Here is a 72,089-nt window from a genome sequence, read left to right as displayed (position 1 = left end):
GTTTGTCCTCACATTGGCAAGGTTTCCTTTACCAAGCACCATTAACCTAGGTCCTTTGATCTTTCTGTTCCTGGAAACAAACCTTTGATCCTTTATGAAAAACTGAAATGATTTTATAAATCTCTACTAATTATTTTAATCTTCCCTCCTTGAGGGAGAAAACCCTATAATTTTTCAAGAAGTCAAGGAGATGTGATGTATCCAAAAGAGGTGATATTTATTTGCAATTCTGTACAATTAAACCACTCACATGCTGAGACATTTTCATTGACTGCATGTCATGATGCATTGGACATTCCTACAAATGAGAAAAAACTTCCATTACTATTGGCTGTCAGAGCCAATTAAGGATTTTGGACCAGAATTGTCTTCGGCAGAATGATTGAGCATTGGGAAATCCTGTTTTTTTATGTAATAGACATTATCTAATGCAAGGCCTTTGCTCTTCTTACAATGGTTCTAACACGTTTTCATATCACCGAATAAAGATAGTTCTAGCAAGAGTTGCAAAGGTCTCCATAGTGCAGCTATCCACACTGGATCACAAACAAAATTAGTCAATCAAGCACATAGAGAACAATTTGTGCTGCTGTGTCTGTGAGGCATGTAGAGGCGCTTAGCCAATAGAACTGAATTATTGTATTGCATCTGGCTCGGGTATGAGCAGACCCAAGCTTGCGCTTTATGTTACCATGTTGACGTACAGCAAGAGTTTAAAGAATCTGACCCACATATGCTTTGTACAAAAAGAATCAATAGTAGATAAAGGTCTTTAACCTGCTGTCTGACTCATTCCTCTTTTCTCTTATCATCCTGTGCAGAATGGATGGAACATTCATCAAAGCTGAATTGTTTGACACAGAGTGACCTCATGACAGATATTGCGAACACAGTTTGAGCTGCTCCCTAGCTGTTCATTATCAATTAGCACTTGCGCTAAAAACACGTGATAGCGTAGTGCAAGGGCAGCACGCTAGCGTGGCGGTTAGTGTAACGCTTTACAGTGCCAATGATCGGGGTCAATTCCCGCCGCTGTCTTTTAGGAGTTCATACGTTCTCCCCATGGCCGCGTGGATATCCTCCGGGTGCCCCAGTTTCCTCTTGCATTCCAAAGATGTACGGGTTAGTGAGTTGCAGGCATACTATGTTGGCAGTGGAAGCATGGCGACACTTGTAAGATGCCCCCAGCACATCCTCAGTCTATGTTGGTTGTTGACACAAGCATCATACCTCACTGCATGTTTCAATGTTTCAATAGATGTGACAAATAAGCAAATCATTAGTCTTTCATCTTTTTAATCAAGGTGAATCTGCTTCCATTTATTTTGATAATAAGAGGGTAAAACTCGATTCTTCTAGATTTCATTGCAAGAACCATGGATCATCAATACAATGTCTCAAGGGACTCCTATGCAGACTGCTGGATAAATCATAATAATACACACTTGCATTCAAATGTTTTAATGTTTGTCCAAACTTTAATTTAATGGAGTCAATAACCTATCTGTTTTAAAACTATTAACAATCCTACTTTAATAGCAGTCAGTGGGATTTATTGCAAAAGTATGAATATGCCCTTGACTGCTTTTGTTAATGCGTAGGTAATGTAACAGAATCAAATCTCTGCAAATGTCTGTTTACATACAGAGTCAGTCTTTGTTCTCCAATTTCCTGTCTTTGTAATTATTGACTGCATTTCATTTTCTTGAATGGCAATGTTATTTACTCAGTAGCATGACAAATTGATTTTATATTCAACTTCCAGTACTAAAATTTGCTTGGCACATTCTTAATCAGTTGATGGACGCTGAACCAAGGAAAGAGCTCTTCTGAGGGATGTCCAAAAGCTAGGTCAAGTAGGTGAGATTTGAGGACATAAGGTGAGTATATAGGAGGGAATTTCTGATAGATGCCTACAGTCATAGAACCATAGAATAGAATTTTGTATTAACCCCATTTCCCTACACTTGTTCCATATGCTTTCACATTCATGTGCTGGCTATTTTTAATAAAACATGGAAACATACACTGAAATGCATCGTTTGCATCAAATCAAATCAGTGAGCATTGTGTTGGGCAGCACACAAGTGTTGCTGTGCTGCCAGTGCCATCATAGTATGCCCACAACTTACTAACCCTAACCATACCTCTTTGGAATGTGGGAGGAAACTGAAGCATGCAGATAAAACCCATGCAGTCACAGGGAGAATGTACAGACAGTGGTGGGATTCGAATCCTCATCTTACAGCCGGTGCTGTAAACCAATATACTAATCACTACTTAAATGCTGTCGTCAACCCAGCTCCAACCTCTGGGAATGTATTCCAGATATTTACCTAATTCTAGGTGAAGTAGGTGTTCATCATGTCCCTTCTTAATATTTCCCCACTCTCCTAAATCTTAGTCCTCTAGATTTATCCCAGTGGATAAGCTCCTACAACCTATTCAATGCTCCTAAAGGCATGTGTCTTAAACAGCCTCTGACAACCAAGTCCAGCTCCTGGCTTTCACATATGGCTTAGCTACTAAGCCCAACGCACCATTTCTAATGATAGGAGAAGGGGCAAAGGTGGGTTACTGGAGCATTAAAACCAGTGGCTTCAGGCAGATGGAGCTTGCCAGCCGTGGTTGGCAACTCATCTAGGAGAAGGAAAACTCTCATCTCAAACCTTCCCTGCTTGTGGCTATACTCACTCATTGGGAAGGCCTCACGAGTTAACCTCGAGGAAAAATCCAGAGTTGGAGTCCTTAAAGTAGTCCTACATTGAGTTCAACACTGACTGGACACTCCTGTGACACCAGAATGTCCAGAAAAGAATTAAAAATCTCAGCCAGAGCCTGGTAATCTCTCACCTTATCTTTTGCAGCAGCCAAAAATAAATTTCATCTAATACAGGGGACTTGTAACTGTGATCAAAGTCACTGTGGAGACACTCAAGGTGGTGATATAGAAGCCTTTATTCATCACAGCAAGCAGGCATTCTTCTGGAAACTCTCTTAGTAGAGGTTCACAAATCAAAAAGTGCATTACAGTTTTATTCTCTTAAGATCAAAGGTAACAGTAGGTGATTCAATACAATTTCAATAGTTACAATGACATTGTTTACTTCAATACTTTGGGTTGACAGTGCTTCCTTTGAGTTACATATCAACAGTGGGAGACACCTCTGAATGTTCAAACACCACTGCTGTGAAAAACTAATTAAAACAGATATTCTGAAAACTTCTGAAGATGGAGAGCCAGACACCCAACTTTTGCTGAGTGATAGTATCGGTCTCGTTTACAAGCTTCCTTGAACTTGCTTACATTGATGAAAATTACTTAATCCCACAGTGACGTATTTTGATACAAGCCAAGTAACACAAACCATAGTCTTAATGTTTAATTGATGCATATACAAGCATCTCATGGTCGCCATTTTGCAAACCATATCTCTTAGTCTGTGGGCCAGCCTGTGTTCCACTGGGATTGTTTATTTGTAGATGTGTGCTTTTAACTTCAATTTACTGCTTGCAATTTGCAATTTACATCAAGAACTGAAGAATGGTTCTTGCTTGAATTAATATTTGTTATAGTCACATAACTCCAGAATACTCCTATAGGACGTATCTGCCTATAAACCACCCAAGGCATTAATTGCCTCTTCTTTGTTTTTAGAGACCTGGATTAGAGAGGATTTTGCAAAGTCAGGAGGTAAAGTTGCCATTCTCAAATGTGTTGTGGGGAGTTACAAAATGGGTTGCTGTCACTCCTCATTTAAATAAAACACTGGCACACAGTCGAGAGAAATTATTATTAGGCATGAGGCTGAACCAGTTATTTAAAGTGGATGAGCTGAAACAAATCTGAAAGCCTACATTACCAAGGAGTTGAACAGTGGTCAAAGATTAGATGAACAGAGTGGGTAAGAGGAAGCTTTACAGCTCCACGGCAGCGTAGCAGTTAGCACAATGCTTTACAGTACAGATGACCCGGGTTCAATTCCTATCACTGCCTGTAAGGAGTTTGTGCTGTCTCCCGGTGACTGTGTAGCTTTCCTCCAATGTTCCAGTTTCCTCCCAAAGACCTACCAGTTTGTAGGTTAGTTGGTCATTGTAAATTGTCCAATAATAAGGCTAGGATTAAATCGATGGCTTGCTGGGTGGCATGGCTCAAAGGCCGGAGGGGCCTATTCCCTGTTGTATCTCAGTTGATCAATCAGTAAATAAATAAAATGTAAAAGCCATTTGAACAAGTACATGGGTAGGAAAGGTATAGCGGGATATGGGCCAAATAGGACAAGTGGAACAATTTAGTCAGCATGGAATAGATGGGCTAAAGGACCAGCTTCCATGCTTTAATATTCTATGACTCTACAGAAAAAAGACATTAATAAGGAGATTGGGGCCATGTGACAATGCAAACCTATGAATGAGCAGTTTAAATTTCCTTGGATATCTAGAATAGCCTAAGGTCATTGTTGAGTAATTAGGTGGAGAATTAGAGCTGGGTATTGTCAGCTCACTTATGGAAGGTATTTGAATGTCTGCAGATGATATTACCATAGGGCAGTATACAGGATGAGAAGGCCAAGAAATAGATCCCTGCTAAAAGTCAGTGTAAAATGTGTTGGGATGAAAAGGGATAATTGGTTAAACCAAATGAATGTGTTTCCACCTAACTTGACAATAGAAAGGCGGTACCAGATGTAAATTGTCTGGTTAGCCAAACAGGAGGAAGGGCAAACACATCTTACCTTTGATGCATGGAGAGATTCCAGAAGAGATCTAAGGTACCTGGCAGCAGAAGTGAGAGAAGGTGATCAATTCAGGAACATAAGGGAGGAAAGGCAGATGGGATGCAATCATGAAAGAAAGGAGGCCAAGCATTTTGGGTAAATTTATGAAAAAGTACTTAGAGTAGTTAATTTAGAGTGCAAGAAGACAGGAGCAGAGATAATGAATGGGTGATTAAGATGCCACAAAAGCAGGGGGTTAGCATGACGCTATTACAGCTCGGAGTGCTGGAGTTCAGAGTTCAGTTCCGGCAACCTCTGTAAGCAAGTTTGTACATTCCTTCCCATATGTGTGTGGGTTTCCTCTGGGTGCTCCTGTTTCCTCCCACACTCCAAAGACATACAGGTTAGTAGGTTAATTGGTCACAGTAACTTGTCTTATGATTAGGCTGGGGTTAAATTGGAAGGTTGCTGGGTGGTGTGGTTTGAAGGGATGGGAAAGCCTATTCTGCATTGTTTCTCTAAATCAGGGGTTCCTCACCTGGAATCCACAGAGTCTTTGCTTAATGGTATTGGTCCATGGAATAAAGAAAGATTGGTAACCCCTGCTCTAAATAAAAATTAAATAAATCTCAGTCTGAGTGATAAAGTAGTTTTGAGTTATATGCACCTACAACATGAGTGTGGAGTGGGTAAGGTGAAGCACAAGTCTCAGCTTCATAAAACTTGGAAATACTCTATCTTGTGGCTTTGCTTTATAAAAGAGGTAAATTATATTAGTTACATTAACCAGAAAATAGCAAATGCTGCAGTCTTTGAGAAATGATAGCCTAAGCTTGATTTCATCTGATAATATTATAATTTGGCCGTTCTGCCAATCTTCTAACATAATAGTCACCTGGTCTAAAATGAACAGGTTAGAATGTGCAAAAATAACTCATAAAATAATTTAGCCTGAATAAGCACATTAGCTGGAATGACCACCAAAGAAATTGATACCCTTAAAATAGTAAGATGACTAAACTAAATTGTAAGAAGCAAGATGCTGAGATCTATCATAAAAAAACTTCTAACCACCCTGAAGTTACACTAAACATGATTCAGATATATAATTCAGCAATGTAGACGTAATTAGGCAAAGGCATATGATAGTTTTTTTGCTGCAATATAGTTAGAAAAGTGTTTCATTTCCACGACTTGACTGGAAAATAGTTCCTGCATCATAGCGTTGACCCCTGGTTAAATGTGGATCAAACACAAGCCTGAATTTCAGTGGGTGAAATTGCCTGATTTAGCAGTTGGTATTCACCAGCAACTTACCCACACCCAATGCAAGATGATCTAAATATAATTCTGATTATGCCGAGGTTGCCTTGAGCTGCCAAGTGTAGAGCAGGGTGGCCAATGACACTTTGCTCTTATTTTATTATGCAGAAAGCAGTATTAGGACCTTCAAGGATAAAACTTACAAGAGACAAAATTCAAAGCTTTTTATTCTGCAGTGGAGCTGGTCTAGGCAGTGCCATCTTGAGATGCAATATAGAAAAATAAACAACATCACTACTCTGCAGTTCCCTTAATCATCATTGCCAAAATCATTGAAGTTTGAAACAAAAACAGAAAATGTTGGAAAAAATGTTGAATGGTGGAGCAGACTTTGTGAGCCAAATGGCCTGCTTCTGCTCCTATATCTAATGGTCTACTTCGCAGATTAAACAGCCTCTGGTGGCGCAATGACATCAGCGCCGGACTCCGGAATGAAGGTTCCTGGGTTCGACTCCAGTCGGGGCCACTCCCGAGTACACTTTCCATCCGTGCCAGGTTGAGTGTCGATATACAACTCGATCCCGTAAAGTAAAACAGGGAACAATACTGCAAAATGTCTGTGTGAGGAGTGGCGTGCCACACAGTCTCTCTCTCGCTCCGCGCCTTGTAAAGGCATGAAAAAGACATCGTCCCGCCAACATCGCAAACACACGCACGCGCAGACGCACACCGCACAGACGTACATGCATGCACACAGACGCCAAAAAAAAAAGCCTCTGTGGAGAAAGAAATAAAGCTAACATTACATGTCTGTAGCCCTTTAACAGAATGTTCTAATGAGATTCTCCATCCTAAAACGTTAACTCTTTCATTTACTAAAGGTACTCCCTGACTTGCTGAGTGTTTCCAGCACTTTTCAAATCAACATCAGGTATACTCTCACTGACAAACAAGGGAAAATCTGCAGATGCTGGAAATCCAGGCAACACACACAAAATGCTGGAGGAACTCAGGAGGCCAGGCAGCATCTATAGAAAAGAGTGCAGTCGACGATTTGGGCTGAGACCCTTCATCAGGACTGGAAAAAAAAGATGACGGTCTTTTATTTTTCCGGTCCTGATGAAGGGACTCAGCCTGAAACCATTTGCCATTGTTTGGTCCATATCCCTCTAAACCTTTCCAATTCTGGTACCTGTCTAAATGTCTTTTAAATATTGTTATTGTACCTGCCTCATCCATTTCCCCTGACAAATTGTTCCGTATACACACCACCCTGATTATTACACAGACTCAGATGCCGGAGGGCCTGTTTCTGTGCTATAGTGCTCTATGACCCTATAAAACAGTTAACAGTGGTGAAAATGAATGGAGCCGCAGGAGAGGTAATTACTGGCCTATGCTGTAAGCCAGTGCAGATTCATTATCAACCTCAGTTCCAAGCAAGCAGTGAAGATAACATGAACCACAATGAGTTGTATTGGTTTCATCCTTCTCAAACCAATTTTTCTTCAGTGATTTAAAAATAGTGACATAATGCTCGTTCAGATGGATAAAATGCATGTCTGTGATTCTTCTTGTTATCTGCTTTTGATTGTTCATCAACAAAGCAATCACTGGTGCAACTTAATTTGCAAAATGCAGTCAGAACATGAACCGTTGATGGGATTGAGATAGGATTAAATAAGCACTTTGACACTGAGTTATTTTTGTAATAGGTTTAAACTGTTTCAGATTCTGTTACTGCAGCCAATATCAGCAGCTGATTCCATAACAAGTACGTGTGCTTTTTTTCCCCATTTACTATTCCAAGTACAGCTGTTAGTACTCTCCCTTCCCAGTTCAGATTGTTATGTGTCCGACCCAGTTTATTGTAAATCGAAGCTGGTGCTCAATGGAAGAGAGGTCTCCCAATATCCTACTCAATATCCATATCTCAAATAACATTTAATCCAGATTATTTTATTGTGCTGTACAGAATTTGAGTGCAAAGTTACCTATCTTACAACAGTGATTACACCTTAAAGGTACCCGAATGGCTACGACGCATTTTAGGACACCTCAACGGCAGGAAATCAAAGTTTCCAAGAATCCTATGCTTGGTGGTTGGTACTAAAGGTGTAATACAGTTGCACCATTGGGATATATGCCACCCTAAAGATTCACCCAGTGGAGGTCAATGACGTTTTGTAGATTGTGCTGACATCACAGAACTACCAACCACAATGAGGTTTCCGTCAAGTTTCTTTTTGCTCTAGATTTATCACTAATGTTTCTATATAAAACTTTGTTTACAACAATTTAAGGTCTTCATTTATATAACAGACAAAGAAATATCTGATTAGGCCACATTTGTAGTATTATGTGCAGTTCTGATAATCTTTGATGACTCTATTTTCCAAATATTTTTCTTTAGCTACCTAAAGATTTCTGATGACCTGACTTCCACAATTCTCTGTGGCAGAGAATTCTAGAGATGCATGACCCAGTGCTTATTTTTTTTCATATCCCTTTGTTAGTCATCCTAAAAAAAGAGCTTTGGTCTCTTGGCTGGGATGCCTCATTGTATACTGTTTCCTTGGTTACTTTTCATCCTGTGCACATACTTGAACCAGACAAATCATCTTTACTCACTAAGTTCTAAAATATTTGGCATCCTTGCATTTGAGGGAATAGTTGCATTAGTCAGTTGTCCCTTCCATGAGATGCCAAGGATGTTTTGCAGATATCAGAAGTGGAAAATATTGAGATTTTTCCCCTTAAGTCTTTATGCAGCCCATACCTTATTGCCATAAGGTTACATGTGATTAATTCAGCCCTTTCAAATTAGCTTCTTTATCCTAAAGGTAAGCTTGCATTTTTCTCCGTATCTGTTTTATTAGTTGGTAATAGTTTTTGCTTGTTTTTTTTCCAATATGGTATTCAATCTTTTATTGAGATAAATGTTTATTCTAATGCATCCAACGCTGCAAAATTGTCTGTTTCCAGTGGAGAGAAGCCTTGTCTTTGATGGACAAAATACCTTGCATTGTATCGAAGATTTCTTGTTACTAACAGTGAGGGGAGATATATTATGTGCATGGGAAGATTGATCAAAGAGCAGTAATATTATGCTTTTCTCTAGATATACAATAGTGTTGGCATAAAAGAGCTCTCCGATCAGAGCTTTCCAGATTGACAACAGAGAAAGGAAAATTCAGAGTGACTTGGCTGGATGCTTTTTTTCAAGTAGCCATTAACATGATGGACAGTACCACATGCAAGCCAGTCTCTTAAGCTGCAGGTCCATTAATGTCTCAGTTTCAGAGCAGACTGTTGTCATACAAAGCTGTCTCATTACCCCAACGCTCAATCTAAATCCCACTCTTCACAACGTTGTTTCTTAGCTTCCCATTGGACTACAGGTCAAACAGGAAACTGTTCAACCTGTATCACCTTCACCCCACAACAATAATCACCACAGCTTCGGTCTTTGACCGTAGTGCACAGTTCACACATGTGGGTGGGCGCATTTTGTGAATGGTGGCGCAAGTTAAATAGCTAATGGGGGAGAAGACTCCAAGAACCTCCGTGTCCTCAGTGATAGCAGAGACCAGCAAAGGAGAATGGTTAAAGCATCTGCGCCCGTGTTCAGCCAGAAGTGGCAAATAGATGAAACACCTTGGATTTAGTTTGGAACCACCACCCCCCCACCTTCACAGAAGCCAGTCTCCAACCATTCATGTGATAACAAGAGTTGGCTGGAAATTGAATACAGCAAAGGCTTTGGAAATACACGGAATCCCAGCTGTAATTGTCTCTTTTCCCCAGAAACATCTGAGCCTGTATCCAAGTTCTTTCAGTGGAGTTGCAACAATGGCATCTACCCCATAGTTTGGAAAGTTGCCTAGGTATGTCCTGCTCATAAAACACAGGACAAATCCAACCTGGAGATTATGCCCAGTCATTCTACTCTCAATCATCAGCACAGTGATGGAAGCTTTCATCAACAGGGCTATGAAATGGCTTATGTTTAGCCTGTTGACATGCCTAGAACTTAGTTCCAGATCTCTTCACAGCTTTGATCCAAATGTTCCATGATGATGATGCAAATGTGACTGTCATTGACATCAAAGTAGCATTTGACTGAGTGTGGCCTCACAGAGCCCTGATAAAACTCACTGAATAGGAATCAAAGAGAAAACATTCAAATGATTGAAATCGTACCTTGCACAGGGAAGCTGATTTTGGTTGCTGGAGATCAACTGTCTACTTTTCACTGCAAATGAATACTTTTTCAATGTAAAAAGTATTGGAAGCAGTTTAGAGGTGTACCAGAATTAGAGGGTTGTCTTTTAAGGAAAGGTTAAAAAGTTAAACAGCCTGGGTTAAATCCAGTGGAGTTCAGAAGATTGAGAGAGTGCATGATTGAAACTGAAAAATATCTCAGGGGTCTTGACAAGATGGAAATGAAGAAAATATTTGCATTTGTGTGAGACTCTCAAACTGAAAGACAATATTTAAAATAAATGGTCTTCTAATTAAGGCAAATATGATAAGTCCTCAGGCAGTGCCTGTAGGCCTCCCTTCACAGGCCAAGGCATTGAGTATAAGAGGTGGCACTCAGAATAGATTAGGCAACCATCCATCAAGTGGGAAAGGGGGGGCTGTGACTGGAGCAAGGGCAGTCATCAGCTTGAGCTGGGAAACATGAAACACTGGTTCCATCTTCACTGATGATGGTGGATGCAATCTTTACAAGACCTTGTTGATAGTCTTCTAGCTTGGGGCCAATTTGCGGCTCTCAGCTTTCAAGGGAAGATACCAAGATGCCAGCCAGACATTTTCCCTGGGTTTGAGCAGCCTCACCTCTCAGGAGAGCTGATCAGCCTGCCAGGCATGTTGTTTCTGAACGTGCAGCAGAGAAGCCCTGGCCCATCTTCAGGTGTATTTATAGCATTGGAACAACTGTTCAGCAGCAGGAATTCCCATGTCAATCTCCTGATCAGGGAGGAGTGGTTGCTGTAGTCCCTTCTAGCATTCAAAGGGGGACATGCCAGTGGAGGATGAAAGAAGGTTATTGCGGGTAATCTCTGCTCAAACAAATTGGGAGCTCTAGGATTTGGGCCGGGAAGAGAAAAGGCAGTGCAGGGTTGTCACTAGCTCCTGAATCATTCTCTCAATCTGTCCATTAGATTTGGGATGGAAACCGGATGAAAGACTGGCAATGGCTCCCAAAAGAGAACAGAAGGCCTTCCAAAAACAAGAGGTGAACTATGGTCCTCGATCAGACACTATGTGCTGAGGGAAGCTGTGTGGCCTGAACTCATACTGAAACATGAGGGTAGTAGTCTCACAAGCCGATGGGAGCTTAGGGAGGGCAATGAAGTGGACATCCTTGGAGAATCAATTTATTTCTACCAGAATGGTAGTGCTTCTATCAGATGGGGGTAAACCCATGATGAAATTCACCAAGGGGGGACCAGGGGCAGTGAATCTCAGAAAGTGGACATAGCAAACCGGCAGGCTGCTGCGTAACATCTTGTACTGGGTACAAGTAGGGTTGATCGATACAAAATCATGGACATCCTGGGACCTAGATGGTCACCAAAATAATTAGATTAGATTAGATTATGAGGACACGCAGTCCTCTTTTATTGTCATTTAGTAATGCATGCATTAAGAAATGATATAATATTCCTCCGGTGTGATATCACAGAAACACAGGACAGACCAAGACTGAAAAACTGACAGAAACCACATAATTATAACATATAGTTACAACAGTGCAAGCAATACCATAACTTGATGACGAACAGGCCATGGGCACGGTAAAAGAAGTTCGAAGTCTCTCAAAAGTCCCACATCTCACACAGACGGGAGAAGGAAGAAAACTCTCCCTGCCATGCTCGACCACAGTCCGACTCTGAGTCGTCCGAAAACTTCGAGACTCTGACCCAATATCATAGCTATACTCAGCTAGAGTCAAACAACAGGAAAGAAGGGCACAGGGGTACAGCTGGCTATCTGCAGAGGAGTGCAGTTAGAGTTCAGTTCCAATGCCAACACCTGATGCATCCAACTCGACAATGAATGGTCAGGATGGGTTTGGGCATTGCAGCACCAGGGCAGAGGTGAACCATTGCTGTAGTTTCAAGAACACTTGGTCTGCTTCGCTTGTCCTATGGAATCCTCCGGACGTCTTCTTGGAGAGTGCATTTATGGGGGCTGCAATAGAGCTAATGTTTCTGATGAAACAGTGATAAACATTTGCCATGAAGCACCACTCCTCTCCGACTTAGATAGCTTGGCCACTCATTGACTACAGGGGTCCATTTGAACACTGGAAAGGGTGAATAAATAGCCCAACAATGACACCTGCCTCTTTATGGAACTTACACATCTCTGGCTTACCAAAAAGGTTATTCTTAAGGAACTATGTGAGAGCTCTTCAGACATGCTAGACGTGTTCCTGGTGAGAGTGGGAATAGATCAGAATGTTGTCCAAATACATGAAAACAAATTGATTCAACATGTCCCTGGGCACATAATTGAGCAGGGCTTGAAAAACAGTGGGAATGTTGGCCAGAAGAAAGAATATCACGAGGTACTCATGGTGGCCAGTGGAGGTGTTGAATACTGTCTTCTATTCATCCCCTTCTCAGATATGAACAAGGTTATAAGCTTTGTGCAGAACTATTTTGAAAAATATGATTGCTACTGGAGATGTTCAAATCAGAGAAGCAAGGGTAGCCATTCTTCATTGTGATGTTGTTTAGGGGCTGATAATCAATGCAGGAATAGTGTTTGGCATCCTTCTTGCTCACAGCAAAGAAGCACACCCCTTCTGGTGAGCTTGACGGATGGGTAAACCACAAGACCAATGCCTGATGTACTCTTTCATGGCCACCATGAGATGAGAGAGGGAAAAGAACCAGCCCCGGGGAGAACTAATACTGGGTAAGAGGTCCATCGTGCTGTCAAGTGGCCAGTGTGGAGGCCTTTCTCTTGCTGATGACCTCAAGAAGGTCAGCATATTCAACTGAAGTGCCAGACAGGCCAACACTAGCAGTTGATGCAGTAGAAGATTCACAAAGAGGTGCTTGAGCTGAACTCAGTCAAGTAGACAGTCATGCCAGTCCACACTCTTGGAGTGCACTTAGTAACTGATCAATCCTTGGTTTGTGTTGGCATAACCAGGGAAGGCCAAGAACCAGTGGTAGTTCAGGTGAATCTACGAGACAGAAGGAGAACTGTTCCCTATGGTTGCCTCTAGCACAAGTTGGAGGGGTTCTGTGGAAAGGTGGATTTTGCCAGTGCCCAGAAACTGACCATGTAGAGCCTTGGTTCATCTAAGAAAAGATGTGATAGCATTGGAGAGGGTTCAGAGGAGGTTCATCAGGATGATTCCAAGAATGAGAAGGTTATCATATGAGAAACATTTGATAACCCTAGGTCTGTACTCGCTGGAATTCAGAAGGATGAGGGGTGATCTCATTGAAGCCTTTTGAATGTTGGAAGGCCTAGACAGAATAGATGTGGAAAGGATGTTTCCCATGGTGGAGGAGTCTAGGACAAGACAGCCTCAGGATCAAGGGGCACCCATTTAAAACAGAGATGCAGAGAAATTTCTTCAGCCCGAGGGTGGAGAATTTGTGGAATTTATTACCACAGGCAGTTGTGAAGGCCAAGTCATTGTGTGTATTTATGGCAGAGCTTGATAGGTTCTTGATTGGACACGACATCAAAGAGTAGGGGGAGAAGGACTGGGAGTGGGGCTGAGGAGGGGAAAAAAAGATCAGCCATGACTGAATGGCGGAGCAGACTCGACGGACCAAATGGCCTAGTTTCTGCTCTTATGTCTTATGGTGTTAGGGGATGAATACCACTGTAACGAAAACCAGTTTCCCCCGGATCAATAAAGTATGACTATGACTATGACAATGACTGAACAGCATCAATCTAAATGGTAGTCCTCTTTCCCAGAAATAGGACACCAGTAAGCAGGGAGCATTGACATTGCTCTGCTTTTGGTCATGTCCTGTCTAGACTGAAATGAGAGGAAGGGAGTTAAATACCACCACAATGAAACATTAAATGGCTAGAACATGAATGTTCACGGTTGTGATTGCTGAACCCATTGGCAGCCCACCTGCAAAGGCACGCAAACCCCACAGCAGCATCCGTGGCCGTGACATTTATTCTCACTGGAGCATAGGAGACTGTGGGGTGATCTTATTAAACTTTCAGAATTATGAGAGCTAATACAAGTGTTAGAGTTTTTTTTCAGAGTAGTGGACTGCTTCAAATTATCCACCATTGTCTCTGTACCAAAAAAGACCAAGGTAACATGCCTGTATGACTGTGTCCTGTCACACTCACTTCAATAATGAGCAAATGCTTTGAGAGGCTGGTCAAGGACTACATCTGCAGCATGCTGCCACCCACACTGGACCTCTTACAATTCACCTACCGACACAACTGATCGACAGATGACGCAATAGCCACTGCTCTACATACCATCCTTACACATCTAGAGAAGAAGGATGCTTCTGTGAAAATGCTGTTCTTGGACTAATTCAGTTCAGTTCTAGTTCTAATTCTAGTTCAGTATTCAACACCATAGTTCCATCCAGGCTTGACAAGAAGCTCAGAGACCTCGGCCTCGACTTGCCTTGTGCAGCTGGATCCTGGACTTCCTGTCAGATCGCCAGCAGTTGTAAGAGTGGGCTCCCTCACCTCCAATCCTCTGACTCTCAATACAGGAGCCCCTCAAGGTTGCGTACTGAGTCCCCTCCTTTACTCCCTGTATACCCATGACTGTGTTGCCACCCACAGCTCCAATCTGCTAATTAAATTTGCCAACAACACTACATTGATTGGCCTTATCTCAAACAATAACGAGGTGGCCTACAGAGAAGAAGTCATCTCTGGGACACAGTGATGTCAAGAAAACAACCTCTCCTTCAATATCGCAAAAACAAAGGAGCTGGTTGTGGATTACAGGAGGAATGGAGATGGGCTAACCCCTATTGACACCAATGGATCTTGGATTGAGAGAGTAAACACCTTCAAGTTCCTTGGCATCCACATCACCGAGGACCTCACATGGTCTGTACACACCAGGCACAACAGCACCTCTTTCACATCGAGGAAGTTTGGTATGGGCCCCCAATTCCTAAGAACGTTCTACAGAGGCACAATTGAGAGCATCCTGACTGGCTGCATCACTGCCTGGTATAGGAACTGTACCTCACTTAATCGCAGGACCCTACAGAGAGTGGTGCAGACAGCCCAGCGCATCTGTAGTTGTGAACTTCCCATGATTCAGGACATTTATAAGGACAGGTGTGTAAAGAGGGCACGTAGAATCATTGGGGGCCCAAGTCATCCCAACCACAATCTATTCCAGCTGCTACCATCCAGAAAGCGGTACCGCAGCATAAAAGCCGGGACCAACAGACTCCGGGACAGCTTCTTCCACCAGGCCATCAGACTGATGAACTCACCCTGATTTGAGTGTATTCTATATTACATTGACTGTTCTATTTATTATAAATTGCTATGATTACATACGGCACATTTAGATGGAGACATAACATAAAGATTTGTACTCCTCTCTGTATGTGAAGAATGTAAGAAATAAAGTCAATTCAATTCATTTCAATTCTAGAACCAGAGGGCACAGACTTGAAGCTTAGAGGACATCTAAGGGGTACATGTTTTCACATATGGATGGTGAATATCTGGAACAAGCTGTCAGAGGTGGTGAAGGGGGAATATACAATTACAGATGTTTGGATAGGAACTTGGATGGGAAAAGCATAAACACATGCAGACCTGTGCTGGAGCATGAGATGGCACAGTTAACATGAGCAAGGTGGGCTCTCAGGACCCATTTCTGCACTGTAATTCTATGATTTTATGACATAAATGGGTAAACTCACACACGGTTAGGAAAGTGACAACTAATGGAATGCTGTCTCTAGGTGCAAGGCTAGCTCTGGAATGCTGCCTTTCAGTAAAACAATGGATGTTTTCTGGTCCCAGAACTTCCCTATATATGATGCTTTATCCTAGGTCATGAATAAAGTCTTCTAAGACTGAATTCTGTATGGGGGGATCTAAGGATGACTCATCTCTGATTGGAGATGGACGTGAATGCTGTCACTTTGTCTTTGGCATTCATATAGCGGGCTACACCATCACTGATAATGGAGTCTTTCATAAAGCCTCATCCCATTATCTTTTTAGTTGTTACCTCCACCTTTCCTGTGTCAGCACTGCAACGATGGCATGGATTTCCTGCAACCTCTCTGCTGACTTTGAGGATAATATACAGCCATTAACAAGCGTGCTTGACAGATCTGGACAGAAAAGTTGGCACAAGCTACAGCCAATATGAAAGCATAACCCTGCTGATCATTCTGTCATGGGTCACTGATTTCTTATGATGCATAGTGTCCTCTTGCTATGATTTGAATGCTTCTCCAGTACTATCGAGCATTAATATCAGTGAAGCTCCCAAATATGGTAGCAAAGTATCCGCGGTGCTTCCTGACATCAGCTCCACGAGGAAGAGGAGCCTCTTCCTGTGCAGCATCTGTCAGGGAGAAAGTTCTAGCCCTCTCTTCAGATGAAACCTTCCAAGAGCAGGTAGGAGGGCAAGAAATCCCTCTTGGGCCTGTCCCAGCTGGATCCCCTTGGTGAGAGGGAAGAAGGCCAAAAGTCATAGGATTCTTTTCCGAGGACTCCCATAGAGGCTCATGAAAGACAAAGTTCCAGCTGGGAAATAAATCTGAGTCCAAGAAAAGAAACGCTTACCCACCAACTTCAGTGCTCGTTTATAATCAGCTCTCATCTCCAACTGCCTCCTGTCTGAAGGTCAGTCCCAGCAACCCTGAGCTGAATGTCTCCCATAGCTGCTGAAGTGTCACACTCACAACTCACACAGGATCCTGGCCTGCTTCCACGTAACAAGATCATATAACTCCCAATTGTGGGCAGGAGAATTTTCAGCGTGCACCCCGTGGCCAATCACCAAGTTAAGTGTGGCATGAAATGGGCAGAAATCAGCCAGAACAGATTTCCACTTAATTTTGTGCTCCGTTGCACCCCACCTGTGCTCAAGCACCCAGAGTGGCAGTTAAAAACAGCCTGACTGATCCCATATCTTAAATAATGCATAGTTGCAACAGTGCGGTAGAAGCTTCCTTCACTGGAAGTATTTCACATACCAAACAAAATAATTACAAGTCAATGCAATGGTTACCCAGAACAGGTTAAAAGAATAAATCTGCACAAGTGCGGCCTCAGGGGAAGTTGGATGCCGAGTTGCTCGGTCAGCAGAGGCTGAGAGAAGGTAGCAGCTGCAGCACTTTGGTACCTGGCCATGGAAATGTCAGCTGATCCATTGGAGCCTGAGGCACAGCTTGCAATGTCAAAGCACGCTACCAACGTGCTTCACCTCTCAGAAACCTCATTAAATAAAATCAAAAGTGATTATAGGCTGAGGAGAATGCTGACTTCGAAAGCAAGGAGCTATCTCTAGAGCAGCGGCTGTGGTCCCAAATCTGACATGCGGCAGCCTGTACTAATTTCATTCTGCATCTTCTCCCTCTGCTTCCTGCTGCTGGAATCATACGATAGCTTTGAAGCTACCCTAATGGTGCTGAGCTGGGGGCTGGCAGGGGGTGGAGCTGGAAAAGCCAATGGCATCCCTGTGTGCTTTTACACAGGCATTTTCAGTGCTGACGGGTAGCAGGGTGACCTTGGCTCTCTCCGGTGATGAGGTCAGTGAACTGATGTCACCATCTGTCCGCTGGGAGTAAACTTTGCATCTTTCAGATCCTCTCCTGGCCTCTGCAAATACAAAGAGGCAAGGGTGAGGGGGCAGGGGGTAAAACACACCAGTTCAATATTGCTTATTGCAATACAATCTCAGGAGAAGGAATAAAGGACTGCTTTTTCTGCAGATTGGCAGGTATGATGTCAACATCATGGAATCATGGCTGAAAGATTATAGCTGGGAGCTTAATGTCCAAGGATACAGGGGAACAGACGGATATTATTTACTTGGATTTCCAGAAAGCATTTGATAAGGTGCCACATAAAAGACTTATCCATAAGATAAGAATGCAAAGAGTTGGGATGATGTATTAGCATGGATATAGGATTGGTTAACCAATAGAAAGCATAGAGTTGGGATACATAGATGTTTCCCTGGTTGGCAATTAGCGGTGAGCGGTGTGCCACTGCGGTTCGTGCTGGCCTGCAACTTTTCACGATACACATTAATGATCTGGGAAAGGGGACAGTGCGTAGTGTATCTAAGTTTGCTGATGACACTAAATTGAGTGAAAAATCAGATTGATTGTGCAGAGGATACGTAGAGTCTGCAGAGAGATTTAGATAGGTTAAGTGAGTGGGCAAGGGCCTGGCAGTTGGAGTACAATTTTGGTAAATGCGAGGTCATTCATTTTGGAAGGAAAAATGGAAGATCAGATTATTATTTAAATGGTAAAAGATTGCCGCATGCTGGTGTGCAGAAGGACTTGTGAGTGCTTCTGCATGAATTGCAAAAGGTTGGTTTGCAGGTACAGCAGGCTGTCAAGAAAGCAAATGGAATGTTGACCTTCATTGCTAGAGGGATTGAATTTAAGAGCAGGGAGGTTATGCTGCAACTGTATAGGGTACTTAAAGGCGTCCATTAGTCTTGTAAGACCATGGATCTGCGCCTGGAAAGTCTTCACTCTCCAGGGCTCAGGCCTGGGCAAGGTTGTATGGAAGACTGGCAGTTGCCCATGCTGCAAGTCTCCCCTCTCCACAACACCAATGTTGTCCAAGGGAAGGGCATTAGGACCCATACAGCTTGGCACTAGTGTCGTCACAGAGCAATGTGTGGTTAAGTGCCTTGCTCAAGGACACAGCACGTTGCCTTGGCTGGGGCTCGAACTCACGAACTTCAGGTTGCTAGTCCAATGCCATAATCACTTGGCCATGTGCCCACACATGGGGTACTAGTGAGGCCGACTTCGGAGTACTGCGTGCAGTTCTACTCTCTTTATTTGAGGAAGGATATACTGCCTTTGGAGGCAGTGCAGAGGAGGCTCACCAGGTTGATTGCAGAGATGAGGGGGTCAGATTATGAGAGGAGACTGAGTTACCTGGGACTGTACTTGCTCAAATTCAAAAGGACGAGAGGAGATCTTATAGAAACATATAAAATCATGAAAGGGTTAGATAAGATAGAGGCAAGAGAGCTGTTTCCACTGGTGGGTGAGACTAGAACTAGGGAACATAGTTTCAAGATTTGGGGGAGTAAATTTAGGATGGAGGTGAGGAGGAACTGCTTTTCCCAAACAGTGGAGAATCTGTGGAATTCTCAGCCCAATGAAGCAGTGGCGGCTACCTCAGTAGACATATTTAAGCAAGGTTGGATAGATTTTTGCATAGTAGGGGAATTAAGGGTTACAGGGAAAAGGCAGGTAGGTGGAGATGAGTCCATGGTCGGATCAGCCATGATCTTATTGAATGGTAGAGCAGGCTTGATGGGTGAGATTGCCTCCTCCTGCTCCTATCTTTTATGTTCTTATATTGAAGAGGATACCAGAAGTTTCTTCAGCTACATAAAGTGTAAAAGAGAGGTGAGTGTGGATATTGGACCATTGGAAAATATTACTGGAGGGGTAGTAATGGGGGAACAATGAAATAGCAGGAGAACTGAATAAGTATTTTGCATCATCTTCACTGTGGAAGACACTGGCAGTATGGTGGAAGTTCCAAGTGTCAGGGGGCATGAAGTGTGTGAAGTTACCATAACTTGAGAGAAGGTTCTTGGGAAATTGAAAGGTCTGAAGTTAAATAAGTCACCTGGTCCAGATGGTGTACACTCCAGAGTTCTGAAAGGAGGAGACTAAAGAGATCATGGAGGAATTATTAATGCTTTTTCAAGAATCTCTAGATTCTGGAATGGTTCCGGAAATTTGCAAATGTCACTCCACTCTTCAAGAAGGGAGAGAAGCAGAAGAAAGGAAACTATCGGCCAGTTAGTCTGACCTCAGTGGTTGGGAAGATGTTGGAGTCAACTATTAAGGATAAGGTCTCAAGGAATTTGGAGGCACAGGATAAAATAGGCCATAGTCAACATTGTTTCATCTAGATCTTGCCGGACAAATCTGTTGGAGATCTTTGAAGAAATAACAACCAGGATAGACAAAGGAGAATCATTTGATGTTGTGTACTTGGATTTTCAGAAGGCCTTTAACAAAATACCCACATGAGGCTGCTTAACATGCTACAAGCCCATGGCAATACAGAAAAGATTCTAGCATGGATAAAGCAATGGCTGATTGGCAGGAGGCAAAGAGTGGGAATAATGGGAGCCTTTTCAGACTCACTGTGTTCCACTGGTGTCTGTGTTGGGATCGATTCTTTTTATGTTATATGTCAATGATTTGGATGATGGAGTTGAAGGCTTTGTTGAAAAGTTTCCAGACAATATGAATTTAGGTGGAGAGGCAGGTAGCTTTGAGGAAGTAGAGAGGCTACAGAAGAACTTACATTAGGAGAATGGTGAAATAAATGGCAAATAGAATACAGTGTCAGGAAGTTAGTGGTCACGAACTTTAATAGAAGAAATGAAAGGGTTGACTATTTCTAAATGGAGAGAAAATACAAAAAAACTGAGGCACAGAGAGACTTGGGAGTCCTTGTACAGGGTTCCCTGAAGGTTAATTTGCAGGTTGAGTCTTTGGTGAGGAAGGCAAATGTGTGTGAGCATTCATTTCAAGAGGACTAGAATATAAAAGCAAGAATGTAATGTTGAAACTTTATAAAGCACCGGTGAGGTCTCACTTGGAGTATTGTGAGCAGATTTGGGCCTCTTATTTGTAATGCCCTGGTAAAAATGTTACTGCTAATGTTGTAGGGTACTTCATGTAATGCTTTTCTGTAGAAACAATGTGTTCTGCTGGTAGTGTTTGGGTTACTGTTAAAGGTAAGGAACTTAGGAATGCTGTGTCATCCAATCAGGTGGGTGGAACTGGGAGAAGGTTCTAGAGAATGCTGGGAGAGAGCTTTTGTGATGGACACTGAGGGAGGTCGAGGTCTTTTTTGGGCGGGAGATGGAGAGAGAAGAAAATCAAGAGAACCGGCTGTAGGATTCAATCCGGCAAGAATGCATGATCCAGTGAAGCCAAAGAGGGGGAATTCTACCAGGGATCAATGAATATGAGTTGGTGCCGTGCATACATGACACATCGGCTTTTGGAAGAATTGAGCTCCAACCTGTGCACATTTGACTGTTTAATTAAATGGGCCCTTTTAGGTTTTTTTCTTTCTTTTCTTTAATAACTCTCTGGTTAAGTTAACATTCATAAATATACTTTCTTTATAATTGTATGCCGTGCACTATCTGTTATTTCTTGCCAATGGACGATTGTATGGGACAATAAATCACATAGTTTTCACAAAAACTGGGGTTTGTGTGGGCGAGACATCCCAACCTTATCGGTTTGGCAGGACCCAAGTCATATTGACCTTAGCCGTACAGAGTCTGAGAAGGGTGATTTTCTCACTGCGGAGTCCAATGGCTGTTATCGAAGGGCTAAAGAGTCGCATCTGTAGAGACGCCTGGCGAAAAAGGGGTTTCATATTTTAGAAAGAATGTGCTGCATCTGAAGAAGGTTCAAAGGAGGTTCACAAAAATGATTCCAGGATTGAATGGCTTGTCATATGAAGAGTATCAGATGGCTCTGGGCCTGTATTCACCAGAATTCAGAAGATTGAGGGGTGACCTCATTGAAACATATTGAATGATGAAAGGCCTTGGTAGAGTGGATCTGGAGAAGATATTTCCTCTGGTGGGAGAGACTAAGACCAGAGGGCACAGCCACAGAATAGAGGGGCATCCTTTTAGAACAGAGATAAGGAAGGATTTTTTTTCAGCCAAAGAGTGATGCATCTGTGGAATTCTTTGTCACAGCAGCTGTGGAGAACAAAATTTTATGCATATTTAAGGCAGAGATTGATAGATTCTTGATCAGTCAGGGCAAGAAGAAGAGAAGGCTGGAGATTGGAGCTGAGAGGAAAATTGGATCAGCCATGATGAAATGGTGAAGCAGATTCGATGGGCCAAAATGACTGAATTCTGCTCCTATAACTTAAGGTCTTTTCTTCAATACTCTTACAAGTCACCTGGGCCCCACCTTTCCATCTGGGGGACTAATGACTATTGAGTTCTCATCTCTATTCCCCTCCTTCCCCCACCACCCCAATTTAAAGCCTGTTCAAAGCCCTTCTTCCTCTCCTACTGCCCTGCATAATCCCCGATAGGTTTACAATTCTTCAGATTTCAATTCCTCCAACTCTGTGTTTTTGCATCAAGCTCTGAGCCAAAAAATTGCCAGTCATGCCTTCGGCCATATAAACACCACACCTTCAAATATCATGCAACAATTGGTTTCAGTGGAGTCCACTTTGCAGCTGAGAGTCCAATAGCTGATTTTCATGCCCACTTGTAGTGTTAGAGATCAAAGATTTCCCCCAGTGTTCTTGTTGTTTGAAAAGAATTGGCAGAAGAGGTACAGGTGTTATAATATGCTACAGCTGGACCCTGTTTTCAAAAGGTAGATTTCTTTCTCAGTTATCACCTGCTGCATTTCAACACCTCAGGATGTTGAAATTTAACCAGATGGTGTTAGCAGTAGCTTATTGAAGTTAATCATGTCAGGGTAAAAATAACTAATTACTTGTTAACGGGAGCCAGCTTAGATAACTGTGGCTTTTTTCATATTTATTCTTCGTGTACAAGTCATTCTATACATGTGAATAACTGCACTCGGAGTACATAATGTGGGAGACATTGCCATTCAACCTGTTTAGTGCCTAGATTTAGTTCAACTAAATGTACTAAACCATTCACAGAGCATGTTTGCACAAAATTAATCAGTTACAATGTGAAATCTGCCCAGAATAAGCCCTCTCTGATTAGTTTCAACATTAAGAAATACTGTAGATTAAATTTGCCTCCACCAAAGCACTAACTGCTATTGAAAACCCACAGATGAAAATTCTTCCATGATTCAATGCAATTCTACTCCTTTGATTGTTTCTGATGCAAGGTAGAAACAGGAATGGATTCAATGTGTCCCCATTCTGGAACATCTATGTCAGAATTATTTAAATGTTTAATCTTCGCAATGAAAAATTGGGCAGAGTTTGACATCAAAGTGAACATTCAGTCCACATTGCACATCCCCAATCACCACTGGGCAAAAATGCTTCATTGACATCCTCAGTCCATTTCCACCAAACTGGATGGGATACAGTAGGTAAAAACCTACATCATTGAAAATACTAGAGCGTGAGTCAAGTTTAGATCAGGAAATATACACCCAGCACCTTACTGTTGAGACACTCTTTCACCATTGATTTTGCTTCAGATGCAAGCTATGGGAGAACAGTACCTTTGCGTCATCTCAGCATGCCCGACTGCCAAGATGTGACAAAATGTATCAGCAGCTCTGCTGCCTGACTCAGAGAGCTGTATTTAGCAGCATAAAACCAACTGAGCTGGCATGCAAACACCCATTTTCAATGACAAGGGCCCGTTGAGGTCAATGTAATGTGGAATGCTGACAATTTACATTGTAAACAGAAAACAATAGCCGTTGGCACCACCCTTGTACACAGCCCTACATAGTCACTCTACAATTGCATGCTGCCTGCTCTTAAAGGAGTAAGCCAACTGACAAAGCAGTGGATGATTTGCTGTTCAGGGAACTGAGCTCCTTAATTCCGCCTATGTTTCTTCTGACTCCCACCAGGCATACTACAAAGCTAAATTTAGAATTGCCTCACTTTGTGGGAATGACTGTTTCAAGTACTGTTCAAAACCTTTAGTCTCATGCACACATTCGTGAGTTAAGCCGAAGTTAGACTTTGCGTTTATTTTAAGGTAGAAGCGTATGCCAATGAAATGAATTAGAAGCTTAGCTGTCTAAGGGCGTGTGCTTTTCATCAGTGGATTTCAGAGAGATGGACCATCAGCCAAAGGGCCACGAATGGAAAGATTCTTCTAAATACTATGCACCCAGTGTTTCATTCTGCAAGACAGTGGACTGTTGTAGACTAAGGAAAATGAATAATGGTGTAAAGGATTGACATGGTCTTCTACCAGCTGAACAGCAATGGTTGACTCAATTGGCATACAGGCTTCAATGCACGGAATCGTAAAAGACTACAAAGGGTAGTAGATTCAGCCTACTTCATCCTGGGTGCAACCTTTCCCACCATTGAGGAGATCTTAAAGAGGCAGTACCTCAATAATGAGGTACTGAGGACCCTCACCATCTGGGACATGCCATCTTCTTGTTACCACCAGGGAGGAGGTGCAGGAGCCAAAACATAATGTTTAGGAACAGTTTCTTCCCCTCCACCATCAGATATCCAAAGAGTCCATGAAATATTACTTTTTTGCACTATTTATTTATTTTGTAACTTATCATCATTTTATGTTTTTGCATTGTACTACTGTGGCAAATTTTACATCATGTAAGTCAGTAATAATAAACCTGATTCAGATTCCGAAGAGCCCTGGTGTTCACATAGTGCTATTGAAATTGTAAGGAACGTGACCACCTGGACAGATTGTTGTGTGTCATCCACAAGAGCACAGACTGTCTGTGTGGGCAATCAATGTGCTTAACTACTTGCTAGATTAAAACCATGCACTACAAGTGACAAGTGACAAGTGACGTGGATGTTCTCTGTTATTCTCATACATGTTTCCTGTTTTGTCCTTTGAAGACGACTATCTTGAATCCATTTGTTGATGGCAAGTTATCCTTCATCAGAAGACGTAACAACACCGTGAAACAGCAATGAAGAAAAGGCCATCCTGGATATATTCATGGAGGTGCAAAAGCTATGGATGATCATCAGTTTCTGAAAATTGGGTTGAGACCAATCAACCTCACACTCTTATATTTCTTCCAAAATGTTCCTCCTTCAGTAGGAATCATGCAGTAAAATCAGAAGGTTACCAATAGCCCTATGCATCCCACCCTGTCACTAAGAAATACTTATTCTCAACCCTTTTAACAATGGGACTACATTTTCCACACAAATAGTGGCAAAGAAAAATGCCAATAAAATGAAACACCATCGTCCATCAAAGCCAGCATATTCTGAGTAAAATTAAATAAGATGTGATGGTAAATTTGTATAATGTAATGTGAATTGAAAAGGGATGAGCCCAGATTTCTGAGCTGTATCAGTCCTCTTGTGATGTGTGCGGAAGGGCATCAAATAATCAGAATCATTTACATACATGAGTTTCACTGGATGAAATGAGAAGTCTCTGTACTCGTAACAATATAATGCATAACTTATAATTGCCACTTATCTTTTCTGAATTCTGAGATTAGCTGATAATGTTGTTAGAAGCAAATATCCTGTACTGTGTGACTGATGGATTGAGTTGACCACTTCATGTCATATTAAATCACCTTCACTATATTCAGTTCTCAATCTCTGAAGTGTTAACAGAGTTTAGAGCAATGCGCACTTTGTTAAATTATTATTGTATATGTTATTATTCTATACTTTATTATTAGTTAAGTCTGCACACTGCCCAGTGTTTTTTTAAATGTTATTGCTGTAATGAAAGAATTTCCCAGTCGGAATCAATAAAGTACTTTTTTTTTTGCTTTGCTTTCTCTCTAAGAGTTAGAAGAAGCAGCTTCATTTCACACTCCTGAACAATTCTTCAGATTCTTCTTGAGAAATATTCACCTGAGCATTGGATGGGGTTAGAATCACTCCTGCCTGGGACACACCTCCACCTCCATCCTTCACAGGCACCTCCCACTGTCCGTACGATCCGGTTATCTTGTCTAATTATCAGCGGCAGATCCTCTTTGTGTTAGATGTCAACATGTTGTTATTGTAGTGTAACAGTATCCCCATAAAGCAGAGCCATTTAAGCAGGAGAAGGAAGAAACATGGAAAAATACAAAAAGCATGCAGTGTGTTTACAGTGATATTGTGCTGCCTTGAACATACACAAGTGTTTTTGCTAAATGAAAGACAAAGGAAAAATAATTGAATCGGAACAACTACTGTCCCCAGAGAGCAATGAGATTGTATGTCAACATGCAATCAATATGACCTCTGTCTGTGTCAATTCTATTTAGCATAGCAGTATAATTTTCATTATTGCATGGTATTAGCCAGCTATAGGAGGCATGTCAACATCCTGTACGTTCAATTACCTGCTTAAGTATACAATATATTTTAAAGTTCTGTTACCTAAACATCTTGCCAATGAAAGCAAGTGACATAAACTTGTCAAAAACCATTTGTTTAGAATCATTTTAGAAATATCACACTGATCCAATCCTGGAGTAGCAGTTCCCACGGTTGCCTGTAAAGAGTTTGTATCCTCTCCCCATGATCGCGTGGGTTTCCTCCAGGACTGGTTGGTAGGTTAATTGGTCATTGTAAATTGTCCTGTGATTAAACTGGGGGATTGCTGTTCAGCACGGCTCAAAGAGCCGGATGGGCCTATTCCACATTGTGTCTCTATTAAATGAATAACTAAACAAAAAAAGAAAGTATACTTGATATTTAGTTTTGAATTGACTCTGGCACTTGGCATATCCTGGCAAATACATTTTCTCTTCAAGGAAAATCATAATAGAAGCTTGTGGTGTTTTGTTTAGGGTAAGAGGTCGCATTTTCTTTCAGATTCAGTTTCACTTATTTATCACACGTACATTAAAACATACAATGAAATGTGCTGTTTGCATTAACAGCTAACAGAAACTAATCATGTGATGGGGTCAGCCCACAAGCATTGCCGCAATTTCTGGTGCCAGCATAACGTGCCTATAATGCTCAGCAGAACATCACAGAACACAGCAAAACAACAATAGCAAAACAAGCTCCTGCTCCTCCCTTCCACCCATGCAGATACACAGTCCTCCAACACCAGGACAGGCCTGCTTCAGCCTCCAGCGGACTCAGACTCGCAGACACTGCACTTTGACTTCTGCAGTGGACTCACAGAATCTCGCAAGCCCAGCCTTCTCCAGGCTTCCAGACTTCCGATTGATCTTCGGGCTTCGATCTTTAGCATTGACCCCAGGATTCATCTATGATGACAAATGGGGGCCCCTGGATGAGCACCCCCAAACACTAGGCTTTCAACTCCAGACCAGCTGATGATGAGACCCTGAACACTCGTGCCTCCTGCCCGCATGGAACGCTTGTCCTGGAACCCAGTGACCTGAAAGTCACCAGTCCTCATTCTCATTGCTCTCTGCCTGACATCTGACCACAGATGTCCCATATCCACATAGCTGGCCTTTGGCATGGAGTGGAGACCTAGATTCCAGTTTGATCGATAGATCTCTCACATCCCTATCCCTAAACTTTAACATGACCCTAACTCCCTCTTTGTCCCTAAAACCATTCCTGTGAACCTAATAAACAACTAAAATACATTATAAATTCAAAATTTGAAGTAAATTTATCATCAACTTACATAGATGTTACCATATGTTTTCTTGCAGGCATACACATAAATCCAAGAAACACAATAGAGTCAATGAAAGACCAAACCCAACAGGATGGACAAACAGCCAATGTGCAAAAGACAACAAAAAGAATAATAAGACGAAGAAATAAATAAGCAAAAATATCGAGAATCTGAGATGAAGAGTCCTTGAAGGTGACTCCATATGTTATGGGAACAGACCAGTGATGGGGCAAGTGGAGTGGAGTTAACCTTCTTGTTCAAGAGCCTGATGGTTGAGGGGCAATAACTATTCCTGAACCTGGTGGTGTTGGTTCTGAGGCTCCTGTACTTTCTTGCTGATGGCAGTAATGGGAAGAGGGCATGACCCAAGTGGTGGTGGCGGGGGGGGGTTCCCTGATGATGGATGCTGCTTTCCTGCAACAATAGTGGGGAATGTTTTACCTGTAATGGACTGGGACGTATCCACTATCTTTTGTCGGATTTCCATTCAAGGGCATTGGTGTTTCCGTACCAGTCTGTGATGCAACTAGTTAATATACATCTATAGAAGTTTTTCAAAGTTTGAAATGTCATGCCGAATCTTTGCAAACTTCTAAGGAAATAGAGATGCTGCATGCTTTCTTGCATGCTGGGCCCAGGAAAGAATCTCTGAAGTAATATTATATATAATTCCTTGATAAGAGACCTTCTTAAATTATATCTCTATGGGGATGGGACCAGTAATATGGACTTATTTCATCAGGTTTAACGTTTCATGGAGTACTGTATTAGAGTCACAGAAACAGGGCCTTTAGCTCACCATATCCATATCATCATTTGAGTATTCAGCTACTGGGATACCATTTACCATCACTTGGTCTGATGCCTTCTCAACATTGATGATTTAACTGTAGGTCTAAGTACTTCTTACATGCTAAAGGATTTCAAGCCTTCACACCCTCTCAGGCAGTGGCTTCCAAACCGCAACCCCTATTTGGGCAAAAAAGTTCTTACATTCTCTCTAAATGTCTTACTTCTGATCTTAAGCCTATATCCTCTGGTTATGGACATGTCAGATTTGGGGAAAGTTTCCAAAAACAGATTCAGTTGTAGGCAAATTTTTGGAGAAGATTCTTACAGACAGGATTTCCAAGCATCAAGAGAAGCATAATCTGATTATGGATAGTCAGCAAGGCTTTTTAAGGGCAGGTCATGCCTTACAGAGTTCTTCAAGGAAGTGACAAAACAAATTGGTGAAGGTAGAGCAGTGATGTGGCATATATGGATTTTAGTAAAGTGTTCGACAGGTTTACCCTTTGTAGGTTCAATCATGAGATATAGGATCCAATGAAACCTGGCTGCATTAATTCAGAATTGGCTTGCTTAAAGAAGGCAGAGGTTGGTAGTAGGTGAAGCATATTCTACCAGGACGTCGATGACCAGCCAGTGGTGTTCCACAGGGATCTGTTCTGGTACTCCTGCACTGTATAATTTTTATAAATGACTTGAATGAGAAAATGGAGGATGGGGGAGTTGCAGATGACATGGAGGTTGGTGGAGTTGTGGATGCTATAGAACATTGTTATCAGGTATAACAGGACATTGATGGGATACAGAACCTGGGCTGAAAAATGGCAGATGGAATTCAATCCGGTAAAGTATGAAGTGATACACTTTGGAAGGTCTAACTTGAAGGCAAATTACAAGCTTAATGTCAGGATTCCTAGCAGAACAGAATAACAGAGGGATCTTAGCCAGTATGTCCATTGACCCTTCAAAGTTGATAGAGTGGTTAAGAAGGTGTATGGTGTGTTGGCCTTCAAGAGTTGGGGGACTGATTTCAAGAGCCAGAAGATAATATACACTCTATAAAATTGTGGTTAGACCACACTTGGAGTATTGCATTAAGCTCTGGTCACCTCATTATAGGAAGAATTTGGCAACATTAGGGAGGGTGCAGAGGAGACTTACTGGGATATTGCCTGGATTAGAGTGCATGCCCTCTAAGGAAAGATTGAACAAACTAGGAGTTTTCTTTTTGAAATGAAGGAGGATGAGTGGTGGTTCAATAGTGGTGTAGAAGATGATAAGATGTATAAGACGATAAGAAACATTGATAGGGTAGACTGTCAGCACCTTTGTCCCCAGGTAGAATTGGCTAACACAAGAGCTGATTGGAAGGTGATTGGAGGAAAATGTGTGAGAATGTAAAAGTTAGATTATTTTACACAGAGAGTGATAGGTGCTTCGAATGCACTACATGCATTAGGGACATCTAAAAGACTCAGATAGTCTTTTGGGTGAATGGAAAATGAAGGGCTATGTGAGAGAGAAGAATTGGATTGATCTTGAAATAGGTATAAGGTTGACACAAAATCATAGGCCAAACTGTCTGAACTGTGCTGACTGTCCTAGGTTCTATATATCAGGGCTCTTGATAACAAAAGTTATTCTTCAAAAACCGAGGCAATGATCAAAGGTAAATGGGCTAAAGGGAAAATCACAGCTCAGAAATCCATGTAAGCAATATGTATAGAGAACTGTCAGCCCTGGATATATCCCATGTGGATTTCAGATGGAAGCAGGGTTTCAAGTCAAAAGCATAACCGGTGTTAGAAGTGAAGGTTGTAACAAACTGACAAGCAAAATGCCTCTAATACCCTTTTATATTTTTTTTCTTATTCTCTTTTCTGTATTTTCTATACATTTACTGCCTTTGCTGTTTCTGTAATTTATTGTGAGCACTGACTCTAACCTTCTGAAACATTAATACTGTACATAGCTGTACACCTGTGGCTGTAGGCAAGCGTTTTGATGTTATGAATTTTCCATTTAATCATCTGAAGTCAGTGGATATTGCACAGTATAAAAAGTAAGTGGGAAAACACCTCACCTCACAGCCTTCTTTGTGTTACGTTTCTCTAACATTGGTCTTATGATATTACTTACCCATTTCATGTTACTCATTATTGCAATCAGTACAGCAATTGTCTTACCTTAGCGTCACTTTGTAAACACTTACCTAGTGCATATTTGTTTGGAACAAAATTGGAAGTAAATCAGACTGGAAATGGCCAATAGATTTCTTGAAGGATCTTCAAGTATATTCAGACAGAAATGCTGAGTCAAGGTTGGCTTCCTTCTGAGATGGCCATCATCTCAGAATCTGTTCTAGGACTATGATTCTAATCCAGTCTTCAGCCAATTTGATTCACACCATGCAAAATGAAGAAATGTCCCAGAGCACTGGACACAGCAAAGGCTACTGGAACAGCACCTCAAAACAGGCTGCCCTTCTAGTACATTTACAACACTGGCAAATGTCCAGAAACATAGAAAATGTAGGTATATGCTATTCACAAAGAGAAGGGCAAAGCCACCTCTGATGTATGCTGCTCTGTCAGTCTGCTACAGAGTAGAGGAAGCTGTCGTCAAAAGAGCTACCAAGTGACGTTGGAAGGTTATCTGCCTCCTGATGCCCAGTTTGAGATTCACCAAGACACTCGGCTCCGGATCTGACCTGAAATCCAGAGTTGAGATTAAAAGATAAAAGATTAGCTTTACTTGTCACTTGTACATCAAAACACTGAAAAATACAGTGAAATGCATCATTTGTGCCAAATCAAATCAGTGAGAAATGTGCTGGGATCAGCCTACAACTGTTACCAACATAGTATGCCCACAATTCACAAATCCTAATATAAATGTACAGCCTAGGATCTTGGGAGGAAATTAGAGCACACAGGGGAACTATATGTGGTCACAGAGAAAATGTACAAACCCCTTACAGATGGATGTGGAATTGAATCCCTGTCAATGACTGCAAGCAATTGCGCTAACTGATATGCTACCATGCCTCCCCCTACGGTGAGATCAAAGAGGATGTTCTTGTCATCAAGCATTTGCCTGAGTGTTGTCTCAGGAAGTCCCCAAAAAACTGAGATCAATTGAAACCAGGGAATAAAACCACTCCAATGTTTCGACTTACATCCCTGGCACAAGGGTAGATGATCAACCATCTCCACCACAGGTCAATAGCGCAGTGTCCTCAGCCAGCTATCATTGGGTGCTTCATTAATGGCTTCCTTTCCATCATAATGTCAGATGTGCACATGTCCACTGATGATTACACAATGTTCACTTCCTTCAGAGTTCATCAGGAAATGAAGCAGTGCATATTCAGAATGATGTCGCAAGGGTAACATTCAGCCATGGGTTAATATGAGCAAAAGACATTTTTTCCACCAACATACTAGTCAACAAGCAAATACTTCTGACATTCAATGGCATTAGTGTTAACAAGTCCCCCACAATCAATATCCTGGGGACAAACATTGATCAGAATCACTACTGTCCAGCCATATAAATATGTGGCTACAAAATGGCACTTCCTAATACCTCAGGGCCTTTTCAGTATCTATAAGGCAAAAGTCAGGAGTGTGATGGAATACTCTGCACTTGTCCAAACATGCACAGTTCCAACAACAGTCAAGAGGTTCAACATCATTTAGAAAAAAAGTAACACACTCGAATTGGGATTCAGTTCTCCATGTTCTCGAAAGAACTTAGGGGTAGGCAATAAATATCAGCTCATCAGCAAAAGCCATATCATGAAAAATGAGTTAAGAAACTGTTGTTTTATGTTCTGAAGCTTGAGCTGAGATCATTTTTTGATCTTTAAATGTGGTCTTAAAATACAATTGCTTTTGAAACCGGTTTTCATCTATTTTTGCCATGCTAAACTGTTGTGCTTGACACTTGTACCTGATCAGGTTCCCTGAAAACTATCAGTGAATTGGCCAAAAATGCATTTAGATGGTTCAGACTTAGAAACGTGCCGAAATGGAACGTGTGTGTGTGTGTGTGTGTGCATGTGCATACGCAGGTCAAGACGAGTCAAATTTGTAAATCACAGTAGTACATACAACACACAAAAACATAAAAGTTAGGATAAAATCTACAGATGAATTATGCATAAATAAATAAGTAAAATAAATTAAATATTGTCAGGTACAGAACAGATTAACTGGTGACACTTCCAGTGCAATGCAGCAGGGAGCTCAGAAGCCTCATGCCCTGAGGGAAGAAATTGTTTCTCACCCTGACATTCTTGTTTTTATGCATTGGAGTCCCCTGCCTGATGGTAGAAAGTCAAAGCGGATGCTGGACGCATGGGTGGGGCCCTTAATAATACCGAGGGCTCTGCGTAAGCAGCATTCCTGATAAGTGTCCCTGGTGGACGGTAGGGAGACCCCTGTGATCCTCTCAGCTGTTCTCACAGTACTTCGTAGGGACTTCCAGTCCAATGCTTGGCTGCTCCCATACTAGATTGAGCTACAACTTGTCAGCATGATTTCAATAGTGCTCCTATAAAATGTAGTTAAGATGGGAGGGAGGAGCCTCGCTTGTCTCAATCTCCTCAGGAAGTGGAGGCGTGCTGTGCCTTCTTATTCAAAGAGGTGATACTGAGGGAGCAGGTAACTCGGTGCACTGAGCTCTCTCTACCTAGGAACCATGTATTTACGGGGGGGGTTGGTTTTTCTGCACCTTTCTGAGGTCCACAATGATTTCCTTTGTCTTCTCCACGTTCAGATTTAGCTTGTTCTTCTCACACCGATCCACCAGCCACTCCCCTTCCTCACGGTACTCTGACTCATCGTCATTGCTGATGAAGCCATCCACTGTTATGTCATCCGCAAACTTGAGGACACAGTTTGAGCTGAATCCTGCGACACAGTTACGCCTCAGTGTGAACAGCAGCAGGATGAGCTCACAGCCCTGGGGAGAGCCAGCACTCAACTTAATGGGAGTTGAGATATTGCTGCCCACACAGACTGACTGTGGCCTTTCTGTTATCATTTCCAGGATCCAGTTGCAGAGGGAGGTGTTGAGACCCAGCAGGGACAGTTTTGCCACCAGTTTCTAGAGTAAGATGGTGTTAAATGCTGAACTGGTCTGTCTATAAACAGCAGCTTGACATATGAGACCCCATTTTCCAGGTGGGACAGGACAGCGTGGAGGGCAGAGGCTATTGAATCATCAGTGGATCAACTCGAGTGATAAGCGAACTGGAAAGGGACCAATGTAGCTGGAAGTAAGACTCTGATGTGTTCCATGACCAGGTGTTCAAAGTATTTCATAATGGTTGATGTTAATGTCACTGGACAATAGTCATTTAGACAGGTTACTGTCATCTTCTTTGGCACTGGAGTGAAGTTTGCCACCTTGAAAACCAAGGGGACAATGGACTGTTTCAGAAAGATGTTGAATATATCCGTCAGCACCTCAGTTAGCTGGGCTGCGCAGTCTTTCAGAACTTGGTCTGGTATATTATCGGGCCCCGCAGCTTTGCGTGGGTTGACTCTGGCCAGAGTTTTCCTCTCCTCAGCTTCAACCAGACGGAGTGTCTGCTCCCCTGGGGGGAGAGGTACCTTCCTCACCAGCACTTTGTTTTGTGCAATAAACCGGGTGTAAAAGAACAATCAGCCTGTCGTGGAGTGAGGCATCCTGGTAACTGACACATAGGGTAGACTTATAGTCTGTGATCCTCCGAATTACCTGCCATGTGCGCCTCGTGTCTCTGGTATCCCAGAAGTGGCTGTATATTCTCAGAGAACGCTCTTGATTCACCTTCCTGATGGAACGAGAAAGCACAGTTCTTGCTTCTCTCAGAGCTGTCATGTTCCCTGATCTAAAGTCAGCATCACGATCCCTCAGCCATGAACAGACCTTTACAGTAAGCCATGGCTTCTGATTTGCCCACACCCGGAGGTGCTTCGTGGTGGTAACATCCTCAGTACACTGCTCGCTGTAGCTGAGGGACATAACAAGTGGTGTACCTACCCAGCATAATGTGAAGAATTTGCTTCACTCTCTCACCTCCACAGTTTATCGATTATGATTTACCATCTTATAGTAACTGCTGCAGTGTGAGGAGGATCAATAGGTTTTCCCTGCAGACTATGATTCCTTTTAAGAATAAGGATTTTGTTATTTCTTATTAGAATTTTCTCACCATCTCCTTAATGTGGCACGTGGATATTGCCTGCCACCTCTGCTCGGCTGTGAGATTGAAGATAGTGATTTTGAGTGCGTACCGTCTTCCTCCTGCCTCACTCCAGGCTGCACCTACTGTCCTTCTGGTCTCTCATCCAGCATCAGTTGCTGCCTGTACAGCACTGCACTTGCAATGAAACCTCACTGGCTGTTGCAAACTAGAGGCTTCCCTTAATGATGGAAAGAGGAATCGTTTCAGAAAACCAGAAATATTGTCCGCAATGACCTTGACACTTGTGTGGTTGTTATTGTATTGGTGCTTAGCCACTAAGAAAGGGGGTAGGGACGTAGAGCGTGGAACCTATGCCCCAGGATCCATACCTGAGCTGCTCAAGATGTAATGCAGTGTATTCTTCCCAGGATGAAGGTATGGTTGTGAAAACACGGCTTTTACTGTGAAGACATTCCAAAGATCCATGGCTACCTGAATACTGAGGGAAGGGAAGTATTTCTGTTGATGAAGGATTTTTTTTTTAAATGGGATCCTTTAAGAGCATGAGTGCTATCAATGACTGACTGTGCACATTGCAAGCTAGCACTACTAGCAGGATACAGCATCCGAAAAGCCACATACCCCTCACTGCAATCCAAGTAGAAGGAATCTGCCCTTGAGTTCCAGTTTATGTCAGGGAATGCATGAAGGTGATTCCATTGCATGTTATGTCTAATGCTAGATTTAAATTATTTAGAGATATGCCCAAGCCATCTGGCCCAATGAGACGGTGCCACCCTTTTACACCCACGTGACCAATTAAGCTATTAACCCGTACATCTTAGGAATGTGGGAGGAAACCAGAGCACCCAGAGGAAATGCACTTGGACACAGGGAGAACACTCAAGCTCCTCAAAGACAGATTGAATCCGGGTCACTGATGCTGTAATAACATTACGCTAACCACAATGTTACCATGCTGCCCACAAATATGTTAGCTGTGTTAGTATGAATGACAGGCATAATTACCCAGTATAATTCTGTATTGGATCATTTTCACCCGTAAGTAATTGCTAGCACAAGCCTTTCTGGAGATACTTATTCCTACAACAGGAATGCCAATCTTGCTACCACGTTATTCCTGCTAACTCAGTGCACTGTTTCTCGAGTCTACTGAAAGTTTTGGGTAAAATGGAGTAAAAGCATTGATCCAGTGTGTCTCTCGGTGATATTAAACACCTTTGTCAGCATTATTGTTAGTGCTCGAGCAATGCCTGGAATGGATCGGTTGTATTATGAGGAAAGTCTGGACAAGCTAGGCTTGTATCCATCAGACATTAGAAGGGAGAGTGGTAACTAGACAGAAACATGGAACATGCTCAGATGCCTTGAGGTAGATGTGAAGAGGATGCTTCATCTTCTGGTAAGGTAAGCATGCCATATGCCTTCTTCACCTTCTTCATCTGTGATGTCACCTTCAGGCAACTATGAAATTGGACCTCTAGATCTGCTCATTGACATTTCTCAGTGCCTACCTTTCACTGTACATGTCTTACCCTTGTTTGACTTCCTGAGAAACATAAAAATAGGCCCATCAGCTTACCGCTTCTACACTGCCCACCTTGTTTATCTATACTAATCTCACGTCTGAATTAATTTCATATCCCTCTATGCCTTGTTATTGTCCATTTCCCTCTACAGATGCTGCCTGACCCTTTGAGTTCCTCCAGCAGTTTGTTCTTTTGTTGTTCCTGTCACCTCCGCCCTCTCTGAGAGCTCATTCCAAAATACCATGTGTGCAAAATTTAGATCCCCAATAAACCTCTACCCTCTCACCTTAAACCTACATCCCCTACTTTAGACAATCCTACCATGGTAAACACTCTGGATAGCTAACCTAATTTGAAGTATCTCGGACACGCACCTCTCAGTTTCTTTTGCAGCTGAGAAAGTGGATCCAGTCAGTCCAAACTTTTCTTCTGGCTGCAGTTCTCCAATTCAAGCAGCATTTTTGTGAATCTTTTCTGCATGTTCTTCAGTTTAATCAAGTTTAATCACATCTTTTTTGCAGTGTTGTGACCATAAATGCAGACAATACCCTAAGCGTGACCTAACCAATTTTTGTAGAGATGTAACACAATGCTCCAGCTCTTGTACTCAGCGCTTTGGCCGATGAAGGCAACCATGCTGAATGCCTCCTCCATCTTCCTGCCAGCCTTTGTTGCAATGGAATGGTATTTTTTCTCTCTCAGAGGGTTGTGAGTTGGAAAGCTCCCTACCTCAAAGGATGATGGCAGCAGAGCCGTTGGTCTTTTTTAGGCAGATGTGGATACACCTTTGATAAGCAAAGGAGCGAAAGGTTACCGGACTGAACAGGAAAATGGAGACAACATTACAGTCAGGTCTGAAGGACCAAGTGCCTACCACTTTTCCTAATTCATAGTTTGATTACATTTTAAAAGAAGTAAAATCTATTTCGAAAAGGCACATCACCATCAGATTTCTGAATGGGTGATGAACACATGTATATATATATAATTTCTTATTGTAATTCATGTTTGTTATTATGTATTGCAAAGTACTACTGCCACAAAAAACATATTTCACGACATATGCCAGCGAAATTGATTCTGATTCAAAAGGAACAATATACCTAGCTTTGATGTTCAAAATTATCTTTTATATTAAAAAATAAATCACAACGAACATATCAACTAAACATAAATCAGCTCAATTATTGCATCACTTAGATAGCAGAAACACTGTGCTTTTCCTTTCCTCCCATATTATGCTATTTTTAAATCACAAAATGAATGAGCCTCAGTAAATTTCCATTGAACGACAATGTCCTCCTATTCAGTGGGTGGGAATTTGTTTCAAGCTCTGCAAAGCGTCAAGTGAGGCACTTTGCATGCAGGGGTTTGTCTCAGTCAGGATGACGACTGGTGTTTCCTGAACTTTGAAGGCAGCTAATGCAAGGCCTGTACATTTTCAGTCTGCTGACAGGTCTTTGAACAGGACCAACTCAAAACTCTTCGGTTCTGGACACACAAGTAAGGAAACAATAGCAAGTCAGAGGTCATGTTTCATGGCAAAATTACTTCAGCGCTCTGAAAGATATTTCAGGATTGGGTGAAGCGGGCCACAAATGAGGGTGGGTTTTATAGTATGAGCACATAACGATGTTATTTGTGCCACAGATAACGTTTATTGTGCAGATAAGGCCAAAGGTAAAGTTATTTTTATACATTCCAGAGGCCAGTTTACGACTCAGCAAGGCAGGCACCACGTGTGCTCTGGTTTAAACTGAACTTTGGCTTGGAAATCGGCTGATGGAAAAATTTGCCCAGCTGGTCTTCATGGTCTCGTAACCTCTTCAGAGCAAACCAGCTGGATTTCACAACTCCAAGCCTCATTATCATAAACTCTGCAGAAGCTGAGAGATTAAAATAGTTGGCAAGCCTGCTTACAGTCAATCTGTCATTGATGTAAATTCTGCTATTTCTTATAAAGTGGAGATGTCAATTTTGATTTTGATGTTAGGCTAACACCTCCTTGCAGTGAAGAGACATTTTAATTACTGGTGTCTAGATCCTTTATTTAAACATAAAAACAGAGCAAATAAGAGCAGAGTAGGCCATTTCACGCTTTGAGTCTGCTCCACCAATTGATATGATCATGGCTGATCATCTAGATTTAATATCCTATTCGTGCTTTCACCCCCTATCCAATTATCCTTTTATCATTAAGAACTGTACATAGTTTCTTCCTGGGTATACTAAAAGACTTGACCTCCTTTGTGTTCTGTTCCAGAGAACTCCATAGTTCATTCTCCAGTGCAGTGTGTTCCTAAAGTTGCCAACAGGTATACAAGTCATCCATTTGTGATAATAAAAAGGGCACAGCAATTGCCTGAAGTCTTCTTCAGCATGTTTCATGCTACTGGAAATTATAATGCAGAAAAAAAATAAGATCAATATACTTCCCATCTCTCCACTGGTATTTTCTTTTATTGTAGTCTCACTTAGACTATGGGCCCTATTATCAGTTCAGTGCTGCAATTACTGTGATTTGGAATAATGTGTCAAGGCTCACTGAGCAAGGCAACGCCACGGTCAAAGTTGAAAAGTGTGTGCTATCTTAGGAATCATAAAGTAAATCTACTGGTTATCTTTGAAGTGGAAGGCGGTTGAGTCAGCAATGGAAAAGAACACACAGAAACCCAGTGCATGGCACTGGGTTAATATTTAAGAATTTGAAACTTTCTCCTTCCCCTTTAGTAAGAGATCATGTATTACTCTCCAGGTTTTCCCACAGCATAATCCATAGTCCAGCTCAGAGGACAGTTTCTCTCATATACTATTGCTTAAATCTCTATTTCTACAGACATCTCTACAGATTTTCCTTAAGACCCTCTTTTGTGTTGGAATGACTACAGTACTTTGGTCTAGAAGTCTGATTGTTTAGCACAAGCTTTTCAAAAATGATAGGCTCTCAGGGGTGGGCAGGTCATCCATCTACGTAATGTTATGCCTTACACATGCCTTACACACATTGAAAATTCCGAATGTGCAGTTACATTCACATCAAAACATTCACCCCTAAACTTACTCAGAGCATCCAGACTGCACAATTCAAGGATGATAGCTCTCCTGCCAAACCCTCCATTGAAAGCCCACTATATGAGCCATGCACAGTATATCAGGTCTAAACAGCAAGGATCAACCTATGTCTATGCTTTTTAAAGAGCTTATTAACTGCTGCAGGTATTGTTGGGGACTTGGATTGCAAAAGAGTTGTTGGAACTGACTGGGCTGCATTTTTGAGCCTCAACATTTGAGGAGAATCTCTGTGCTGGTCCACCCCCCCAAAAAATGGGTGCTTTTGTTACGCCCACCTGTGTCACCAGTATGCCCAGGAAGAGTGTCCATAGCCAAGGCCTGATTCACCAGGGAAGTTGCAGGAAGAAGGGTAAAGGACAATGTATTGGCCTGGACTACACTCCTCGTGGAAGTGAAGGTGTTGCCTCCCTGAATTTATTAACCTGTCATCTAACAGCAGGATGCAATCTACCGAGAATTCATATGTCATGTCCCAAGATTTGAGGTACCGGACATTTCAGTGGGATTTCATAGAATCAACATACAACTTCATTATAAAAGGAGGCCATTGGGCTATTGGGTCTAAGCCAAACAAAGCAAGGCAAATCTCCTGCAAAGAAATGCTAGGCAAGGCAGTTTGTAGAATACTTTCTTTCATTTAATGTTTTAATTCAGTAAGTTTTGTGTTTTATGTATTTTCAATGAGCTTTTCTAATTTTAAAAAATCATAGTTTTTATATTTTAGTTTTTCTGATTATGTGTACTTGAGTGCCTCTGAATATCCACCGACCATCTGGACTTTATTGCCATCTCTGTGGTATGAATAGTCAGTGAGGTGCCTGGTCTCTCCAGCTCCCACCAACCTACAACTCATCTGGCTCTGTGCATCCTGACATGAGCCCGGGGATGGAAATTGACTTACAGACAAAGGGAAAGCTCCTTAGTTAGGTGACCTTGCCTAATCATCTTGTTGGATCACTTTCATCAGCAATGACATGGATGGAGCAGGTATAAGGAACAAAAAGAACTACACACGGCCCTATTTCTGTAACGCTCCTTGTTAAAGCTCTTAGTGCGTTAAGGTAGATGTCAACTTGGTGCACCAGAGTAAATTTAATAACTTTTTACATAATCTTTAGTTTTAAAAGTCTGCCAGCCATTACCACCCAGTTTTCATTATCTCTCTGAGACTACATCTCCACAATAAATCACTTGTCTTTCCTCTTCCCTGTACTCCATCTTTGTTACAGTTATGAATTACTGGGAGCCCTTAGAGGCTCTCTGTATAGGTAGAGCCACAAGATATCCCTGTCGCTCCAAAACTGTGGTATTAGAACTTATGTCATTACTTTCAAGGACAAAATCCAGCGAGTCCCACTGATGTACTCATATGAACTTATGGGCATAATAAAACATAAAAAAAAAGGTAAATTACTTTCTGTTCAAGCCTTTCTCACCATTCAACAAATCAGAGCTGATTTGTCCCAGGTCGCTTCTCACCTCACCACCCACCCCACCCCCTCCGCCCCCATGCCAATTCAGCATGTCCTTCAATTTTCCAATCTTTCAAAAATTTACTTACTTTAAAAACAGCGAATGATCTAGCACCCTCTGCTTGAAGAAGTTCTTTGGCACCTCAGTTTTAAATGATTCTTTGAGACATGAAAGATTCAGAAGACACTGGAAATCTGGAGCAATGCAGAAAATGACGGAAGAGCTCAGCAGGTCAGACAGCATCTCTACAGGGAAATGAGCAGTCAACATTTTGGGCCAAGACCCTTAGGACTAGAAAGAAAGAGGGCAAAAGCCAGTAAAAGGGTAGGGGAAGGAGGAGAAGAAGCTGGCAGAATATACAGTAGGTGGGGGGAGGGGAGGCCAAAGAAAGGAACTGACCATCCTTGACAATTCTGGCATTGGAAACCACTTTATTTTGTTTATTCCACCTGAACTAGATCTTCCATTACTTGAAACATGCGCCAGATCTCTGCTCTATGGAAGGCAATGTCTTACCTCTGGAATTAATTTAGTAAATTTGTTTGTGTTCCTTCTTCATTGCCTTCATATCCTTCCTGAAATGTGGTACCCAGCATTAGATACAGTGTCCTAACTGGGGCTGATTTGTATTTTATATGTTCAGTGCAAATTCCAAGTGGCCAAACATTATTAGCAATGTTGCTTTAGTAATGGCTGTTCCTATTATTATGTGATGATAAGTTATATCATTCACATACTAACAGGAAACATGAGTTGAGCTATGTGAGGCAAATTATTGTCAATGTAATCACGCTCCATATGAGAGGAAGTCCAGTTTCAAACACTTGTTGTGTAATTTTGGGTGAGGAGTTCATGGCAAGAAGCTATTATCTGTGGTATAATGAAAAAAGTGACTCCAAAATAAGCACTTCTCTGAAATGCAATGAAAACTGAAAAAGATAAGCTCATGCTGCTTTTGAATTCAAATAGATTGTGTTTTCCAAACCCATCTCCCCAGCACACAGAAATGAGTGAAAAGAATTTTCAGCATCAATTTTTCTCTTTTTACTTAGATGGACACCCTGGGTAGCACAGGCAGGTTGGGCTGACATGTCTATGTCTGTGTCTGTGCTGTGTAACTCCATGCATAAGACTATGATTAGCAATCTAGCATTTCAGAAAGAGGAACACATTATTATTTTGCCCAGTTCACTCAATGTCAGCAAGACAAACGAGCTAGTTATTGATTTCAGGAGGAGGTAACCAGAGGTTCATGAGCAAGCCCCCATCGGGGGATCAAACGTGGAGAGCAACTTTAAATTCCTCAGTATTAACATTTCAGAGGATCAGTCCTGGGCCCACCATGTAAGTGTGTTTACAAAGAAAACATGGCAGTGCTTCCACTTCCTTAGAGGTTTTTGAAGATTCATCATGACATCTAAAACCTTGACGAACTTCTATAGATGTGTGATGGAGAGTATATTGACTGGTTGTATCACAGCCGATATGGAAAACCCAATGCCTCTGAATGGAAAGGTGGTGGATACAGCCCAGTCCATCAAGAGTCATTCCCCACCATTGAGCATGGAGCGTTGTTGCAGGAAAGCAGCATCCATCATCAGGGACCCCCACTACCCAGGCTATGCTCTCTTCTCACTGCTGCCATCTGGAAGAAGGTACAGGAGGCTCAGGGCCCACACTACCAGGTTCAAGAACAGCTATTACCCCTCAACCATCAGGCTTCTGAACCAGAGGGGAGAACTTCACTCAACATCACTTACCCCATCAATGAACTGTTCCCACAACATAGGGACTCACTTTCAAAGAATCTTCATCTCATGTTATTGACATTTATTGATCTTTTTTTCTTTTGTATTTACGCAGTTCATTGCCTTTTACGCATTGGCTGTTTGTCCGAACTGTTGGGGTCTTTCACTGATTCTATTATGTTTTGTTGGATTTACTGTGAATGCCCACAAGAAAATGAATCTCAGGGTTGTGTAGTGACATGTACTGTAAATGATAATAAATTTACTTTGTACTTTGAGTTTCTATTATTTCCAATACCCATTCTCCAACTCTACAAATGAATTCATTTCTTCTTTTTAATGTTTGCAGTCACACCACAGGCTCACTGTCCTTCATTATCTCCTATCAGAAGTTCAGGTTATTTTCACCATTACTTCCTCTAATTATATACAGCAGGACTTCAAATGCTTTATTGTTTCATCTTTCATACCCAGGGTTCTTCATTCTTGCACAGCTTCTAAAAAGTACCATTTAGATTGAATTTTCTTTTCACATTCTTTGTACTATTAAAAAACATCTGCTACATGTTTTAACATTGGAGGTTTAGTGTCATTTATAACAATGCTAAAGTAGCAGCAATATTCACTTCAAAGGGTATCACTTACCAGACTTTTGCTCAGAACTCAGCACCAGATGCTACACGGAGAGCAGTAGCCAACAGGGAGTCCACTGGAGGGAAGTGGAAAGCACAGGAATGGCAGCAGGAGAAAAGGAAGAACACACAAGGAGAAATGGCAGTGTGGGACTGGTTACAGGGAGAGAGGAAGAATCGAAGTGATAAAGATTGGGGAGGACACTGACAGAAAGTGGGAATTGAGTGGGATACATATAAAGGAATAGCGTCCGTCATTGAAGAAGACCAGAAATATGGAAATTGGCAATGAGAACTGGGAAAATATGAAAATATGAAGAATGGGCATGGAGGGAGAGGAACTCTGGAATAATAGATGGAATCAGGGCAGGAGGAGATAGATACATACTGGGAAATGGGGGATGGGAGAAGGAGATGAGGAATGTGCACCAGGAGACACCAAAGAATCAAGACCGTGAGCAGTGATAGAGTGAGTGGAATTAGTGCTGAGAGAGAAAGGAACCACAGTAAAGGGGTGAGTGAAACCTATGAATCTTACTGTGAGTAGTCAGAGAAAGATTTCTGCTATTGGGGCGAGAATGGGAAAACCAAAAAGTTTCTCACAGTTTATCCCTTTAAGAAAAATAGATATTGTACCTCATGTCAAAGTCTAACATATGACGATGTAATTTTGTTATGTGATCAGTCATTACACAGTCAGGTGCTACGTAATCACAATGTCAGATGATCAAATCTCTAGAAATATTTTATGCCTGTGTTGATGCCCCAGGGAGAAAACTGGCAGAAAAAAAGTTCCATCAATCGATAATTTTTGCACTGAAGTAACATGAATGCATGTAAATCTTGAACCTAATATACTTTCCTGTCCTGAGGAAGGGTCACAGCCCAGAAAGGTGACTATTTACTCTTCTCCATAGATGCCTCCTAGTCTTTTGAGCTCCTCCAGCATTTTGTGTGTTGCCTAATGAGCGTACTTTAATTGTTGTTTGTTCCTCCATTCCGACTTTCACTATTACTTTGTAAATTCACTTATTTGATCAGCCTTTTGAGAGTTTGACAACATTCTCTCCATGTCACAAAATTGTCTTTAATTGAATGTAAGTAATCTATTTGGATCGTTAAAAGGAGGAACTTGCATTTATATACATAGCACAGTTCAATGACTCTGTTGTATGTGTTGAACACACAGTGCAGAAACACTTGCACATTGAAGCCTCCTTCGGAAGTCTGTTTCTATTGAAGTCATTAAGACTGAAGCAGAATTCAATCTTCATACGCTACAACTTTGTAAAATTTGTATAGGCACCACAGAATGAATACCTTCTGTCCATACTCCAAATTGTTTATAGACAATGAAGTATATTGAAGCTTATCCATTGTCAAAACGTGGAAATGACGACAGCAATCTTGCAAAGAGCAATATGTGTATCAAAAGGAGGAAAATGAATCAAATCACTTGTTTTCAAATAATGTTAAATAGTAGATAAACTGTAAACAGTACAACAGGAAAAAATCTTATCCTGCTTGCAGAGTGGTGTAAGATAACATACTTCTGATACTTTTTTAAAATGTCATCTGGCAACTTACGCATTCACTCACATGTATAATGGAGTGTCAACATCAAGCTAGATTTAAAGCTGAAGATCCTTGAATGGGCCTACATATACAGTACCAGTTTATTGAATAACATTTTGGCTTAGGAAGTTAGCACTCCCTCTTCAGCATACTGGTCGATTTGCCTTGAGAACATCTGGACACAGTGCCCAGCCAGGGGGCTTCACCATCCACTATATGGACCAGACGGCTGATTCAGGTAAAGGCAAATTTGGCCGCATTTACTTCGCAATTATCTCACTGAGGAGCGCAGACTTAATGAATCTGTCTTAGTCCTGCTCCTCCAACCTGGAACAGCTGACAGTCAAGTGTCTGCCATTTTATCCACCAAGGGAGTTCTACACCATCATCCTGGTAGCAGTGTACTTTCTACCCCAGGAAAATGTCAAGCTGGCACTGGAGGAACTGAGTACCAGTACCAACAGTCACAAGGTGGTACTTCCTGATGCCTTCCTGATCATCAACCAGGCTAGTTTGAAGAAGTCTCTGACCAACATACCACCAAGAGCTAATAGACTTGACCACTGTTACACCACCATCAAGGATGCTTACTGTACCACCCTGGCCCTCGGCAAGTCCGCTGACTTGGCTGTACATCCACACCTGGCACAAAGGCAGAGGCTGACGGCTGCTACACCAGTTGTGAGCAGCCGTCAGGGAGGTAGAGGAGTGTTTATAGGATAACTTTAAGTCAGTGGACTGGACCATTCTGACTGTTTGCATCACAAACTGGTAATGAGTTCCAATGAACAAGATTGTAGAGGGTTGTTGACACAGTCCACACTTAGCGACTTAGAATCTTCCACTCCACCATAAGATTACTAAATGGTCCATGAACCCATAAATGCTACCTCATAAATTCACGATTTATTTATTTTGTAATTTACACTAATGTTATGTCTTTGCACTGTATTGCTGTTACAAAACAATAAATTTCACATCATCATGTTAGTGATTATAAATGCAATTCTGATCCTTCAAGAAAATTGCCTGGTTCCTAAAGTTAATATTTTTGAAAGACTGTATATCATAGCCTGTAACAATCAACCGATATTGAAACTGCACTATCAAGTGATATTGAAAATTCTGTAACCATCAGCTGAACAAATAGTAACATCAACTGGAGCAGTACGATTACTGCTGCTGCTCCCTCACACTTGGCACAGTGGCAATCTGCAGTGACTGCAGCCAGCTTTCCAGATTGGCTCCCACCCTGCTCTTCCCCCTCACAAGTCCATCCAGCTCCCCACTAAATATATCTATCCTATTCACCTCAGCAGCTCCCTGTGCTAGGAGGTTCCACATTCTCACTATTCCTTGGGTAAAGAGATTTCTTTGTAACTCCCTGTTGAATTTCTTGATGATTGTCATATACTGATGACCTTTAGCTCTGCCCTACTGTGGAAAAACTCTATATCCATTAGAAAGGACAATGGAATGCAGAATAAAGTGTTGCAGTAATAGAGAAAGTGCAATAGAGCATACAACAGTACAGCACAGGAAACAGCACTTCAACGCACAATGTTATGTCAAACTAATTAAGTTGGACATTAAATGACTAAATAATCTAATCCCTTCTGCTTACATAATGTCCATACCCCTCCATTCTCTGCACATTCACTTGCCCATCTAAAAACCTCGTAAACACTCTATTATATTTGGCTCCAGTACCATCCCTGGCTGTGCATTCATGGCACCTACCACTCTCTGTGTAAAAATAATCTTGCACTGTATGTCTCCACTGAACACCCCACTCCTCATTTTAAATACATGCCCTTTTATATTTCAACCTAGGAAAAAAAATACTGACTGTCTAACCTCTTCATTATCTTCTATCAGATCTACCCTCTGCTTCCTCCTCCTCTCCAGAGACAGCAACGTAAATTTGTCCAACCTGTCCTTGGAGCACATGCTCTCAAACTGAGGCAGCATCCTTGTAAAATTCCAGGATGGTACCGGAGCCAAATGTAAAATTCTTCTGTACCCTCTCTAAAGCCATCACGTTCTTCCTATAATGGGGTGACCAGAAATGAATGCAATACTCCACATGTGGCCTAACTAGAGCGTTATAAAGCTGCAACATTTTAACTCAGTACCTCAGCAAGTAAAGAGAAGCACGCTACGTGCCTACTTTAATACCCTATCAATCTGTGTAGCTGTTCTCAGAGAAGCTATGGGCTTAAGCTCCAAGATCCCTCTATATATCAACTCTGCTAAGGGTCTTATCATTAATAGTGTACTCTCCTTTTACATTTGATCTCCCAAAGTGCAACATATCACATTTGGCTGGATTAAACTGTATCTGCCATTGTTCTATATCCCAGTATATCTTTTGGCAATCTTGTACACTAACCATAATCTTTCCATTATATCTATGCACTTACAAACCCATGCATCTACATTTTTATGCAGTAGATCCCAGTACAGATACTGTGGAACACCCCTTGTGCTGCCCTTAAGGCATTTATTTGACTTCATTGGGTCTACGCTTTAAATGATGTGTTTGTGACTATTTTCTAGTTAAAGTTAAAGGTTGATAATTATGTTACAGTCTAACAAAGGTAAATTCATTGTCTATGGTATATCGCGGCATGTGATGACGTCACCTCTGGTTTTGCCGCGTCTTATGTGTAACTTCCGGTTCGGAGAAGGTGTGAAGGTGGGTGCCATGCGTGCAGCATGATCGTGAAGAGCTCCGTTTCTACCCACAAAGAAACATTATAGAAGCAACGCCGTAAATTCATAAGAAAGTATTTGAAGTAAAAATATTAACGCAATTTCTGTTAAGGAAAGCGGCATGCATGTCGGCTTTTCAATTTCAAACGCGGGGTGGGCTCGGGCCCGGCAGCGGTTTGACGCGACCCCCCCTTGCCCGCTACTCGGGGCGGCTGGAGACACTCACTAAAAGAAGAGAGCGCGCGTGCTCTCCAGAATGAAACAGATGCTGTATGTGCTTGTATTTTTTTATCAACAGTTTTCACCATACGATGTTAATGTGGAAGAGTGAACAGTAAATGGTTAACCTTACTACGACTCTGTCTTCATTGGCTCCAGTTTAACTTGGTGTTTAGTCAGAGTTTCAACACACTGCACGAGAACACTACATCCCTTTTCATGGACCTCCAGCCAGAATAAGTCCCATTGGCCTCTATCTTCTGTCTTCTATGGGCAAGCCAATACTGAATCCAAGTAGCCAATTCACTAGGAATTCTGTGCACCTTAATCTTCTGGATGAGGTTACCTTGAGAAAGCTTGTCAGATGCCTTACTAAAATATTTGTAGACAAAATCAAAGTCAAAGTCAAGATTATTGTCATACATTCATGTGTATGAGATCTTGTGTCCTCTCTAGCCCCAGATGAGGCCTCTCTCATAGGTGCAATGAAATTTTTGCATCAGCATCTCGAGTATATAGTATCGTATAAGCAGAATCTGCAAGAAAAACATAAATTAAAAATAAATTGTGCACATTTTACAAGGAAACACGGAATAAAAAGAACAATGTCCTTTTTAGTGCAAAGTGGTCAAAGTGCCATAGTGTTGCTGAACTGTAGTGATTAGGGGTTGGTTGGTTCGTTCAAGAACTGAATGGTTGAAGGGAAATAGTTGCTTTTGAACCTAGTGGTGTGAGGCTTCCACAGTAATACCTTCATTCAACACCTACCTTACCTCGTTGAAAAACTATTTCAAAGCGAATTAGTAAGACATGACTTGTCCCATAAAAAGTCATGTTGACTATCCCAAATTCATAAATCCTGTCCCTAGGAATCTTCTTCAATAGCTTCGCGACAGCTGACATGAGGCTCACCTGTCTATGGTGCTTCAGAGCCTCACCTGTGGCTAGAGAGAACACAAAATCTTGGACAAGGCTCCAGCAATCTCATCTGTTGCCTCTCAATCACCTGGGGTATATCCTATTAGGCCTTGAGGACTCATCCACCTTAATGTTCTTTAAAAGACAGTACACTCCCTCCTTCTTTACCTCAAATGCCATGGCATATTAGCATGATCCACAATGATCTCATCATCTTCCACTTCCTTCTCCTTAGCAAACACCAATGCAAAGTACTCATTTAGGACACGGCACACATACTCCACCTCCAAGCACATGTGGGAAATTCCATTAAACCATGCACCATTATTTTCAGATTTCCAGAAATATTTATACAGAAGTTGTACAAAATCAATCTACTGCCTTCTCTTCTTTATACAGGGAACAGCTTTGGTCGCGATTGATAATTCCATTGCATATTTGGCATTCACTGAATTTAAGGATTGAGACTAAAGATAAGGATCTATTCCAAACTTGTCTGACTTGGCTTCATTTGTAGTGCATTATTTTTAGTCACTTTCAATCAGAAGAAACGGCTGCACAACATTAAAAATATGTCCCATATAGCACAGCACTGATTTTGCATTCAAAAGCTGTATTTGTTTCTAGTGTTCAGAAAGCAATTTTCAACATTCAGACTCCCTACATTTGTAAGTGTAATGGGAAGACTTGATATACCTATCAGAACCGCTGGGTAAAAAGAAGTTGATTGTATCTGATTTGATCTCTGTTGTCTTGGTAATTGCCTCTGAACTTGCAATGCCACTTCCAAGGCTATCTGATAGTCAGTCACAATTTTCTGGGTCACATTCAGATAATGGCGTGGGTGCACTAGATGTGTTTTGAAACATTAATTCAGTCGTTTCACAGGCACCATACCATACTGCAGACCAGGCTTACTTAATTATTTGAATTTACGTTCCTCTGTTGGGATTCAAACTCTGTTGATTACAATTATGTATCAAATATAATTAAATTTGCTCATTTCTATTTCTTCCACACTTTCACCTGAGATTTGACCTTATGTGCTTTCAGCTCACAATAGATAGAGAAGAGTATTTTAAGTCAGACCTGTACATCTGTCCATGCACAATATACAGATTTGGAGCTTAACAGATTATGCCTTCTAGGGCTGTGAATATTTGAGTGTTCATTTCCTATTCTAAAATTGTTCAAAAATGCAGGAGCCTGAGCCCTCTGGAAGATAATGATGTCCACATGCTTCATGTACCTGCATCAACCCGCTTCCTCTGGTCGCTAGCTTCTCCTAGTAATGGTTCGAAGTGAAGCTGTTGGGACGTCCGAAAATGTTCAAATAGATTTATTTCTTTCATTTGGAGGACTGATAAAAACAATTCAAGCTTCCTTCTGGTTCACTCCATCTCATCCCCAAACTCTGTTTCAGGTAATCCAATGCCATTCAGCCTGCCACCAGCCTATCTTCATAAACGATCAAGAGAAAATTACTGAGCAATTACGTTCATAGAATTTACATAGCCATGAGAAATTCCATTGACCAATATATACCATTATTTTCAAATTTACACAACTATTTATACAAGAATTGTATAGAGCCTTTGAATGTTTTCCAGATACATTCTGTTTATGCAAATACACATTTATTAAACTCCGGTTCAAAGTTCAAAGTAAATTTATTACCAAGCTACATATATGTCACCCTGAGATTCATTTTCTTGTGGGCATTCACAGTAAACACAAAGAAACACAATAGAATCAATGAAAAACTGTACACAAAGATGGACAACAAAGTACAAAAGACAACAAATTGTGCAAAAACAAAAAAGAAAATAACAATAATAACTAAATAATAACAAATGTTGATAATGTAAGTTGTAAAGTCCTTGAAAGTGGACTTTCCCAATAGTTTTCCACTATCTTAGTGATGTGAATAAGCAGAGGGAATCCAGTTTACTTTCTCAGCCCTATAACTGGTGTAGGAATGACACTTACCTGGCCTTTCTTCTCCCTTCAGCTGTTGGTTTTCTGAACCATTTTCCAGTACCCCCCCAAAGCAATTACAGCAAAGTGGACTGTACCTCTCCCCACCCTGTCACTTGTAAAAATGCCATCCCCTTCTCTCAGTTCTTCTGTCTCTACCACATCTGCTCCCAGCATGAAGGTTTTCATTTTAGAACAAATGAGATGTCCTCCTTCTTCAAAGAAAGGGGCTTCCCTTCCTCCACCATCAATACTGCCCTCACCCGCATCTCTTCCATTTTGCACGTCTGCCCTCACCCTATCCTCGCATCACTCCACCAGGGATAGTGTTCCTCTTGTCCTCACCTACCACTCCACTAGCCTCCAAGTCCAGCCCATAACTTCTGCCATCTCCAACATGACCCCACGACCAAGCACATCTTTCCCTTCAACCCACTTTCTGCTTTCTGCAGGGACCACTCCCTACACAACTTCCTAGGCCATTTGTCCCTTCCCACTGATCTCCCTCCTGGTACTTATCATTGCAAATGGAGAAAATGCCAAACCCACCCCTACACCTCCTCTCTTACTAATATTCAGGACCCTAAACAGTCCTTCCAGATGAGGCAACACTTCACTTGTGAGTCTGTTGGGGTTATTTACAGTATCTGGTGCTCCCGGTGTGGCCTCCTGTATATTGGTGAGACCCGATGTAGATTAGGAGACTGCTTTACCAAGCACCTATGCTCCGTCTGCAAGAAAAATGTGGGATCTTCTGGTGGCCACCAATTTCAATTCGACTTCCCATTTCCATTCCAACACGTCAGTCCACGGCCTCCTCTTCTGCCTCAATGAATCCACACTCAGGTTGCAGGAGCAAACTTTATATTCCACCTGGGTAGCCTCCAACCAGATGGCATGAACATTGATTTCTCCAATTTCCGGTAATTGCCCCCATCCTCTTCTTCAGCATTCCCCATTCCTATTTCCCTCTCTCACCTGCCCATGACCTCTCCTTTCCTTTCTTCCATGGCCTTCTACACTGTCCTATCAGACTCCCCCTTCTCCAGCCCTTTACATCTATCACCAATCAACTTCCCAGCTCTTTCCTTCACCCCTCTCCTGGTTTCACCTATCGCCTACCACCTTGTACTTCTTCCTCCCCTTCCCCAACTTCTTACTCTGAGTTCTCATCTTTTTTTTTCCAGTCCTGGTGAAGGGTCTCAGCCTGAAATGTTGACTATTTACTCTTTTCCATAGATGATACCTGGCCTGCTGAACTCTTCCAGCATTTTGTGTATCTCGCTTGGATTTCCAGCATCTGTGGGTTTTCTCATGTTTGGGCAATTACAGCTGAAGTTTGGTAAAAATGGGAGATACACAACATGAGAACTGAATCTGAATTAATCATGTCCCATGTTCACACATGACCTCACTATTGCCCTGCAACCACGTCCTCCTCTGTGTTGGTAAGACAAATAGGAAAGTCAGTCACTTTGCCAAGTCTCTGTGTCACTGTCTTTCTGTCTACAATGGTCATCTGGAGCTCCCAGTTGTAAGGCACTTTAATTCGTCTTCCTTCCCCATACTGCGGGTTAGGCCAAACACAAACTAGAAGAAAAGCACTTCTATTTTGTCTCAGTAATCTATAACCTGATGGCATGAATACTGAATTCTCCAATCTCAGGTAACCTGTGTCCTATATGTTCCTTTCTCTCTCCCACTGATCTACCCAGATCCTTTCATACACATCCTTTATCCAATACACTCCCCATTACAAAGACCAGCCTCCTATCACATAGTTTATTTCTCCTCTTCCACCTGCTCCATTTGCCCATCACCACTTAGTTGCCTCTCTCACTGTAGCCATCTGCCCCAGCTCACTTTCCTGTCCTACAGCGCTTTGTTGCTTCCCTCTATTACCTCCCATCCTTTACCCTTCAAATACTCCACATGTGGCCTAACTAGAGCTTTATAAAGCTGCAACATATCTTCTCAACACTTTAACGCAGTACCTTAGCAAGTAAATGTAAAAGGAAAGTACACTGTTAACTCTACCCTTCCCTCCCCACTTGACTCCATCTGCCAATCACCTACCTCTTGTCAGCTCTCACCTCCCCACCTCTCCCCATCACTTCTGTATACTACCCATCTCCCCTCCGCTCTTTCAGTCCAGATGAAGGGTCTTGATCTGAAAAGTTGACTGTTGATTTTCCTCCACAGATGCTGCCTGTCTTGCTTCTACTTCCTATTCCCATTCATTCAGTAAAGATTAAAACTCACCCTTGCTGTCAATGGAACAGCCTCTGTAATTTGAAATGACAGAATCGATTAACAGAAAATGTTGGTGTCACATAATTATTTGAACTACTTCATTTCTGATAGAAACCTAACAAAAAAAGACATTAGCTCAGTCAGGAATTGCTGAATGCAGCTCCCCTTTATTCAGAGGGATGACAGAACAGCTTTCTGAGAAAATACCATGTCCAATACTTTTCCCATACCTTGGCTTCAATTTGAAGCCAATTCCTGTGACCTTCCTCATTTAAATTCCTGTTTACATTAAAGTTGTGCTCAGGAATATATAGTGGGAAATCATATGCAGTGGCTATCATTGTCCAATAGAGGAAAATCAACACTAATTTGTGGAGGGTGTCCTTCTGCAATTGAATGTAGAAAAGAAAAGCTGAAGCAAGCGATTCCTCACTCCTCATGAACGCCCTCCTCTAACCTTATCAATCAGACTTTAACACAAGAACATCTACTATTTACAACTTATTTCAAAGTTCGAAGTACATTTATTATCAACGTAAGTATACATTACACAACCTTCAGATTTGTCTCCTAACAAGCAGCCATGAAACAAAGAAACCCAATAGAACCCATTAAAAAAAAGACCATTGAGCACCCAATGTGCAGAGAGAGGAAAAAAAAACAAAACAAGCTAACAATAAACGCAAGCAAATAGCGTTCTGGACTGAAGTCCACAAACAGAGTCCGAGAACCATAGTTCAGCGCCTAGCCGAGTAAACAACACGGAACAGCAAACTGAACCGGTCCATCTCTTGCCTCGGACCCCGACAATGTGACCTTTTTAATCAGGCCCTGTGCCTAAATCATCACCCAAACGTTGGGTTCAGTCACTTTGATATGCTCTGAGGCCTGGACCCTGCCACCTCGATTCGGCCTGGTTTCCTGTCATCCAAACACCAGCCATGAGCAAAATTACATAAATGTTACATTTTATTGCATTTTTAAAGTATTCTTTCAATGGATATGGGCCTTACAGATATAATCAGCTTTTAATCGCTCATTCCTGGTTTTCCTTGAGAAACCTTCTGGATTCCCTGTAGTACTCGAGGTGTGGGTATACCCACAATGTTGTTAAAGTATTCCAGGATTCAACCTAGTGATGGTGTTGAGCTTCCTGAGTGTTGTTGAATCTGTACTCATTCAGGCAGATGCTGTGATTGAATTTTTAATGACATACTAAACCATAATCATAGGTAAACCTCTTCTCTGGCTCTAGATTACATATTTCACTTCTCCAGATTGTTATTCTTTCTTATAAATTTTTCACTCCTGTTTAAAATAAAGAAGCCTGAAGATTGTTTCTAATCATCCACCTTCCACCTTAACCTTGTGCACAGATTCCAAGGCACTTCCTTCACTCCATAAAACATTATAAAAGTTGGGCAAAAATTGAGGATTTTACATGAGAACTCTTTATTCAGATTGGGTGCTTAGCTTGTTTGGCAACATCACAATTACTGGATTCAAGAAATCTGCAGAGTTGATACCAGACACCAATTGAGTTCGGAGAGGAGAAGCCTGTGCCAAAAAGATGGCTAGAGTTTTGTGAGCTGTTTTCTTGAAGTCAGCGGCAAGAACAATTTCTTTACCACAAAATCTGAGCTATCAATGCCATACTTAAAACCATTATGCTATAGGATGAGTGGATAAGTAAACAGATTTTGCAAGTCTCGTTAACAACTTGAGCACTAATGAATCCAAACTGAACCTGTGAGCCCCACAGAGTCTACCAAAATTTATTTAAAAATAAAGTGTTCAATTTAAACTTGTCGCCTGAAAGACTTGAAATATGTTGTATTATCATCATGATTGCACCTGTATCCTATTGGGAAGCAGGGCAAGTTGAAAATTACGTAGCAACTGAGCCTGTGAGCATTTCATCATGTCACGGTCGTACTCTTGAGGAAGTTAATGAAGAAAAGGGCCATTGAGGTATTCAAAAACACTCTCAAACAAATGTGAGTCGAGGGAAGTACTAAACGTTGGAAGAAAATGAACACAAGTGGCCAGTGATACGCTACAGCCCTCTCTTTGTGAAAAAACAAAAAGTTCACAGTGAAAGCAAAGTCACAGACACTGTGGTGCTGTGTCACGTTCTTGGCCAGTCACCCTGCTCCACCCACATGCCTCCAGGAGATGCCACGCGATTCTACCCACCCAGGAAAGGCTGATTAGGATCGGGACAATGAGTACTTATTATAAGACACAGCTGTGACATTGTTCCTGTGGCAGGAGAAGGGACAGCAAGAAATCCCTTCACTGGACGCCCTGACTTTGTCTTCCAAGTATAAACAGGATTTTGGAATTCCACTCTTGGCAGGGTGGAGGGAAGTAGGTTTTACAAACAATCGTCTTTCAAAGGAGCCTTTAATTCAGCTGGTTTGACCAGAGCTGTTCGAGTCAACGGGCATAACTGCCCATTGTTTTGTAAGGATTAGCCACTCCTACTGAATGTGAAACAAACCGAGACTATGGAAAATGCACTTGAGTGTGAGACAATTCAGGGAAAAGTAAGTAATAAGAGGGCTGGAAGGACTTTTCTCAAATAAATCTGTTTCTACCCATTTGGGCGTACTATTGTACTGCAGCTTGAAGATTGGTATCTATAGCAAGTGACACAGCCCCTGTGGACAGGATTTGCATCACTGTCCCTGTACCATTGTACGTGCAGACTGGAGGCTAATTGATGCAAATGTCTCCTGTATGGGATTACAGGAGATTCACAGCCATTCAGCCTAGATGATCAAGGCTAACATTGAAGCTTCATGTGGGCTTCCTCCCACCCATCACCATCCATTCCTCCCTCCTTATCAGGGAGAGTTGATGAGCGTGTGACGTAATAAAAAGTACAATTAATGAAGACTAGTGTATTGGTTGATGGGTTAAAGGGCCATTTTTCATTTCATATCTTTCTATATTTGCCTGCTGCCTCATGAAAGTGTTCAAGAAACCAGACATTTATGAATCCAGAATAGCTCAGCTTGCTGCCCTGAGCTTGTCTTGCTATAATGCATGTTCACCCAGCATTCCTTTTACTTGATCTCCAAATAGCTCATACTCAGTATGTCCTCCCTGTGTTTGAAGCCCTTCATCACCATCTCTGCACCACCATTGGAGACCTCTCCTGCCCCCTCTGCTGTTGTCTCTATTCTTCCTTCCTTTCATCCCACTATATTAGTTGGCTCACATTCAACCACTGAAGACCCTACTCTTTCCCCATCCCCAAGCTCCTCTACAATTTGCCTTGAAGCTGAGCACCCTGATAGATTTTAAATACTTCTACTCCTACTTTAGTCAGGCAACTATGTTTTAAATATACCTCAATGGACTCCATTGGAATGCTAACCTATATTAATGACATTTTATCAACATATGCAAAATACTTTTCCAATATAACTTGACTGGAAAATTCAATGAAAAAAAATATGTAACAAGATAGGAATCCAGAGTAATTTACTGTTACTGTGCAATTCCATTCTGATACTTCATACAAAGGCCCATTTGAATGCATTGTTTGCCCTATTAACACAAATAAAGCACAAATAATTTTAAGTATGCCATACATCAGCTAGCATTGATTCACCTCACAGCTGGATCATTTAAAAGGGAGCGAAAAAGTGGCTGCAATCACTCCTGAAAGTCACAATCAGTGGATCACTGAAGATAATGAGAACACAGACCAGGGACGAGCACCCACCTTCACTAATACCAAGATTGATATTTTCATTGAAGACTTGCACTAAACAAAAGATGTTCAATACTGTTGGGAGCTCAGAGAGATCAATGCCACGACTGACACTAGGTTAACAAAAATGCCTAATGCTGTCTACTGTATAAAGAGATGAATTGCACTTTCCCTGGAGTGGAGAACTTTTTTTTCCTCAAAAGAGGGAGCCTAGAATAACCTTCTTGGATTTAAGGATAATTTACTCACCCACTAGTTCTGTGGATTCTGAAATGATTAAAGAGACTGCAGATATTCCACAGGTGGAACAAGAAGATAATTCATGGAATAGGTGGTCAGATAGTTTGGAAGGTGATGTTTTCCCATGTAGTTTACATGGGGTTTCTAAGTGCTCCTGAGGTATTGCTTCAAGTTTCACCACACCTTCCCGACTGTTCTTTCTCCACTTTCAGCAGTTCCTTTGAATCAGCGTGGATGGTGCATATTTTCAAGGAGGCTTTAAACACAACATTGAAGCTTTACATCATCCACCTGCTATGCATTTGCTGTGGTAACTTTGGTTTATTATTGTCCATTTACATGAAGATGCATTGAAAAACATGCAATCCAGTCAGATCATGCCATATATAAATACATCAAGGTTGTAAAAAGCGAAACAGAAGACAGACTATAGTGTTGCTCCAGAGAAAGTGGACAAATTACATGCAAGGACCACATGAGAGATCAAGAGGTCATTTTTAGTGTAGGAGAGGTCCAATCACAGTTGGGTTGAAGCTGTCCTTGAGTCTGATGGTACATGTTTTCAAGCTTCTATATCCGCTATCCAACAGGAGAAGTTGGGACAGGTCGGGACCGGTCAGGACCTTGATTAGTTTGGCTGCTTTCTCATGGCAGTGGGACGTGTAGAAAGAAACACTGATAGGGAGGTCGGTCTGTGTGATGAGCTGGGGTGCACTCACCACCATCTACATTTTCTAGTGAAGTTGAGCAGAGCAGTTGCCATACCAAGCTGTGATGCATCCGGGTAGGATGCCTTCTGTGTTTCACCTGTAAAAATTGATAAGAGTCGTTAGGGACAGAGTTCTGGAAGTCTAGTTTAGGCATCCAAACTACATGGCCTGCTCAGCAGTGTGCAATTAAGGCTCCCATTCTGGCATTATTGCCCTGGAAAAGGACACTGACATTGATTTACATATCACAGTGGATGTAGTGGACTTATGCAAACCGTGCTGGAGGCATTCTTTCATTGTGTTTGACTGCAGGTAGTTCAGGTTTCAGCAGCATTTGAATGCTGCCCAGCAGATCATGAGTTTTGTCCTGGGTTTGATCTTTCTCCCTAGATTGGCAAGACACTTGCTGAAGTATTACAGATATGAAGATTGTTATCATTGATATCTGTTTGTGACTGAAAGGTACCTATTAAGATGTGAAGTAAGTGTTCAAACTTTTCCAGGACCCCATGGCAGATTTTTATTGTCGAGAGCGATGAAGCACAGTGGGGTTGGTTGAGGGAGGATCTTTGTTCTACAAGTGTTGAATGTTAAGCCTGTCCTGTCATATGCTTCAGTGAAAGACTTGGCTGTGACTTTGAACTTAGCTGCCAACCACACAACTACAAATATCGTTCACAGCCTGCAGCTCAATCAGTAAGACTAAGGTGACCTTAGTTCTGGAGAGGTTGGGCTGTAAGCTGAACAGTTTCCCATTATCCTGTTGGTTAATTCCATTCCAGCAGATAATTTTTTGAAGAAACACTGTGGCGAGGAAGATTGAACAAAAGCTGCAGGGAGATGGAACAGTCTTGCTTGACACTGGTCTGCATGGAGATTAGATTTGTTATGGAACTATTGCTTAGGATCTGTCCAACATCACAAGAACTGCAGAAAGTTATAAACACAGCCCATTCTATCACACAAACAAGCCTTCACTCTCCAAGTACCGGCTACACTTCCTGCTACTTTGGGAACCAGCCATACTCTCCCAATCCTCTCTCACCTGGCAGGGGGTACAGGAGCCTTGAAAGCATGCTATCACTAAGTAAACGTAAGATGCAGATTAGATTTAAGGAGAGAACACAATGATCCTTCCCAGTAGAAGCTTTAGTTGATTGAATTGATCGCATTTAATAGTTTTTGCTTCTCCCTGCACTTCTCTGAATCTTTGCACGGTGAAGATCAGCCTCATGGGCCTTTAAGTGGACAGAATTCACACTGCAGTTTGGGAGTTGGCTTTTTAGCCATTGAGAGGAGAGAGTGAGGAGGAACAATGCAATGACTTTCCCTCTGACAGGCAGCACAGACACTGATCTATAATTAATGCAGTTGGATATGTGTCCTTTCCTGCAGATGGCCATAATTAAAACATTTTTCATATAACATGGACGGACTTCCTTTTCCCAGATGTTGACAATGAGGTTGTAAATTTGTGATTGAAGTACCTCTCCAACAAATTTTAAAACTTCAAGAGGGGTAATATCTGCTCTTAAGGCCTTTCTGGTTTTTCCTTAGCATGTGGTCTTTTAAACGTTTTTGCGTTCTGAGGTGGTGGCAAAGCTGGATTGAATAGTTTAATATAGAGTAAGGGTGCAGGCACTCAAGTCAAGAGAGCTGTCATCACTGAGGAGCTCTTCATGCTGGCTGCTTACCTGTCTTTGAAAAATTCAACTTTGTTCCTTACTTTTTGGCATTCAGTCCCAAAAAGACCTTTATTCTACAGGTGGAACAATCCTGTCACAAGTTTATTATCAGAGCTCAGCATATAGAAGGTAACTGGCTTCCATTATCTTTGTCCTGGATTGCTCGAGCTGTGCGCATTCTCCTTCCAGCATTAAGTATGAGCAAGGTGACCGGAAAGGACTTCAGGAGTAGGATTTCCTGGCCAGAGCCTCCTTCTGTTTCTAGTGCAAGAGAGGGTTTAAGTAAAGCTCCAATATTGGTATTTATGTTCCAGGAAATTTAAAAATAATTTGGCTGTCAAACCTCACCGTATTTGTGGTCAAAAGATCAGTTCCAATTGCCTTCACAAACAAACGTGCAATATAATGATGATCCCTTAAACCACATAGATGCAGTCCTTGAATCCATGATCCAGGCCTCATTTCCTTACTTGTGCATTAAATTGATGTCATCCCATGGTACTCTTCTCTAGCTGTGTGACTATAAAGTTCTTGGAACTGACCACGAAAATTTTACTTTTAAGTGATATACTGAGACCTATTGATTTTACACTATAATTCCATATTAGTTTTAAAAAATCATATCTTTGTTTCCTGAACAGATACAAACTTTCAGAAGCAAAATATCCAAGAGCTGTAAAACTGTGCATCTTGATATCAGAAAATCAGCATCTCAACCATAAAGTAACTACAAATGTCTGACTTTGTACAATTAAAGTGTTATTGTGACCACATCTTAGAGTTCTGAAGTCAGAGTCCTAATATAGACTCACCTCTCATCACTTCTGGGTCTAATCATTGCACACCAGTCACTGTGCCACTTCCAGCTCTGTATAGTAGGGAAACAGTTGACTCTTGAGATAGGTCTTTGCCTCACCATTAGCATAAACACTGCTTTGACTGACTTATTGCAGCACAACTAGACGATGCTAATTCTGAAATCAGTGTCTTAATACAAATGTGGTATAAATCACTATAGTAACCTTAACAATTAAAGCATGGGTCCCTGGGCATGCATGTTGTTCAGGAAACAGACAATTGTTTTGCAATCTTCTGTCTTCCTGTACAGGCCACATCTCACGTAGTTCCAATGTTTGTTGGTAGCTCGATAGTTGTTGATGTTAACAACTAATGTTGTGATTATATTTGAATAGGTCACTTTTGATATTGCTCTTCAAACTAATCTGAGGTTATTGTAGACAATCAAAGAGAAGCAATCACATGCTTGTGTGCAGTGAATGGACTGTACTGCCGGATTTACCAATTAAATTGTACCTTTCAGTCATAAGTCAGATTCTTTAAAAAACCAAAATTGTCTAGGACAAGGTGGTACAAGCAACAGTCTCGGTTGAGGTCAGATTTAGGTTAGTAGGGATACTTTTGGGAAGAAGGAGCAAAGATAGGGGTCAAGTATTTACTTTAGCTATAGTTTTCAGAATCAGAATGAGGTTTAATATCACCGACATATGTCATAAAATGTGTTGGCTTTGCATACCAATATCAAATTTCCCCTCAATCTTCTAACCTCCCGGGAATGAAGTCCTGACCGATTCAACCTTTCCCCGTAACTCAGGTCCTCCAGTCCTTCACAACATCCTCGTCAGTTTTCTCTGCACTCTTTCAATCTCACTTACACCCTTCCTGTAGGTAAATAACCAAAACGGCACCCAATACTCCAAATCAAACCTCACCAACGTCTTATAATTTCAACATCACATCCCATCTCCTATACTCAGTGCATTGATTTATGAAGGCCAATGTGGAAAAAAGCATTCTTTACAACCCTATCTACTTGTGATGCCATTTTCACTAAATTATGGATTTGTATTTCCAGATGCCTCTGATCTACTGCACTCCTCAATGTCCTACCACTCTCAGTGTAAGACCTACCCTGGTTGGTCCTCCCAAAGTGCAACATTTCACATATGTCTACATTCCATTTGCTATTTGTCAGCCCATTTTTCCAGCTGGTCCAGATCCTGCTAAAGGCTTCCATTGTTTTCCTCACTGTCCACTACACCACTCATCTTGGTGTGGTTCCCAAATTTGCTGATCCAGTTTACTACATTATCATCCAGATCATTGATGTAGATGACAAACAACAATGGACCCAACACTGATCCCTGTGGTACTAGTCACAGGCCTCCAGTCAGAGAGGCAACCATCTGCTACCAGTCTCCGGCTTCTCCCACAAAGCCAATGACAAATTCAATTTACTATCTCATCTTGAATGTCAAGTGACCGAATCTCCTTGACCTACCTCCCATGGTGGACCTTGTCGAAAACTTCAGTGAAGTCCATGTAGACAACATCCACTGCCTTGCCATCATCAACTTCCATGAACTTCCACGGTAACTTCCATGGAAAAACTCTATAAAATTGCGTAGACTTTACCTATTATGAACAAAGCCATGTTGACTATCCATAAATAGTTATACTGTATATCCAGACTCCTAGAATACCTTCCATCAACTTTCCCACTACTGAAGTTAGATTCATGGCCTATAATTTCCCAGCTTATTCTTAGAGTCTTTCTTAAGCAACAGAATAACATTAGTTATCCTCTAATGCTCTGGCACCTCACCTGTGGCTTAGTATGTTTTAAATATCTCTGCTAGGTACCCTGCAATTTATGCACTATCCTCCCACAGGATCCAGGGGAACACATTGTCAGGCTCTGAGGATTATCCTCCACTAATTTGCCTCAAAACAGCAAACACTTCCTCCTCTGTATAGGGCCCATGGACTTACTACTGCCTTGCCTCACTTCTATACACCTGAGTCCGTCTTCTGAGTAAATACAGATGCAAAAAATCCATTTAGGATTTCCACATTTCTTTCAGCTCCATGCATAGATTACTGCTCTGATCTCCAAGAGTACGAATTTTGTCCCTTGCTATCCTTTTGCTCTTAATATATCTGTACGTAAGGGTTTCTTCTTGTATGTTACTGTGAAGGCTAACAAAATGCCTTCTTTGTTATGTGATAATTAAAATGGCTTTTCTGTAATAATAACTGATGAGAAAGTTCTCTCTCTAACAGCTTGTTTGGGTTATAAAGAGAATTGTATTTATTTGCTAACCAATTGGAATAAATGTTATTCTTTCTTGTGTGTCTGTAAGCTATTGTTTGCGGGTTTTGGAGGAGAAGGCATGATGGGGGACAGAGAGAGGAGATGCGACGCTGTAAGATGGCCGACGGGACGGCCCCCGAGCAGGTGTCCAAGGCCCAGGGTCTTCAGCGAGGAGAGGAGACGAGGACAGACTCGTGTGGAGCGTCTGGTCGACCACCGTGGTTGGTCCCAGGCAGTTGGAGGGGATCGAATGGTGGAAAGAAGACTCCGTTAATTGAGCTCCAACTGTTATGCACAAAGTGGTTGAACTTTGATAAGCTTGGCGCCTTTTGTTTTCCTTTTATATTTTATCTCTATTAATTACATAGTTCCAGTAAGATCTGTAAAGTATAATCATTTAATTGCATATGGTGTATTGTCTATTATTTGGTGGGGTGGGGTACATCACACAGCATCCACGCAAACTTCATTACCCAGTTTGGCGGGGCCGAAGGCTGCTCCCTCTAGACGGAAGCTAGTTGAGCGAGCCTGAGGCTTACCAGGAGGCTACATGTAGAAGCCCTGAGGATTCTCCTTCACCTTGCCTGTTAGAGTAACCACATGCCTTCTTTTAGCCCTCCTGATTTTCTTTTTGTGTTCTCTTGCTTTCTTTATGCTCCTTAAGTCCCTTATTGTTCCCGCCTGATATGCACCTGGTCTTTTTCTTAACCAGGGCTTCAATACCTCTCAAAAACCAAGGTTCCCTAAATCTGTTATCCTTGCCTTTTATCCTTGCCTAGAGATACAAACTCTATATGCTCAAATTTTCATTTTTGAAGGTATCCCATTTACCAAGTATATCTTTGCCAGAACACAACCTGTCAGAATCCACACTTGCCAGATCCTTTCTGTTAACATCAAAATTGGCCTTTCTCAGATTTAGAATCTCATTCCAAGGACTAGACCTATCTTTTTCCATAATTAATCTTGAAATTAATGGTCACTAGATGTAAAACTTTCTCCTGCACCAACTTGTCATCTGCCCTGTCTCATTTTCTAATGGGGGGTTTAGTACTGCACTCTCTCTAGTTGGGACTTCTACGTATTGATTAAGGAAACTTTCCTGAGCACATTTGACAAACTCTTTCCCATTCCAGCCCCTTTACAGTATAGGAATCCCAGTCCAGAAGTGGAAAGTTAAAATCACCTACTATCACAATTTTATGTCTCTTGCAACGGTCTGTGATCTCTTTAAAAATTTGCTGCTCTAAATCAAGTGGACTGTTGGGTGGTCTATGATATAATCCCATTAATGTGGTCATACTTTTCTTATTCCTTAGCTCTACCATTAGGCCTGACTAGACAAGCTCTCCAGTCTGTCTTTACTGAGCACTGGGTGACATCTTTCCTGACTAGTAATGCTACTCTCCTACTTTAATCCTTCTTGCTCTATCAGATCTAACAAAAAATGAACCCTGGAACACTGAGCTGCCAGTCCTGACACTCCTGAGCCAAATCTCACTAATGCTTACAATGTCATAATTCCAGTTGCTGATCCATGTACTAAAGTCATCCACCTTCCGTACAACACTCCTTGCATTGAAATATTTGTAGCTCAGAACATTAGTCCCAACATACTCAACATTTTGATTCCTGACTTTGTGTGTAGGCTTAACAATATCTTTCTCCACTACTTCTCCACTATCTGTTCCGGTACTCTGCTTCCCATCTTCTTGTAACTCTAGTTCAAACTCCCCACGCAGCACGAGCAAACCTTCCTGCTAAAGTATTAGTCCCCCTTTAGCTCAAGTGCAAACTATCCTTTCTTTACAAGCAACACACATAAAAGTTGCTGGTGAATACAGCAGGCCAGGCAGCATCTCTGGGAAGAGGTACAGTCGACATTTCGGGGCAAGATCCTTCGTCAGGACTAACTGAAAGAAGAGCTGGTAAGAGATCTCTTACTTAGCTAGTAGGATCTCTTACTAGCTCTTCTTTCAGTTAGTCCTGATGAAGGGTCTCGGCCCGAAACGTCGACTGTACCTCTTCCCAGAGATGCTGCCTGGCCTGCTGCGTTCACCAGCAACTTTTATGTGTGTTGCTTGAAATTCCAGCATCTGCAGATTTCCTCGTGTGTGCCTCTGTACAATCTCCAACTTCCCCTGAAAGAGAGTGCAATGATCCAAAAACCTGAAGCCCTCCCTCCAGCACCATTTCCTTAGTCACATTTTAAAATATATAATCTTCCTATTTCTGGCCTCACTAGCACGTGACATGGATAGCAGTCCTGAGATCACAACCCTGGAGAGGTCCTGTAATTTAACTTAGCATCCAGCTCCCTGCAATTGCTGTGCAGGACCTCATCACTGCTCTACGCATGTCATTGGTACCAACTTGTACTATGACCTCTGCTCCTCACCATCCCACTTAAGAAAGTTGTAGACTTGATCCAAGTTATCACTGACCCTAGCACCTGGAATACAACATAACATCTGGGAATCTTATTCGTGTCCACAGAACTTTCTTTCAGCTCCCCAAACCAATGAATCCCTTATTACAATTACTCACCTCTTCTCCCCATTTTCCTTCTGAGTCACATCAGAAGACTCACCTGTGGATGGATGTCAAGCCAGCAGACAGTGAGGAGGAGGGCTGGTGGCCCCAAGCTCAGTGAGTCACCAGATGATTCCGAAGTTATGTTTTGTAACTCCAAAACATAAAACTAATTAAAAGAACAACACGGGAGCCCTGGAGAATGTGTACGCTTGGTTTTCACTTAGTGAGGTGCACACACATGACGTGGTAGTATGTCATTCACATACTTTCAAAAAAAACCTAGAAATAATCATTTAAACAAAGAATGTTTAATCAAACAATATCTTTGCAAAGCAACATACCCAAAATGCTGGAGGAACTCAGCAGGCAGCATCCATAGAAAAGAAGAAACAATCAACATTTCAGGCTTTCCCGCATCCACAGATATTCCTGTGTTTGGAATATAATTACAATATTACTGAAATATTAAATACACTACATTACACTACCCCACACTTATCCATAAACTCTAACTCAGTATAGAATGCACCTCAACTCAAATACGTATCAAAAGACTATTGTTCTCTAGTCAGTTTATATATACCCACTTTTGATCACCTCAGTAATACCCCACCAGGACTGCTTGTCCAGGAGTAAAACATTGCAACTCTTTGTTGGAGAGCCTTTAGTTTGTCTCACTGTTTGTTGAGCACATTCCTTATGGGAGTTGGTTTAAGGAGACCCAAGCATGAGCACGACGGCGGCCAGGAACAGCAGGCTGGTGAGTTGCTGGTTGTGGAGCGTGCTGCACTACAATATGCAAGGAGGAAATTGGTGAGCTTCTGAATCCGTGTTAGTGTAGTGTCTTCTGCCGACATTGCTCACAATGCGTTCTTTAGACTGTGGACAAACCTTTCTGCTGAGCCATTTGTTGCTGGGCGGTACAGTGCAGATATAATCTGTCTTATTCCATTCCTTTTCAGGAATGACTGAAGTGGTTCCACAATAAACTGTAGTCCATTGTCACTGACTAAGTGTGCTGGAACTCCAGTCCTCGAGAAGAGGCTTCTTAACACATCTTTGGTGTGCGAAGCTGTAGTGGAGGCTATTGGGAACATCTCTGGCCTCTTTGTAGCTGAACCCACTGCTACTAAGAAATTTGTGCCTGTGAATGGTCCGGCAAAATCCACATGAATTCTTCTCCAGGGTAATGCAGGCCATTCCCAGGTGTGGCGAGACGCTGATCTTTGCATCTTCTGGATAGGCAAGTTGCTTGATCTGCTGATCTATCCCAGGTGACCAGGCAAGGATTCAAGCCAATTCTTTCATCTTGACCAGAGCTAGGTGACCGGCATGTAGCTGCTCCAATAATTTAGCTCCCAGCTTGGATGGTAGAACAGCTCTCAATCCCCATGTAAGGGAAGCTCCATCAAGGGAAGATTCATCCCAAATAGGGGATGTAGAATTTCTGCTGCACATGTAGACCTGTGACAGTGTGGGTTCCTTTCAGACTTCCACTTGAATCATCTGCTGTAATAGCCAGATTTTCAATCTGCATTAGGGAGAATACGTCAAGAGGAGTTTCCTCTTTTCCAAATGTTTCAGGTATTTCTTTTTCAAACGATGACTGTAACAATCCATCAGCAATTCCATGATTAGCCCTCTTTTTGAATTTGATCTTGTAATTTTGTCCTCCAAGAAAAATGGCCCATCACTGCTTTGGTGCTGCTGCTGTTAGTGGAACAGCCTACTGTGGTTTGAAAATAGACATTTTATACTTTATTGTCGCCAAACAATTGGTACTAGAACGTACAATCATCACAGCGATATTTGATTCTGCGCTTCCCGCTCCCTGGATTACAAATATTAAATATTAAAAATAGTAAAAATTAGTAAATATTAAAAATTTAAATTATAAATCATAAATAGAAAATAGAAAAATGGGAAGTAAGGTAGTGCAAAAAAACCAAGATGCAGGTCCAGATATTTGGAGGGTACGGCTCAGATCCGGGTCAGGATCCGTTCAGCAGTCTTATCACAGTTGGAAAGAAGCTGTTCCCAAATCTGGCTGTACAAGTCTTCTAGCTCCTGAGACTTCTCCCAGAGGGAAGAGGGACGAAAAGTGTGTTGGCTGGGTGGGTCGTGTCCTTGATTATCCTGGCAGCACTGCTCCGACAGCTTGCGGTGTAAAGTGAGCCCACGGACGGAAGATTGGTTTGTGTGATGTGCTGCGCCGTGTTCACGATCTTCTGTAGTTTCTTCCGATCTTGGACAGGACAACTTCCATACCAGGTTGTGATGCACCCTAGAAGAATGCTTTCTACAGTGCATCTATAAAAATTAGTGAGGGTTTTAGGGGACAGGCCAAATTTCTTTAGTTTTCTCAGGAAGTAAAGGTGCTGGTGGGCCTTCTTGGCAGTGAACTCTGCTTGGTTGGACCAAGTCAGGTCATTTGTGATATTGACCCCAAGGAACTGAAAGCTTTTGACCTGTTCCACTTGCGCACCACCGATGTAAATTGGGTCGTGCGGTCCGCTACTCCTTTTGAAGTCAACAACCAATTCCTTCGTCTTGCTGACGTTGAGAGATAGGTTATTGTCTTCGCACCATGCCACCAGGTTTTTAATTTCCTCTCTGTACTCAAACTCATCATTACCCAAGATACGACCTACAATTGTTGTGTCATCAGCAAACTTATATATTGAGTTTGATGGAAACTTTGCTACACAATCATGGGTGTACAGCGAGTGCACTAGAGGTTGATGATCAGTGATGAGGGTGAACTCCATCACATTCAAGTACTGGTTGAAACATTTTATACCCTAAACCAGACTCAAGGCCCCTCTGTCAATCTGTGCATAATGTTTCACTGCAGTTGTAAGGGAACATGATGCAAAAACAATGAGAATTCACTTCCATCAGTTATAGCACTTGATATGACTTCACCTATATCATAAGGTGAGGCATCACAGGAAAGCTTTACTGGATGATGTGGATTATAATATGTGAGTACTGTGTCTGATGTCACCATTTCCTTTGTCTTTTGGAATGCCACCTCACACTGCTTTTCTTTTCTTTCCAATCTGTAGTAATGAGTTCAAAGGGTAAAGGATAGTAGTCAAGTTTGGTAGGAATCTGTCATAGTACTTGAACCACAATGAGGACATGTCCTTTGGCCTTGAGGAATCCACCACTGCTTGAATTTTCTCAGCACACTTATGTAATGCTTGTGTGTCAATGATGTGATCACAGTAAGTGATTTGGGTGTTGTGCAATGAACCAGAATTGATTAGAGAGCTTAAGGTAAAAGAGCCCTTGGGGGCAAGTGATCATAATAAGATTGAATTCACCCTGAAATTTGAGAAGGAAAAGTTAAGTCTGATGTATCAATATTACTGTGGAGTAAAGGGAATTACAGAAACATGAGAGAGGAGTTAGCCTGAATTGATTGGAAAAGATCACTGGCAGGGATGGTGGCAAAGCAGCAATGGCTGGAATTTCTGGAAGCAATTCAGAAGGAACAGGACATCCCAAAGAGGAAGATGTATTCTAAAGGAAAGATCACAACAGCAGCTAACAAGAGAAGTCAAAGCCTAGCATGGATAAAGCAGTGGCTGATTGGCAGGAGAGAAAGGGTGGGAATAAAGGGAGTCTTTTCTGACTAGTGGTGTTCCACAGGGTCTGTGGTGGCACCGATTCTATTGATGTTATCTGTCAATGATTTGGATGACGGAATTGATGGCTTTGTTGCATAGTTTGCAGTTGATATAAAGATAGGTGGAAGGGCAGGTAGCTTTAGGAAGTAGAGAGGCTACAGAATGACTTAGACAGACTAACAGAATGGGCAAAGAAATGGCAGATGGAAAACAGTGTTGTGAAGTGTACGGTCATGCATTTTGGTAGAAGAAGTGAAAGGGTTGACAATTTCATTAATGGAGAAAAAATACAAAAAACTGAGATGCAAAGGGACTTGGGAGTCCTTGCGCAGGATTCCCTGAAGGTTAATTTGTAGGTTGAGTCTGTGGTGAGGAAGGAAAACACAATGTTAACATCCAGTCACGAGGACTGGAATATAAATGCAAAAATGTAATGTTGAAACTTTATAAAGCACTGGTGAGGGCCCCTTATCATAGAAAGGATATGTTGAAACTGGAGAGAGTTCAAGGGAGGTTCACAAAAGTGATTCCAGGATTGAATGGTTAGTCATATGAAGACCATTTGATGGCTGTGGGCCCGTATTCACTATAATTCAGAAGGAGGAGGGGAAACTCATTGAAACCTATCGAATGGTGAAACGCCTTGATAGAGTGGATATGGAGAGGATGTTTCCCATGGCGAGAGCATCTAAGACCAGATGACACAGTCTCAGAATAGAGGGATGTCCTTTTAGAACTGAGATGAGGAGGAATTTTTTTGTCAGAGATTGGTGAAGCTGGAATTTTTTACCACAAGCAACTGTGAAGGCTAAGTCCATATGTAGTGTATGTTTAAGGCAGAGGTTGATGCATTGTTGATTGGTCAGGGCATGACAGACAGATTTGGAGAGAAGGCAGGATATTGAGGCTGAGAGGAAAATAGGAATGGCCATAGGAAAGGGTATTGATCAACATTTTGTACCCGGTTGATGGTGACCTTAAAGTCACCACAGATTCTGACAGACCCATTCTTCTAGGCTACTGGGACCACTGACATTGCCCATGGGCTCTACTCAACCATCAACCTCCATGTGATCGAGCACATTGGCTTCATTATCACAGATGATATAATGAACTAGACAGACATTGTAAATTTTGGGTGTGACATTTTCATTTAGCACTATTTTACCCTTGATATGTTTGAGTTATCCAAAGCCATCTGTGAACACTGCTGTAGCATCATCTGGTACCATTCATAATTCACTTTCAGTTGATTCTTTTGCAGGGGACTTGGCATGCAAATGATGGATGGATCTTCAATCAAGTTGTAAGTTGTCTCAACCAAGCACTTCACCACAATGCTGGCTCTCCTGTTTTGGCTAGACGCAAGCCGAATATGGATTGTTTGTCGTTGTATTTCACTGTTATGAATGCCATTCCCACAGGTTATCTCTTCTCCAGTATAAGTTCTTACTTAGATATCCACAGACTTCGGTTCAGTAACTTTGAAATGTTGTTCAAGCTCATTTTGTGGAACAACTGAAAAAGCTGAAACAGAGTCCAATTCCATTTTAGCTAATTTGCCCTTCATTTCTTGTGTAAGCCATGTTGCTTGTCTATTATTAATTTTTACTTTGTAAATCTCAAGGCTACACACACCTGTGTCACTCCCATCATTATCAGATACTTCATTAACAGCGTGCAGAATAGTGCTCTTTTTGAAATTACAACATGACATTTAAAAACTTTTTCTCTTCCCTGTGCAATCTATTTACTTTAGTATGCCCAACATGCTCTTTGTATGTGTCCCACTTTGTTCTATTTTCTACAAGTTTCACCTGGTCTGGTGTATGTGAGCCCCTGCTACAATGATAACACAATTTGTTCAGCCAGGAAAGTTTCTGCTTAGATGCTGCAATTTTGTTCATGCTCACTTTTATTCCCGACTGCAACTTATTTGCATCTCTAGCAGATGTTTCTATTGACACAGTGATTTCAACTGTTCTTTTAAACTTGAGTTGTGCTTCAGTTACACACTGTTTTTGAATGCTTTCGTGTAACATTCTACAAACTAAACAACATTACAGTGCATCACTAAGCCCATTACAGCTGACAATGCTCAGACAATCTCTTCAATTCAGCCACATATGCTGAATTCCTTTTGATTCTTTGTATGACACCTAATAGTTTTAGTTCTAAATGTTTGTGTATTACTTTCATGATATCAGCAAAGCTCATTTTGGATGGTTTGTTTGGAGCATTTAAACTTGTAAGCAAAGTGTATGCTCTTCCAGCGATGACACTCAGTAAAAATGGCACTCATTTCTCATTGACTATTTCATTTGTTTCAAAATATTGCTCCATTCATTCAGTACATACCAGCCAGTTATCATTTGTTCAATTAAACATGTCTATCTTTCCAATGTAGCCAGCCATTTCTGCATTTTTTATTTTTTAAATTAACACCTGATACTCACTGTTCATGAACCCATGAATTTCATCTATTTTCTGCCTTTTTTAAAACTGTACGATCTCTCTCTCCTTTTATGAAGAAACCATTGTTTTCTACTAACCAATTCGCTCGTTTGAAAAGAAAGTATGCTGTTTTTTTTTTAAAAACTTGAACATCTCATTGTGTTTCAATAGCTAGGTAGTCGTATCAGGTTTGTTGTAAAACTTACTTGTCACCACTATTATGTTTTGGAACTCCAAAACATGAAACTAATTGAAAGAAAACCACAGAGCACATGGACACTTGGTTTTTACAGCGAGGCATGCACATGTGATGTGGTGACATAATGGTGTATCCCATTCACATACTTTTTACATATAACACATAATGAGTTATTTAAACAAAGAATTCTTAATCAGACAATATGTTTGCAATATTACTCAACTATTACTGAAATATAAAATTCACAACATCCGTGAGTAGAGTTCCATGTGGGCAGGAGCCACAAAGCTGCTGACCCCTTAGGTACATGAATCCATGAGACAGGAGTTTGAAGCCTAGTGTTCGGGGTTCCAGTCATCGGTGAGTCTAGAATATGTGGCGGCACTTGCGTGCTGTCCTCAGCACATCCTTAGGTTGTGTTCATTGTAAACACAGATGGCACATTCCTCTGTGTGCTTTGAGCTGAATCTAAAAGTTAATATTTAAAGCCCTCTGATGTTGCAGTAAATTTAAAGGGTTCAGCATTTGAAATCAGATTCTCAAACTTATTTTCTTAACATTTCAACCTTACAAAGAAAAGGTCTAATTAAAAGAAGAGTACTGGTAACTCGTGATCTGGGGTACATCCCTTTTCTTGAATAATTCACATCAAGTCAAGAGTCTAAAACATAAATTTACCCATGGATCAGCTAAATGAACAGTCAACAGAGTCATGAGCATGGAGTGAACAGTATCAGACTCGGGCACTGAGCCATGATCTTGAGAGACAGGGATCAGGATGCTTTTATTGTAAACTAGGGAGAATGTTTGATGCCAACACTATACTGCAAGTGAAAATATTTACTATCCACTGCTGTTTTTTCCACCTTAATAAGGACAGAAGTATGGCACAATACATGGGTTTAAAACAGAATTTCACAGTAGTGAAAAAGTTGAAATTTTCTTCCTGCGTTAGGACAAATACCAGGTTCTGGAGAAAAAATAACTAGCGGCGGGAGAAACTCTGCAGGTCAGGTAACACCTGTGGAGGTGACGGGATAGCTGATGTTTTGAGTCAAGACTGTACATCAAGACTCAGAGTGTCAGGGGAGATAGCCAATATCAGCAGGTGAAGGTGAGAGGTGAGGCAGGATTGATGGACAAATGGAGGCAGTTTTGGAGATGATGGTGGAGACAACAAAGGCATGCAAATCGT

The sequence above is a fragment of the Mobula birostris genome, chromosome 2, assembly GCF_030028105.1.
Source record: "Mobula birostris isolate sMobBir1 chromosome 2, sMobBir1.hap1, whole genome shotgun sequence".
Taxonomy (NCBI): Eukaryota; Metazoa; Chordata; class Chondrichthyes; order Myliobatiformes; family Myliobatidae; genus Mobula; species Mobula birostris.
This window is presented reverse-complemented; position numbering follows the sequence as displayed.